Raw genomic sequence first — 72,089 nt, 5'->3', positions numbered from 1 at the left:
TCAGAATAACTGAGAATTAAGCAGAGGACTGTGGATTAATTTTGAACTCTGTCCTCCAGCAAGATGGGTGACCAAGTTTGTGTTCCATGGGATCCCTTCAGCACCACCAGGACAGAAATCTGGAACAGTGTTACCACTCTGAGGAGCTGCTGGGTGCCTCCTCTGCTCTCACAAGTGAGGTTACAGGAGAGCAGTGACAACACAAACAAGCTGTACTACCAGCGAATACAGGCACTGAGGAGAAAACTCCTTTCAGCTCATGTGTAGGAGTAGGGAAGCATGCTGATGTTATTTTAGAAGATTCTTCTATTATCTGCCATATGGCAATTCCAAAATATCCTAATGAAGTAAATAGTGTCTATATGTATTTCTGCACACTTATATATATATATATATATATATATATATATATATATATATATATATATATATATATATATACACACACATGAAATGGATAAGATATATTAACTGAATACATGTGGGAGCCATCTGGACCACCCAATTTCCAATCTTTTTCCTTTCAACACTTGCTGAACCCCAAATTATCACAGCTTTTTAGGCATGCTGGCTTCAATTACTGTGGGGCTGGGACATTGTGCATCCGGTCTTTGTGAGCCCTTTGGCTGCCTCTTCTGAGTACTTTAGTAATGAAGGAACTCAGTAGAGTTTTCTTTTATTGGAATAAAACCTCCCTAATCTACCTTGCTGGATAAATCAGGGGGTTTATCATCACCTAGACAATGTAAATTGACAAGCGCTGGAAAATAACTCAGCCCAGCTGAATGTAGAATCTGTCCCCAGTTTTCCTGAATTATAAGAGGTGACTCAACTGGAGGCAAATTCCACATACTTCTCTGCACAAAGGCAGGGATAGATGTTTGTAAACACAGATGAAGTGTTCTTTGGGTGGTTCGTGGGCTCCTTCTGGAAACGACAGCCTTGATCAGGAATTTTCATTTCTATGTATATTACAACACACACACAACAACAAACCTCTGTAGGGATCCTTCTTGCAGGCCCTGAATGCTGCTGTGCTTGGTGTATCCAGAGGAGAAGCAGCTCACAAGCAGGGGACAACAGCAGCTGGATTTCACCAGCAGGAGCAGCTCCCAGGGCTGTAGATTGCACCGGGGATGTCCAGCCTTCAGAGTAACCAGGAACAGAGTCACTCCAAAGGGCCACCTGGATAAAAGCTTCCCTGCTAATGCACTGAAATCTCCCCTTCTGTATAGCAGGGAACAAAATGTCATCCCCACCTGTTTCTCTCTTTTTATTCCTTCTTAATAAGTTATTTTTAAAATGTCAAACTGTATAGGTTATCTATTGTCATTTACAAGAGTGGAGATTTGTGCTTCATCCTAGTGCATGATTTGTACCAGAGTGTGTCACACAGGCATTTTCTGGTCCTTCTTTCTCCTTAAAATATGTTCTGTCTGTGCTCATTCAAAGCACAGGGTTTTTTTAAATAAAAGAAATAGTTTCTGAGACTTCACAAGTTGCAGAAACAGGTCACTTGGAGGATTTTTGTCAGCATTTGCAGGGCAGGTATTAAAGAAAGTTGCTTTAAAGTATCCCTTTGAACTGAAGATCTGTGGAATGATTCGCTTCCAGCTCACTTCTGCTGGAATTCAGAGAAACAAATTGATTTCCTACCCTCCCCCTCCCCCAATTTTTAATTCTATTTGAGTTTTAAAACATTGGTAATTATTCAGTCTTTATTTCATGTCACGCACTGCTAAGCCTGGGCTTGTCTGGGGGTTTTACTGTTGTTTTTAGCAAACAGAAGGTGTCAAACCCAAACTAGGTTTCATAACAAAGCCATTACATAACTGCCCAATTAGCAGCCCGTTCAGTGCTATTAATAGCAGCTCCACATCCAACCCGCTTTGTGCAGTGCTACAATAACTGGCAAGAGGACGCTTCTCATTAGTTATTCATCCTCAGAGGAAAATAAATGAACTTGCTGGAGATTTATGAGATGCAGAGTAACGTGCTGATTATTAGCTGCCAGGCTGCTGCCTCTTCCACTGCTCTCTGCTTTCCCTGACTCCCAGGAGATGTTCAGCCCCAGGAACTACCCCTTCAAGCCTGTGTAGACATCTTGTGCGCATCCCAGACAGAGACTAAGCTCCCACCAAGCTGGGCTCAAAGCCAGGAACCCCCTGGAGTCTTTTTCTTTGGAACAGTGTGGGTAATTTGGTGCTACCTTTCATCGACTGACATGCTGTAATTAAGACAGAGATGTTTCAACCCACAGCTGCCTGTCCTGGTCCTCCATTTCAGCTGTTTTGGGCTGGGTGTTGGCCACACCGTGACCACTCGAGAACAAATACCCAGAGCAGTCTGAACAGTCTTTTGAAAGAATTTTTGTTTTACTGGAGTTTTGATCATTTCAAGCCACTTGAGCTGCTGACCACATAACCTGATCCAGGACTTCTTGTAACTTTCTGCACAATACTTTTTTTTAACGTTCAAAGAGAGACCATATCTGATTTCTATTTCTAAAATAGGCTACTTGAGGTGTTGAGGCATGTGAGCTGGTTTGATCTCACATTCCTCTGTTCCTGAACTCCAACATGGAAATAAGGAATTTGTGAAGAGATTTTCTGTGTCCTGACAACAACCTCACATTCTCTACCACAGTGACTTCCCTTTATATTGTATCTCTCATCTGATAAAAAACATGGTTCAAATCTCTCTCTATATTTATCTACACATGCTCCTAAAATAATTTCTTCTCCTGAGGTCCATATTCTCTTCTTCTTGGGTACCTCCACTGCTCCTAAATCCCAGCCTGGTTAAGGTTTTACCTCTCTTCACTGTATCATGCCTCCCATCAGCTGCTGCCTATGGGGATACCAGTCTCTTGCACTCCTTTCCCCTAGGCACAAGTTGCTTCAGAATTAAGGATTTACTTATACCAGTACGAAATAAGTTCATAATTAAAGAGTCTGAATGAATATTGATTCAGGTTTCTGTTCCTGTCTTGCTTCCTTGTTGACATAGTTGTGCTTTAGCCCTCTGTACTTGTCCTACAGGTGTATATCCTCCCTGGGGAAAAGAAAAAAGAAAACAAGAGGAGAGAGATTTCCAGAGTTGCCTACATGGGTTAGCTAAAGCAGAAAAAGAACAAGCACATTCTTTCATGGGCTTCTTGAACCACACACTGTAAATACCCAACCATGGTTTTCCTTTGACTTGTCATTTCATTTCTTCCTTCTATCCACGTTCTCACTTTTGTGTTCTACCATAAACTATTCAATCATCCATGTAAAATGTAAAACTGGAGTGCAAAAACATCAAGTGCAAACACTTTTTTTCTGTCCCTACATAATTCCTAGTGTTCTGCATAAGTATAATCATACATATTTTTATTTTCTTTATTAGTATATTGTGACAATATACTAAATTTTTATGTTCACATATTAATAATTCATTTTGGTGAGATTCATTATATATTTTGTCCTTTCTTACACATTTTTATACCTGCAGGATACACAAAGAGCCCCACACTGCTCATGTACAATGATGGTGCTAGTCACAATCCAGGTGCTCTCTCCACCTTTTCCATTTGTGTCTAATTCAGCATGAAGAAAGAAGATTCTTGGGTTGCTGGTGGGAAAGTGGAGAAAAAATGATTGGACTTGACATTTCAGCACTTTTATTCTTTCACACAGAATGGAAGTATGTTCTTTAGTACTGCAGTGTGTGAGAATGGCAAGCTGGAAAACTGGTATTGCCATTAAGGGAATGCTACATTTTGGCTTGTAAAGGAGACCAAGCTTACCTGTGGCACAAAATTACCTCGCTCCTTGCCTCCAGTACAGAACTAAATGCTGCTCCAGGGCCTGAATTCTTGCCTGCCGAATTTCTGTGTGCTTGATTTCAGAACAAGGTAGAAAACAGCAATCAAGTTTTCTTTCTGAAAACACTTTCAAAGATATTGCCTTGGTTTTGACAAAATTTATAGTAAAATGGGAGAAAAAAATAAGTTAAAATCCAAGGACAATTCGAAACTCAGTAAGATATTGAGAAATAGAACAGGCTGAACATCTCTGACTCTTGTCTGAGCTTCCAAAGAGACATTGAAGAGATTGCATTAAGTTAGGCTGCTATTCTCTCACTTTGCTGAAAAAATGAGTGTCCTTTCTGTGCAGAATAACTGGGCAGAGTAAGCTTTAAGAATGGCTGGCAAAGGACTTGGCATAGAAAAGCAGGCTTCCCCTTCAACCCTGCAAACCAGTTCACCTTCGGTGTGGATGTGTCAAGTGAAAACCTTACAGAAAAATGACTGTGACCTATTTTGTTTCATAGCAAACGTGGCTCTGATGCTCAGATAAAGATTCCTGTATTTCCTGAGTGCTCAAAGCTCCTTACATGGGAGAAGATTGCTTGGTAAGTAAGGATTTGTAGGATCCAAAGAGCCTTAGAGCATAAGAAACACGGGGCTGTGTCGAACCACCAGTTTTGACCCCTCCAGTCCCAGTCTCTCCCAGCAGAAGGACGTGCCAAGCACAAAGAAATTGTTCCCTGTGAGGATGGTGGGGCCCTGGCACAGGCTGCCCAGAGAAGCTGTGGCTGCCCCATCCCTGGAAGTGTCCAAGGCCAGGTTGGACAGGGCTTGGGAGCAACCTTATCTCTGAAAGGTGTCCCTGCTCGTGCCAAGGGGTGGGAACAAGCTGAGCTGTCCCTCCAGCCCCAAGCGATCCGTGATTCCACGTGCACAGAAAGGCTTGGCTTACCCTCCCCAGACAAACCCCTCCCTGCACGGTGGGGTGTGCCCAGAGCCCACGGCTGGGCTCATCAGTGAAGCTGCAGCTGCTGTGCTCCTCAGCCAGCAGCAGGGCAGGGCCGTGTCCTGCATGCCCCAGAGGCATCACAGGAGCTTTCTGGACCTCCTGACTCTGCCTTTATGTGATCCGTTCACAGCACCAATACAATTCAGACACTATTAAAAAAATATCAAATTATTCTAGCAGCTTTTCATCTGACAAACCTCTAAGTGAAGGATTAATATGCCCTGAGACATTCAGAGAGATAAAAGCTTTGTGTTTAGTTCAACAGCCCTGCCAAAGGGTTTAGAAAGCTGTTTCCCAAGTGCTAAGATACAGCCCTCATCTGCATTTGTAATTTAGCATCCTTGGAAGTATAAACAACAATAGCTCATGCATAAACTCACCCATCATCGGCAGAAAAATGAGTTTAACCGTGATGCAAGATTTCTTCTTAACTTCAGGTTGTGGAGACAGGATTCTGATTGTATTGTTTTCTTATCACCTTCCCAAATCTCAGCTGAAAAATAAGGAGACATCTACTTGACCTTGAAATCTCTGATCAGAGGAAAAGATATCTGCTAGATGATTAAAGCAAAGTCGTTCTATGCAGGTCTCTGCTCTACCTGCAGTCAATCTTTACTTATTTCTTTTTAAAGAAAAAAAAATAAAATTATCAGTTATCAGTAATGCACCGGGGTTTTACCAATTATGCCCATTTTTGGGAGCCCCCAGAAACATTACAAGTTTCTGGTGTGAAAAAGACACGTGGTTGAGACAATTTCTCATAGTGTGTTTTTCTTAACAAGTAGGGTTGAGTATCAGTCCCAAACATTTTTCCTCAGTGGAGCACATTTGCTCTGCCTTTCAGACTCTTTTTTTTTTTTTCAAAGGTGGATGAATATGTTTAATAACTGAACTACTGGTAATGGAATTATCTCCTGTGTCTCTATAAAAGGAAAGCATATGCTTCCATACAAATTATTTATGAGCAAATGCCACAGTTGAAGTTACGGGCATTATAAAAAATGCCTGTCAGTTGAAATCTTTCTCAAGTTGAAAATTTAGGTGACATTAAGCTAAGTGAATGCAATAACAAGGAACCAGGGAGATTCAAGGTAGAAGCACCTCCCCATTTGCATAATGACTGAACAGGAGGCAAACTGCTCAAGAAATGAATGTTTATCTTTGAGCAGCTGCTCTTCTCAGAGGTATTTTCAGCATGCCCGAGGTGCAGGCCCAGCTCAGAGCCCAGCAATGGGCTGGTGTTTGCAGGGAGACAGGGACAGGCACCTACTGAACCCCTGCCTTTGACACCCTGACAGCATTTAGTGCTGCCAGCAGGTAAGGAGTTCACTCCAAGAAGCTGCTGGTTTGGGGGAGCCTGGGCTCAGTCCTACCTGGCATTAATTGCTGGCTTTTCAGCCCAGGCCTTCTGGACAGGTTACCTGAGAGCTTGGCAACCACCTGGATATCATTAAAACACGATCAGAGAAAACATCTTTGCTCGCTCTCCTACCTTTAATTAATTTACAAATAACATGTGCCTAACTGGGCATTTGCTAGCTCACTGGTTTTTAAACAGATTGATAGGAAGAGAAAGGGCTGAATCTATGAAATTGCAATGAGAATGACAACATTTGAGGCAATAGAAAATCTCAGCAAGGAATTTAAGAGCCGCTTGGTTTTCTTTCCCATATTTTTACTTGATTCCTTTGCAGGTCAGCCTGCCCAGTCAGCAGGCCTAGTCTTTGCTGTAGGCATGCAGGGATTGAACATACAGGACCAGAAGGATGTTCCTGGGCCATATCAGCCATCTGTAGTACGGGCAGCTTCCCCTCTCACCTTCCTCTGCTAATCAGATTAAAATTCTACTCCAAGCCAATACAGTTAGAAAACTTTGCTTCATAGCCAGCCCACACATACCCATTTTCAGCTTGGAGCCATTTGTTCAGCTCCAGTGTTATCCTTTAATTTCCATTAAGCTTGTCCCCAAATGCTGTTAATACCATTTCTGTGTTCAGAGTGCAGCTGCATCCTCTCTCAGTCGTTGGTTTCGGGCTCTGATCAGAAGACAGATTTTTCCTTTCCCTGTCATCCTTGAATGGCTGTTCAGATCAGGCTGTTCCACCCCCTGGCAGCTTTTCAGATTGGATTTTCTTTTCTTGAAATATGGTAGAGCCAAATTCTACGCATTACTTAAAATTACATGTCTAAATCTGATTATAATTATTATTTGGGGGTATCTCATTAGCCCTTCTCAATGCCTGCTTAAAACAGAAAAAAATAATACTATATCTGCTGTGATAAATTCTGGCAACACAAGTCCCATTTAACCATCATCTGAGTAAGACAAAGTCAAGCCCATCTCTAAACAGTTGTTTCCAAGCCATAAGGAAACTAGATGCTCAGCCACCCAAACCAGAGACAGCCAAGATTTAACTGGGACTTTATCCAAAAGAGGAGACTCCCTCCCTCTCCATGACAGATGAGGAAGTTTGGGTTGGAACACCAGTTGAGTAGAGTATACCAGCTTTTTGATTCATCAACATTTTTCCTCTTCCCTGTGTTCATTTGTAAACAGTGATAGAAATAATTTGTTTCTGTGGGGAATGGATGTGTTTCTGTCCCTTTGTGTTTTAAAAAAATGCATTCTACATAGTGTATTTTGCATTAGTGAACTTGCAGACCACTCCACTGTATACATCTTGCACATACATACAGTGATATATATCATACTGCTCTATTTCCTAACTAATCATTTCTTAAATACTGTCTCAAGATTCTCTGTGCAGCTCATAAAAGCCCCAAATCCCATTTTCCCCTGACTTTAGCAGTGCATTACAGTGTTTCCAGGGGAGATATATGTGAGTTACCACATCTGATTGTGCAGTAATAGCTGTCCAGGGATTTACAACCTTTGCTATCTTCTTGTTACAAAGGAACCTGCCAAACATGAGCTTTTCTTACAGGAAAAACAATTAGCCATGCACAATGAAATCATGGATTATTGCTACTTCGGAACTTCTCTGAAATTCTGGCAGGGTTTCTCTGGAGACCCGTAGAACCTCTCCTGACAGCTGGCACCCCATAAATACCAGGGTCAAGAGCAATCCCTGCTTATAATTGTCCAAAGGAATTCATTTCTGGCTCCTTTCATTATGTCATTGGCATTGTGAAAAATAATTGCTGAGGTTAAAATGTCTCTCAGTGACCTGTCTTGCCATAAAATTGCTGTGAAATTGCTTACTCACAGTCACCACAATCCCCTCAGGGCTGCTATATGTGACCTGCCCACTGCCTGATTGAAACTATTAGTCTGGGATGTTGGATGGTTCAGGAAAGATTAAGATAAATTCTCTGCATTGATCTCAGATTGAGAGGAGAAATGCCACTTCTTCACTTGGGAATGGATCAGTGGAAATAATTTTCAAATACTACTGACTATTCATGAGGTGAAAACAATTGTTAGTTCCTTGCAGCAACAGAGCTTTCTTGTTTAAAATGAACATCATCGTTCAGAAATAACTCCCAAATTATCATCTCATTTCCTTTCCCCAAAAAGGTATTAAATGTGATCAGTGTGCTCATAGAGGGAAACAAATAAATGGTGGAAAACTAGGTCTCTGCACATATCAGCTGACTAATGGGAGTTCTGAAGGCAGGGAAGAGATGCACAAGCCCAGTTTGCTCCCTGGCTTGGTTTCAGGATCCTAATAGAAATCCTCCCTGTCCCACAGGAAAAGAGGAAATCTGTAAGTGGCTGTGTAAAAAGTTTTAAGGCATCTTGGATAGTTCTCATGTTGAGGTGAGCCAAGGGTACACTGGTAAGGAGACGCCTGGAACTGACACAGAATGGAAATGTAAAAACAGGAAAGAGAAGACAAAATCACTTAGCAGGAGTCAAGATGGCAAGAGAAATGTCAAGGAGCTGCTTAACAAAAGGAAAGATGCAATTTAAGTCTAGTGCAGCGGATAAATAAAAACATTTGGAATTTTATATTGGCTAGCCTGTATCCATCTGAGCTACCAGCCCCTGGTGGCATTTGGGGTGTTGTTTGGCTGGTTTTGTGCTTTATAAATTAAATGGTAAATCACTGCATGGAGCCAGAAGAAAATGGGCAAAAGAGAAGTAATACCAGTAAATATAAAAAACAGGTAATCATGATGACAACAAACTGGACACTCACAGTCTTGAACAGAGCCCTACAAATGGAAACACAAAGAGGAATTGGCCCTCAGTTTTTTGAACAAGAACATCCTTGAGCACTAAGTGGAGGAAAAGTAACCACCCATAGTTTGACAGCAGCCTCAGGCCTCTATTGCTGAAACGGCCTCAGGATTTCTACAAATTGCAGAAGAATCCCCAAACACAAGAAGTCATTTCCAGCACTAAATAACAGTATGTTTTAGTTAGTGTTTAAGAGACAGTTCCACAATCCAAAACCAATTCTAAGGAACATGAGGTGTAAGAGAAAATAGAATTAAACTGAAGGAAGTGACAATTGAGAACTTAAAAACTCTTTGAGTAGATGCCCCCAAAACCACAAGCTTGGGCTAAAAAAAGAACTGCAGGTTAAAAAGCAGCCTGGCTTTGAAGGAAATGAAAGCCACAGTACAGCAAGATAAATATTGCTGTATTCCTTTCCTTGCTCTGTTTAACAGCATTCCCTTCATTCCCAGGCATGGGCTAAGAGAAGAAGGAAAAGGTGAAAGCAGGGTCTACAAGTGAAAACTTGCACTTAAAAGAAGGGGAAGCAAAAGGCATGAAAAGATTCATTTGGCAAGCAGAGCTGAAACACTGAGACCTTTCCTGATGTACCTTTGGTCCCCATGCTGTCCCTGGCAGCTTTGGAGCAGTATGGGAAGCAGGACCAGATGCATCACTCTCACCACCCCAAAAGCACTTGGTTTCAGGGGTTTTGTGTTTGGCAAGATGAGAAGTTGTAAAATGTCAAGGGCAGGTTGCACTTGAAGAAGCAAGGGACAGCTGCCTTCCTCTACTGAAAAGTAAAAAATGAAAATGACATTTTGAATATAGAAAAGTATAGATAATTTCAGTAAATGCAGCTGTTGGGGGGAAAGGCCCAGGGCCTGTTTTGAGCTTATTGATGCCAATGATAGCTTTGAGAGTCTGACAATTGGGTGAAGATGCTTCTTTTCTGGTTAAAATATTACAGTGATGCTACAGGGCGGCCTTCAAAAATATGTTCTTTCCAGAATGAGTTGTAAAGGGCTTTCTGGTCTGCCAGTCTCAAGGACAAGTTTAGCAAGAGCACACAGCATGCAGGGCTTGGCCCAGGCTCCTTCCTCTTGCCTGAGTCAATTACACATAAATTAAATTGTGCTTCTATGCTCTCCTCACCTCCTCTCACAGCCTCTCACCAAACAGGCATTTAAAACAAGAATTTCCTTCCTCTATCACTTGCTAACATTGTCAGCCCAAGGTGAGAGTGGGTTCAGAGACAGAAAACCATGGAGCAGGATGCCAAGGCTGCCCATTCCTTTGGAACCTGATGCTTTATTTCAGCAGCTCCTCTGGGTTCCCACTCTTTCAAAGCTTTACATTTCTTGTCAGCCCAGAGGCTCCAGTTTCAACGTTTTCTTTACGGTAACTCCTGGCTGCACCAAGCCAAAAGTACATATTTTTCAGCATAGATAAATCCCTTTCACTCACATCTGAGAATAAGACAAATACATGAGCATTCACTGTATCCTACTATGAGCACGGACAGAAAGAAGGCAGCCAAGGCAATAAATTCCATGAGAAAGGCTTCTCCCAGGTGACCAGCAGGAAGTAAATGAATAAAGGTACATATGTTAGGTGAGGCAGAGTCTACAGCAAGACATGTAGAAGGGAGGGAGAGAATAAATCTTTCCCTTATTCTCAGTGGAACTGTATTAATCTTGCTTCAATTAGGCTTTTCATACTTATTCCTTTTCTCCAGTGGGCAAGCAAATAAAATCTATAGGAAGGATGGAAAGAGGAGAGCCACAGCCGAGGTAGAATGTTCCCTTTGGATGTCTGGAGAGGAACCACCTTTCATTTTCCCTTTAACGGGGTACAGAGTGTATCTCATGAACAGTAACAAAAAGACACAGTCACCTCTTATGGCCAGGATGCTTGCTGCACTCCTACACACACAGAAATTCCTGTGCCTTAGGTGTGTGGGAAGTGGGGATTTGGAGGGGACCTTCACAGCATAACCTTCAGATGTGACAGTGTTGAGGCATGTTAATCATCTCCTATGAGCAACTGACACAGCATGCAGAAACAGACACAGAAATTATTCACAGCTTTCTTACCCAAAGGCTGTTCACATTTGTTGAAAGCACAATCTGCTGCAGTCAGTGAGATCTACCTCCTCTATTTCTGCCCCCCAAAAAGGGTACTTATCTCTTTATCTGCCTATCCATCATCTTCTGATGCACCACAGCACCACAAATCCCTACAACAAGCACTGGATTAACACAACATTCCCACCAGGTAGGACCCAGCTAGCACTTTGCTTCCTCATCATCACACATTCCCAGGGGAAGCCTACCAGCAATCTGTCCCCAGCCCTGACTGACCAGCTATTCCCTTCTGCCTCGCTTTGCCATTCCCACAGCCCTTCCTCACCAGAGCTCTGTGGTGGTCCCAGACTTCTCTTCCTTTCTCACTGCCCTCCCACTGCATGGCAAGACTCCTTCCCAGGGACCCTCTTGGACCCAGCACCCGGCACTTCCTCAGCTTTGACTCAGAGCTTGAGCTCTTCTCATGCTCCGTGTTTTCCCAGTGCCCAGCACAACAGGGAGCTCTTGGGTGACCTTCCTGTGGTCCTTTCCCTGTCCTCTGCTTATATAATGTGTATGACTCATTAATATGAAGCCACCCGTGACATGGAACATCTGGGTCTATTTTTGATTTTCTCCTTCCTCTGTGAAGTTGTCAAGTAGCTTTGGGATATTTTGTCTAAACTTGATCCTTATAAAGTTGATGTAATTAGGATGGGAAATCCTTTCCAATTTCATCTTTAGGGGGATAATCCCATGTTGCTGTATGCTATTTCCTCATTGGATGTTTGTGTTAGGAGAACCCTTTTCTTCCTACTTGTGTCTTCCATGTAGTTTTGGAACAGATAATCCCTGGGTCAGTAACACTTTCTGTGGCCCTGCTGAGCTCCTCTCACCTTGTGTTCCTCAGCAATTTCCCCTCTATGTATGTTCCCTTGAAAGGTTCCTCCATCTGTTTGGTATTTGAATGCTTGGATGAGCCTCTGTTTCTTGGCGAATGTGGCCCTTTCCACAGAGGGCATTATCTGTTTTGCCTTTAAAAATGTACCAGATTTGTAAATTTGAGGGTAATGATTTATATCCCAACTGCTCCTAATTCTCTCATTACTAGTCAAACAAGGAGTTCTTCCAAATGTCAGATAACAGATGGTGAAGAGAAATTTTATTTGCAATCCTTCCTAGACTAACATTTGAGGTAGTATGGAAAAAGGGAGGAGAGGGCAGAGCTGGACACAGATTCTAAACATTATTTGGGTTTAATCAGTATTTGAAACCTTCTCCTATTTTGGTCAAAATTTCTTACTTTCAAATCTGACTCAAAATTTATCAACTATTTACTACTTTATAAAGTTAATCTGTTTTTAAGATGTAGTGATGTCACAACACAATCTTTAAGTTTTAATAACAATAAAAAACCCAAACAAGCTACATTTTAAGAAATGTATTTATGCTTTTCTTAGCAAGAAATTACTGGTATTACAATTGTAGCAAAGTGGAGATAAACATCTGAAAAATGCCTATGGGATACTCTTCATAATCCAGGATCTGATGTAAAGTCTAGAAACTTTGATATTAAACATTGAATCGTGTAAAAGGCAACTAGTACTGATACTACAGCTATACTGAAGGACACATACATTTGTCTGTTTTAGATTATTACATGGCTGGTGATTCTTATCCATTGTGAAATCTTTATAACCAACTTCACAATTTTCAGTCATTAACAAAATCTCTTTTGCTCTTCTTAGGAATTTTATTTCAATATATACTGGGTAATTGCTAGTTATTGGCCATTTATTAACTTTCTTGACCTTGAAACTAGCTATATATTTTAAGTGGAATTAAAGTAATTAATAATGATAATATCCAAAACAATCTGATCATATAGTGGAAGGTGTCTTAATGTACATAGTTTTCTATCACAAAAAAAAAATTTGTATGTAGACAAAAAGAAGAAGAAAATTCTAAAGAAAGTCCCATCTAAGAAATGTCCATTACTGCCACGTCAGGAGCCACAAGATTCCAAGAGTACCTGAATTTCCCTGGACAGCTGTGAACCAAGATTGGCTCAATTATTCATCTGCTTTTTCCAATGCATTTGCTGAGTTGCTGTGTTTAGGGAATGAGGAAAATGTTTGGTTTGCTCTTACTTAGTGCTGGAGATGTTAGTGTATGTCATTTTTACAGCAAAACTCTCTTGTGACTTCGAAGCACTCACCTTTTGCCTGTTTCCAATGCATAACCCTCAGGAGAAAAGGAAACATTCTGTCTCATTTTTGGTCAAACCATGGCAGTATCTCCTTCCCATTAGTGTCAATGTCAATCCCTTCTTTGCTACCTGGATGGGAAAGATTTAAAATTTGTTAAAGTAATTGAAACAACAGCAGGGAGTCTTCATCTTTGTCAGCTGCCTCAACCCAAGTATCTCCTGTTCTCCACCAGCCCCTTATGCTCTCCCTGCATCCCTCCCCGAGGCTGGCAGATGCTGAGCCTGCATGTCAGCCCTCTGGGGATGGAGCCATGAATGTCTTCCCCAAAACCTCAGCCAGCACCAGTCCCCCCAGCAAAACCTAATGACTTGGCACAGGAATCCAAACACAAACGAGGCCCCTCAGGAAAAGCAGTTGCAGTTTACTCATCCTTGCTCGACCCCAGCCTCCTGCAGGCATGGCAGAGCTCTTAAAAATCCATGGATTCCACGAGTGGTACTCGTGGCATCTCCCTGACACATGAAAGGCTCTGGAGGAAAAACCAGCCCTGAACAACCATTTTATGTGATCACCTTCTAGAGAGTGGACCTGTGACCAAAAAGGGAATGATTTCCTGTTTGACTGAAGGCAGGCAAAAATACCAGGATTGAATAAAGCAAGAGAAACCGCTGTGAAATCCATGGCCTGAATGGTCTGTGCACTGTTCTTGGTGACAATGGGGAATTCAGTTTCTAACATTTGGCATGTACCTGTGCAAGAGCTGTGGTGTTAGGTGTTTTGTCAGCATTTATGGGCTGGGGCAAAGCTGAAGTTGTGGCAGAAAGCAGTGGGTAAGTAAAGAGATATGAGTTGTTTTTGTTGGTTTGGTTTGTTGGGCCTTTTTTTGCTGAAAACTCAGGTTTTAGAGCTGGTCCAGCTGTGCTGGGTGAGAACCTGACTCATGATTTCTATGTTTGTTACCAACACGATGTTGCTGCAAGTGCTGTTCACAGCACCCTGAGTACTGAAACAACAAAAACAGTGGAATTGTGGAATCACTGGGGCTGGAAAAGACCTTCAAGACCATCGAGTCCAGCTTTGACCAAACACAACCATGGCCAAGAACCCACTGAATCAATGGTATATTCTGAAGGCTGAAAATTTACCATGGAAATTTGACTTGAGGAAAATATATGAACATATTTTCTGTTCATTTTGGTGATACAGATATCTATAAAACTCAGGGGAAAAAGAAGTTTGTTCTTGAAGGCAGCATACACTGCTAATAAATAAAAAATTAAATCAGGTTATAAATACCAGATCCCCACACAATGAAATTCACTTTCCTTCCATTGATTTAAGCAAGTATTAAATTGATTTAAAGGCAGCTGTGTCAACTTCTATTGCCAAGGGGTTTGGTTCTGAATATCTAAGAACTTGATTTCTTCAAGTCTTTTATATTTATCACTCCCATGGTGCACAGAGAGGCTGATCATGTCTCAGCAAAGTGGAGTTTGCCAGACAAGCGAACAAAACCCAGATCCCTCACCACGTGACTCTGCTTTAGATCATTCCATGTAAAATTCCAATATTATATATAATATTAAAATAAACTTGTATTTTATATGTACATGGAAATAAACAAAATTATATTGATTACACAGACAGCTTCTTAACTTATATATATAAAATATTAAAATGAAAATTACCAATTCCTTCCGGCTTGATCCTCTGCCTAGTCTTTACTCCCTCATGTGTATTCATTCATCCCTCATGCTGGCTTGCCCCTGAAGGACCAAGGTCTGTAACCAGAGAGACAGTAACTTCTCTAAATCTCAAATTACAATAATCCAGGATTTAAGAAGCAAAATGGTACCATTACTGCAGATAATTGTAACTCTGGAGAAATAGGTCAGAGCTGCAGTTCATCTCACTACTGCTACCAACAAATGAGGTCACGATTTGCTTTCTTTTACTGTGCTGTTGCTTTAAAAGGAAAGAGCTTATTTTTCTGTGTTGATAAAGGTAATGAATTCCCAGGCAGCAACAAGAGAAAAGATAAGAGCAGGAATTACATCTCTGGTCTATGTGGCCTTGGGTATCCAGTCCCACAGAAGACAGGCACAAAAAGTCACAGCTCTTTTTAATATTTCTTTTGCAATCACAAACACTGCTCCTGTTCAGTTGCATACAAAGTGTATGCAAACATAACAGCAGATTCCAAACACCCCCCGTGGAAAGGATAAACAGGCAGGCTCTTCTCCCTCACACAATGGGCATGCTCTGGGTATTTGTTAGAGAGAAGCTGTCTCTGCAGAACAACTAAAGGCAATGAAAATAAGAATCCCAGCGTTTTCTGTAATTGCTTTTGTGGAATGTAGTCATTCAAGGAAGAATTTGTGCAGCTGGTAAAGGCAGCGTGACTACAAAAAAAAATACAGCCTCCCTATAAATTCTCTGTGATCCCTGAGGAAACCTCAGGAAACAGGCCATTGCAAGGCAGATTTGCATGGTTCCCTGAAGGATACTGCACTTCCACAAATCCTCCCCTGAAGAAATTAAGCTTTGCAACAGTTTGTGCTCAAATACAATTAATTTTGATGGCCCCTACATGATTACAAGTCTAATGTTTAGTTTTGCTATCAATCACCACGTGAGACTCTTCCTGGGTCACTACTCTCTGAGCTACTAGGGCTTTACTTACATTGAGCCATCTCTGTCCTCTATACAAATTGCAAATTTGGAGCACAATAGTCTCTCTGAAACAGCTGAAATGTAAAGGAACAGTAATAATAATAAATAAATAGTAAGTTAATGCTTTTGCTGTCAAGTATTAGAAGCATGGAAGAAATTAATGGGTATCTCTCCTGTTCTACATCCTGACATGGAAGTTCAATTTTAGTTCAAGTAATAGATGTTGACGTGAATAATAAGACTTGTGGGCAGGTGAGTGACTGCTACAATCTTGTGTGCAACCATTTACTAATTAATGCAGTTTGTTAATGGCAAACTGCATTAATTAGTAAACGACTGCACATAAAGTATTTGTATAGGTGTTGGTATTTAGGTAATTACTCACCATTTGTAAAAATCCAATCAACTTGTGCTAGGAGAGAGCTGTTAGTTCTTTTCTGATTAAGAAGGTTACCCTATCAGGAACCCTGAAAGTTTGCAGTCAAGGTTTTCTCAAGTTTTCTGCATTGCTATTCACCTCAATATATACATCATCTATGAAATATTTAGAGAGGAAGCCACTTAAAACAATGAAATATAAATGAGTCCAATGCATTTCCCTGCCAGGTTTCACCCAGAGCGGTATTTGGGGGTTTATGCAGGGATAGGATTGCCTAATGAATCTGGCCAAGCGGAATCAATATGAGAGTAATTAATTTAACTCTGTCCTTTTATTTTTCAAAGTGACAGATTTATGATGGGCCATGAAAAAAACATGAAGCATTACCATTTTCCCTCTACTGGAGGCAGACTGGATAGATGAAGATAACTGGTGTTCCTTATGAGACACAGGGCTCTGCTGGCTGGAGAGGAAAGCTCTGAGCTGAAGAAAAAAGCACAAGGAGTAAGGAGGAGCTGGGAATAGCAGGCCAGCAGCTTGGTTATGTGATCTCCTGCAGCCATTCCTGGGGAAGCACCACCACAGGACAGCTGTCACTTGGAATAACCATGGCATCTGGGGAACTTCCTCAGAACAGGCAGTGAGATCAGACCATACAACTACACAACAAGCACACATTGTATCTGATGGAGTTCTTTACAGTCATCTTTATTTGACCCACTTTTGACCCATTTGAATTGCTGCACTTGAAAAGAATAATTACTGTCCCAAAAGCTACAATTTTGTTTTCTCTTTTATTATTTCCCTCCTCAGATATCCTGCTCTTTCCCCTCTCCTTTCTTTTTAATGTAAAAGGACTCTAACAGCCATACCAGCTGCTGAAATGGAGAAACCAAAGCAATAAAAGCATTTAAGCCACCACTTGTATATTCATTCTCTCTCTTTTCACATTATTCTTGACTATAAATATTTTTGAATGTTGCCTCTGTGGCTACATGCAGAAGTTGTCTTTAGCTTTGGGCTTTAACAACTTAGGCACCAATACAGTGAAAAACAGAAAGCCTTAGAACCCCTGACAGTTCACATCAATGACGTTTGATAAGAGATTGTTGCAGTAGCAGTGTTTGGAATACAACAGGAATTAAACAAGGCCTTGATTCCCTTTCTATGGACAAAATGTACAACCACTTTTGCTAAAAAAAGTGCAAAGATAGCAAAATGAGTGTATATGTGTTATACTTTCCTTTTTTGATATTCATTTCCCCTCTCCTTGATCAAACTAAGTATTAAAGCTCGTGACCAACAACAGTAGTTTCGATTTAGACCACTTTGGTTTGATGAGCACTTTCAATTTTAAGTACACGCTCAAGCAATTCCAGCAATACAAAATACTTTCCTTTACAGCTGCCCAGAATAATACAGGATTTGAGCTCTCTTAACTCTTACTCTCCAAACTCCAAGGGGAAAAATATTACTGCATGCTGAGAGTCCTTACATTGATTTCTGCTAAGCAATGAAAAAACCCTGTAAGTTTTACTGGTCTGTGCTGATTGTTTCTGAGCACTAATGGAGATTTTGGGGGGTTTTGTAGGTGAGTGTGCATCTGTGCAGCCTGTGTGTGAGCGGGTGGGCGCCCGTGTCACCCTGCACCAGGCTGTACCTGCTCCAAGGCCTGCAGAGCTCCTCGGGAGCTCCGTTTATTCCAAAGGCTGCTCGTGTGTGCAGTAGGTAAAATGGCTGTCCAAGCCAGCAGGAAGAGCCTGCTCCTGGGGAGTGCTAAGGTACTGCAGGAGGGAAGAGGAATGGAATCTTTCAAAGATGTACAACTGCATTTTGAACACATGTAGACACTAAACAGAAATCTCATAACGTTTTAGTAAAGCAGAATCACAGTTTACAACCTAGTGAGTGCCTCTACATCTCACCTGCCTGGCAATTCCTCAGGGTTTCTCACTGGGATAGGCCAACTTTTTCCAAGCATTTCTCCTACTAAGATTGAGCAACAGTTGAAAAAGATCACTGCTCCCAACTAACAATTCCCACACACCCCCCAGGAAAAACACACTTGATTATATGCAGTATATGAAAACAATACTAGAATACACTTACCATATGTGGTGGAGGAGAATGGGGGTTACTTTTGCCTGCTCCAACTCATTCCCTTGACTATTGCACTCTACACCACCAAACCCAGAGGAGCTGCTGGGGACTTTTGCTGCATTAAGGTGCTGCTTTCACCTTGTACCTGGATTCTCCTTGCTCCCACACTGCCAAGCCTCTGGTTTAGCCCTGGAGTGAGAAGTCAGAGCCAGCAACCACAGCATCACTAGCAGGAGACACAGAGTGCCCACACCCGGTACCTGTCCCACTCGCACCTTCCCATCAGTTTCCAAGTCACAGCAAAATAAATGGTATAGAACAAACCTTTCCTGGAGTTACAAGGGAACTGTCAGGCAATGTTTCACCTGTGTGTGATTTTGTACAATCACTGTGCACACAAATCAAGCGTGACAGTTACATCAATACAAAGTGACCATAATTGGACTCAAGCAGTCTCTTAAAACAAAAGTAAATTATCTCGATGCAAGTAAATAAGTCCTGAGGGTACCCTTTACCTCCACACAGTTCTGCTTCCGTGGCCCATTGCTTGATTTGGAATTTTCAGTCCTTACATCGTTACTTTCCATTTTCTGCACGGATTATTTATTTTACATCCAAAAAAAAGGCAAAGGAAAAAAGAATAAAAGTAATACCTTGTAAAAGATGAAACCATATGTTCCTTCTTTGTGATGTTAAATCCACTCTGGGAGCAAAAAAGGTTATTCGGTCTCTTTTATCTTGAATATGTTGAGTAAATTATATCTCTGTCTAATCACTTTAGTCATTTTCATACTTCACTGACAGTTGACAAGGAACTTGACTGAAGTCCCTGAAAAATGTGCAGCCATGAAAAAAGCATTAGCAAGAGGGTAGGATGCGTGAGAAATAAGTGAATAAATAAGACCCAAGTTGTGAGTCCTGCATGAGAAGCAAGCACCTAGCCCTCTGCAGCCAGGGTGTGCTGCCAAAGCAGGTGGATGAAGAGACCAAAAGGGATTTAAGTTTTGTACGTTGACCAATATGACATATCTCAGAGATTTCAAATTTACTGAGTAAAAACCTTTGAAGAAAGCTACTATTTACCACAAAAGCTGTCTCTTGGTCATGTGTGTGTGTGTGTGTGTGTGTGTGCGCGAGTTAGGGTACAAGATGTAATTTTCTTGGAATGCTGACATTTTTACAATTTTTTTTTTTACCATGTGCTAACTTTACTTTACGTACAAACTTAGTATGTGTGTGACCTGTTTTTTTGAAATATAATATAATAACAGGAAAAAAATGTATACTCCCTCTTCCCAGTGTTTTCCCCAGAGCTGCCTATAGGTTGCTATGTATTATTTCCTGAACAGTGAATACTACTGCAGAGCTATCTCCTAACTGTCATCTGCTTTTACTTTAGTCATTCTGGAAAACTTGGGAGCTGGGTTTCATTGTTTGTGCACCCAATTCACCTGGTAACTCATAACATGCAGATCAGCTAAGTGACAAAAAGAAAAGGTCAGGATAATCAGGAAAAATTTTTAAGAGGATTATTTAGTGCAATCAAGTATTTGTTAATACTCTGCCCTTCTACATGATTACTATTTTCTGCTTTAAAGTCATTTATTGCAAGAAAATGATATCTCCTATTCCTGAAATATTAAAACATCCTAACTGAAGGTAAAACTGAAACACCTTAAGGTATTAAATACAAAATACCCTAGGGTATTTCCTTAGGTTTAGTATATGGCCAAAATGGGAGGCTGAGGACCTCTTCCATCTCAAGGGCATTTTAGATGAGGTGATACTCAAGAACTTGCACCACTAACAGAAAATGTGTTTCAGGCAGAGATGAGGCCAACACACTGGTGCAGTAATGCTGAGCAGCCCAAGGGGCTGCCTGCAAGTGTTTTCACAGGACCACAAAACAGTTTGGGTTGGAAGGGATCTTACAGACCGTCCAACCCACCCCCTGCCATGGGCAGGGACACTTTCCACTGGACCACCTTGCTCCAATCCCCAGCCAACCTGGCCTTGGACATTTCCAGGGACGTGTCCTGGGTAACTGTGGCTCGGCTGAAGGGAAAGCCAGTGTTCGGATTTGCTCTGAATGTCCCAGCAGCTGTGAAACGTGGATGGCAGTGCTGCTGGAACCAACTCTCTTGTGAGGTTTCCTGTACTCTCTGCTAGCAGTACTGCCAAGAATATTCCTCAGACAGCTTTTTTTGCAGTGACTTGGAATTTAGCACTTTAGATGAAAGCAATTCAAAAGCAAATTGAGAAACAGTTTAAAAGAAATAAGAGTATTTCAGGTTAGTTGTGTTAGACTGAAGAAATGAGCAGGCTTAAAGAGAAAGACTCCTTCTTTTGGAATCCACGATGCATCTTACAGATCTAGAATGTCTCTGGATCTCTGCCTAGAGCTGGAAACAACTGAAGTGGTACAGTAGCATGGCTGAAAAAGCACTGTCCTCTCTTAGCCTGGGGAAATGAAGATGTGTAAAGACATTATCCTCTATAAGAACTCCACATCTGACACTGCATCTTGTTTTCCCCACTAAACTCCAGGCAGGTGAAAGCTCAGCTCCCCACAACCTGTGGGAAAGGTCGTTGGTCTCTGGAGAAACTCCCAAAGCAGCCTCCAGTCCATGTGTGTGTGATGCCTCACATGAGAACTATTTCCATCTCCAGCTTCCCCGAGGACATCTGTTTCACTTCTGACTTTTTTTGTACAAACCACCTCTTTGTCAGCAGCTGAAAAACAAGGAGACATCTTGGAGTCGGCTCTGGAACTGCTCCCGAGCGCTCGCATGTGCCTCATGCCAAAGATTTCCAGCACTTGGGTTTCATGTGGAATATTGTCTGTGGTGTCACCACGGGCACAGCTTCCAAGTCCTGCAGATTTAATGAGCCTGAGCATACTTCTTGTATCCCCAGGCACAGCAGCTGGAACATGAAACAAATATTCCAAGCTTCACTTCCCAAGGCTGGTATGTAGAGAGGGCCTAACACGAGCCATCAACACCCAGAGGTCACTGATTTAGGAGGGTTTATGGATGGAAAAGTAGAGGTGCCCAAAGTCCAGGGTCAGGAGGCTTAACACAACTATTTGTGTTACTATGAGACTAACTTTGCTAACATTTCATCCTAACAGTTACAAGTGTCTCAGATTATCTTTTGACTGAAAATACATTAAAGTCATCTGCTCACATCAAAATCCACACGAATGCTTCTGTTGTTTGGAGTTCTTTATTCAAAACCAGGTGAAGAATCAACATCTTTCCTGCTTTATAAACCAAGTCCATCTGTATTTTTTCCCAGAGGCTGAGTGTGTAAAACCAGAGCCTTCATTTGAGGGGAACTCTGTCACTATCTTCCATTTCCTGCTTCTGTATTATTCTACATTTCACAGCCCAGAAACTTAGAGGTCCAGCTGAACAATTCTTGGAGCATCTTCCCTTATTCCAAGGGCTGATTATTATTCTCCCAGAGGTGCAGAGAGCTGGAGCTGGCACCAGATACAATCCCACCTTTTGTCTCGTGCTTCTCAGATGCCTTTTCTTCACAGGAGCTGCTGCTAAACTTCTCTATGAGGAATGCTGGAGGAAGAAGTCAGCCACGGTATTTGTGGAGAATATGAAAATAAATAGTGTATTTTTCAGGGGAGGACACAACTTGGGCAGGAATGAGAACAAATCAGACTCAATCATTTTCAGTCACTGAACTTAGTTTAGAAATGGGAGGAAAGGGGCAAGTGTGAAGATACTTACCTGTCTCATTCTATGAAGTAATAGCAAAACTTTCTAAGGACTCCTTTAAAAGCTGTACAAAGCACTTAGCGTAGATACATTTTCTGTACAAGCACTCAGCAGACCAAAATCATACAGGAAGAAAACCCATGGGCTGATTTAACAGCGGCAGAAAGGCCACCACGAACTGTGTCCCCTCCTGCCACATCTACACAGCTTTTAAATCCCTCCAGTAATGGTGATTCAAACAAAGCCATGGCTATGAGAATGTCTGAATAAAGTGTGCTTTGATAGAACTTACTCTGGTCATTCTGGAGAGAAAGCACCTTCAAGAAGATCAAAAGGCAACCTGGCACCCTTCTAAACTGGAAATCCTTTGAAGAGAGTGATCCTAACTGATGCCAAGCACCAAGAGCTGAGGAGGAAGGATGGGAACTGAACCTGGCAGGGGTAAAAGGTGGAGCACAAGACCAGCCCATACCCGAGGATTTCAGTGCTGAGTGTTGAATACCCACCCAGCCCCGTGGTTCTGGGGTGAAGGAATAAATGCAGCTGTTTCTGGAGAAGTCAGCTAACAGTGTTTACCCACATCCATCCTGCCCTGACTCATCTCCAGCCGTGCTGCTGCAAGTTGGCCTCTGCTGGGGAGGAAAGCTTGGCAGGAAAAGGTTCCTCTCTTGCTCAAGGTCTTTGTGCTGAGTAGCAAGGGCCAAGTTCCCCAGCAGGGCTGGAAAAGGTGCCAGGATGCGTAACTCAGTGAGCTTCTCTTTTCTTTCTTGGTCACAATAAGGAGTTGCTGCCCGGCACTGCATGAGATGCGAGTATCTTCCCTTTACCTGCCAGGAAAAGCGAAGAGCTCCAGAGGGGATCTTACCAAGGACTCCCCTGACACCCCAATGCAAAGTACTCTGTGTCCCCCTCCCTGCCCCCCATTTAACTTAAAATAAAGAGAATGACTTCACCCTTTCTTTGGAAAAAATAATAAACTATACAGCATTTTAATGACAAATCCTTACTGAGATGAGTAATGTTTTGTTGGAGAGCAGCACCAGGATTAGGAGTTTTTTCTGTTAGGACACAATCTAAGCACACCTTCATGGAGAACATAAAGAATTATAAGATGATCTGAGGGCTAGACCAAGAAATTAGAATTAGAAAAACGATTAGAAAGAGTGTGCACAGTCCTAACAATCTGGGTAATTAAACAGTGAAACAGTTCAGCCAGATTGGGGCGGATTTTCCATATGGTTTAACATGTTTGTACTTAGACTCTTCATAACACATATCTGTAGCAAATTTATGAACACGTTTGGTAACACAGACTTTTGCTTCAACTTGCAGCAAGAGCATAAATAGATTTAAAGTCATTAACAGGAAGACTAATAGAAAAAATGAATCACACCATGAGCCACACTGGTGATCCCACCCACCTTTCAGACGACACAGGGAGAGCTCAACCAATCTCCAAAAGGGCAGATTGGGATAGAAAAGAAAAGGAAAATAATATTTATAAGAGATTTATAATTAAAGCTCAAGATTCATTTCCGTTGGAAACAGATGGCCAGGCAAAGGCATTTGGGATAATTTAGCTAAAGCCTGTGCTTCAACTTGCTAACAAAAGCACGGATTTAATCTTCCATCCAGAGGGTAACCTGTTTATTGCGTATTACGGATCAGGAAACATCCGCATCGCTTCAAAACCGACACACTCCCAGAGCCAGTGCACAGCCAGCGCTGCTGGGAACAGAGCTGCTGCTTCCAAGGCAAATAAATCCAAACTGCAAGGGAACACCACAACCAACAGGACTGGGAAAATCCCAGGGAAGGGTGGGAGACTGAGGGCTGGGTGAATCAGGAGAAACCCACTGTGGTGATAATGGTTGGGAGATGCAAAAGATGGCATGGTGAGTAAATGCAGGGCACTCTATGGATAAGAAGAGGTTTCTTTTCCTTTTTTTTCTTTAAGGTAAACTAAGGTTACAGTATTGCAGGAAAAATCTCAGCACCAGAAACACACCTTCATACCCTGGGAAGTCTTCTGTCTTGGGAGACAATACAGAAGAGAGTCCTCGGCATGGCTTTTCCACTGGGAATACAAGAAAAGCATTGATAACTTTACGCCTGAACTGGCTTTCCTTCCATCTACCCTCCCCACAATGAGCAATGTTGGTTTGCTGCTGTCACACCTACCTCAGCAATTCCCCAAATGCCCCTTCGTGCCAGTTTATCTCTCACCTGGACCTGTGCACAGCAGGAACTATAAACTCTCCGACCCGCTCTCCTGTTATCAAAGCTGTTAATGTTTCCAGCAGTACTGACTCCCTTGCACTGCAACTCTACTTCTGTTTATAGGCTCTGAAAGTGCTTGAAAAAACACGGTATAAAATAAATTTGGGGAAATATTATCACTAGGCAATTACTGACAGAATAATTCTGGAATTAGAAGAGAGACTGAGCGCATTTCCTCATTCAGCAGTGACAAACCAGCACGTTGCACTTGGAGCCAGGAACACCAGAACTAAGGTTTGCCCATAACTGTAAAAATCAAGCAGCTATTTTATGGCACTGATTACTCACCTCTAAGATCTTCAATGCGTTGGAAATGCAACCATTGAAACACTCCTGCTATGCATGTGACACTGAGGGCTATGTCTGAATAAATACAATATCTCTGATTTCAATTAAGTTAAACAGAATTAAACAGAGCCTACCCTCTGGAATCTGGAAATGGGGAAAAGTGACTTTTGAAAATAGAATCCTCAGAGAAGGACAGGTGTATTTTTCCTGATTTAGATATATAGGCATGGCTGCTGTAAGCATATTATGGGATACAAAATATAGTAAGAAAGTTTATTCTGTATCCTTCTTCTTTTTTACATTTTCCCCTCCCGCTTTGCACAGGCACTTTTATAAAATGGCTGCAGGGGTTGAGACAGAGAATGGAAATGCTGTCAGAAAACATTAAATCCTTTTTCTGGGATATTTTCAATTTTGAGTATTTGTTTGGTATTTTTTGGGGTTTTTTTGTTTGTTTTCTTCTTTCTCAGAATAAACAAGGAGTAAAAGATTGCCTCTCATAGAACAAACTCCACAGCCAGTTCCCTGCCTGGGAGTGCCATCCCAAGCCCAGAGCAGCAGGGGATGCTCTAGGCTCAATGCAGCCCACAGGGCTTTCTCCTCAGGAGGTAATATTCCTGTACATCATTTGAAGGACACTAATATTGGAATATTTTATTTACTTTTGATGTCCACATTTTCTACAGTCTACTAAAAATCTGGAGAAGGTGTGCAAAAAAACTTCAGCTCCTACTTGGGAACTGGAGAAAGTGCCATAAAATGATTGGACTTTAAGGAGCCAATCTGTTCAACTTCTAAAAAAAATATTCAAGGTTGGAATACAGATGTACAATCATGAGAGGAAAACACCAGGTGCCAAAGGACTCTTTGTCTTGTGGATAAAAATAACATCAAGCTGGGATCTGTAGCCAGACCAAAAATCAAACTAGAAAGAAGGCTCTTTCTATACCTGTAACTCAGTTATTAACTACTGCAAGGATTTACAATGGGAAGCAAAGGATTTTTCATATTTTTCTGATCTAAGTCAGAATTGGATGCTTTTCTTCACATTAGTTCAAGAAACAGCTACCTTCTAGTTAAACAGAATTCCCTGGGTTTGAGCAATGAAATGGGAATTGAAGACAAGGATAAGAAATGGCAACCTGAAAACTGTGCCTTTGGGAAGACACTGTGCATTTCAGAAGGCTTCTGAGAAAACAGACAGGACAGTGAGAATGGTTATTGTATGCTTATGAATTTAGCTGAATTTGGGACTATGCCATAGGAAATGTTTCCTGTGTGCCTCTGAAGAACAACCACAGCTAACACACGAAAGACATGACTCCACCTGGATTTCAAGGACTGTGTCCTAGTACAGGTCCTCATGCAGGGCTCTGGCATGGACAAAAAACAAACAGGTACCAGTGGGATCATGGCCTGCTGAGAATTTTCCACCGATTTCAACAGAAGCATCCCATAAGTTCAATCAGGCTGTGGGCTAAGAAAGTGATGGGAAGGAAAGACAGGAACCACAAAGGGTACCACTTCCTCTCAACCTGCTCATTACCTGGGATAACTCTGGATCTTGGCACACTTGGTGCGGGCTCTGTGGCTGTGGCAGGGGAAGCAGCACAGTGTGTTCCTCCTCACAAAAAGCAGGCACTTTTGCTTTTCTCTGCTGCCATTCCACGCAGGGGCTTTCTAAGCAAACTTTCACATCCAGTGTTGAAAGCAGAATTAATCATGCAGCCTTTTTCCTTGCAAAGAGAAGAGAAAAAAGATCTTAGCAGCAGTAAAAACCTCAAAGAAATCACACTTAAAGACAAAAGATGCTGAAGTCACCTGGGCTGAAGGCCAGAGCTATGTGCTCCCTCTGTACTTTTTCAAATCCTTCTTTGTGGATTTCTTTCAAATACTCCACAGCCACGCAGTAAAAAGAGATTGATTATTTAGGTGTATTGGAAATGGGTCTGCTAAGAGATTGTTTAGGGGTCACTTGGGAGCCTAAAGAATTTTGTAAAGATAAACAACACTGACCCAATATGCTTTTTATCAACACTAACTATATTCCCTCCATCCAGAGTGACAAAATGTAATGGAATCTGCTGATGAAAACCAAAATAAAACTGGAACAAATTATGGTAAAAAAGTATGCAGTGAGAGAAAGACTTCAGATTGTTGCCCAAAGGTAAGACATTACTAGTTATGCCCTTCAAGTCTTGCAAATATTCAGAGCTTTGAAGGTTATGTTTCTTTAGAGGAAAATTAGATTATGATATATGAAGCATTTCTTTAATGGCATACACTTCACTGTCCCAAAATGCTCCTTTTAAGCAACATGCAATCTCTTCATCCAAAGTCTGACAGCAGTCACAGCTTGAGGCTCTTCATCTTTTCACAGGGCCATGCTTCCCCTCCTTCTCCAGCCATCTTAAAAACCACAAATGCAGCTCAGTTACCTAAAAGGAATTAGACTCTTGCTTTGGATTTTGGGAAATCCATACAGATATTCTGCCACTAGTGATGTCCATTTCCAAACTGACCCCTGCACACTGCTGATGTAGAATCATTCCTACACTCAGATAAGGCTTTGACTTTCCCCTGCACACTGTTCCATGCTGGCTCAGCTAAACTAGCAGAAGCGAGCTGCATTTCATGAGGAATAAATACTCCCTTGCCAAGTAACACTCAAAAGTGATCTTTTGAAGCAGATCTAGGGAACAACAACAAACGTCATGGCCTGCACTGATTTCAGGTGATTAAGTACTTGACTTTTATTCGATGCTGATGTTCACAAGGAATTATAAAAAAAGTATCTTTCAGTCTACATTGGTATGACATTTCAGGGCCCTGTTCTCCCTTCATTATGGAAATTCCCAGTAACAATTATTAACCAGTTCTGTTACTTCAGTCACAAGCTAAACTTCAGTAATCTTGCCCTGATTATGCCCAAAACTAATGGAATTTATGAAAAAACTTTAAACCATATAATGGATTATACTTTTGTTGCACCATTAATTCAAATTCAGGTACTTAATTTTATCTTCTTTCATGTGGTTATCTGTATTTGTATTTGTTGTTATTAGCTTGCTTGGCAGAGACAAAAACAGGAAGCATGACGCAAGAAAAGAGCATTTTTGTATTTTCACATTGGCCTGTCTCTGACACAAATCCTCCACTTCATCAAGACCTTGACTTATGATCCACAGAAAGGAAATCATGTGCATTATTGAGTACTCCTCTGAACAGAATGGAATGCTGAAGTGGAGCTTGTGTTATTTAACTGCTAAATCAAATCTTATGCTCTATTTTTCCCCCATGGGAATACACATTCTCTGCCTGTTCTTGGAAAGGAGAAAATAAAGGATGGAGAATGGCAACACAAATGTTCCTGAATGGCATTCAGAAATGTCCCGAGACTACAGTTCATTCAATCAATAGCAAACAGGCACTCTGTATGTCCCAGGGTCTTTTTCTGAGCTAATGGTATGTTTTGGACAAATAGACCTAACACTGGCTATATAATTAATAGTGCCTCTTGTATGAAGTAAACCAGATTTTACTCACTTTGCCTCAAAGTCACTGATGATTATTCACTGGACTTAAAGGCAGATGAAAAAAGGGAAGCTGCATTAATCTGGGAGTGTTACGTACTGAAAACCGACAGGTACTTCTTCCAGTACTTGGGTATAGTGCACATCTCTAGTCACCAAAGGAACAGCCTTTTGTTCAGAGATCTCCTTAGAGGGAAAAAAAAAAATCCTATAAAACATACCAGAAATAATTTTCTTCCTTTCTTTACTCAGAGATTTCCTGAACTGCATTCGGAGTAGAAACTGGGACATCCAGCAGACCCATTTGCACGAAAGAGTACCTCTGGGAGGAATTTAGTATCTGACACAATATGGTGTAGTGCCCCATGGGCTAACACGGCATGGCGGAGTGCACCCACAGCCCCACACAAAATGGGCGAGTGATCCATCAGCTGACACAACATGGCAGAGTGATCCCATGGGCTGCCACAAAATGGCGGAGTGCACCCACAGCCCCACACAAAACGGTGATTTGACCCCACAGCCCCACACAAAATGGCGGAGTGTACCCACAGCCCCACACAAAACGGTGATTTGACCCCACAGCCCCCACACAAAATGGCGGAGTGCACCTACAGCCCCCACACAAAACGGTGATTTGACCCCACAGCCCCACACAAAATGGCGGAGTGCACCTACAGCCCCCACACAAAACGGTGATTTGACCCCACAGCCCCACACAAAATGGCGGAGTGTACCCACAACCCCACACAAAACGGTGATTTGACCCCACAGCCCCACACAAAATGGCGGAGTGCACCTACAGCCCCCACACAAAACGGTGATTTGACCCCACAGCCCCCACACAAAATGGCGAAGTGACCCCACAGCCCCCCCACAAAATGGCGGAGTGACCCACAACCCCCCACAAAATGGCGGAGTGACCCCACAGCCCCACACAAAATGGCGGAGTGACCCACAACCCCCCACAAAATGGCGGAGTGTACCACGGCCTTCCACAGAGTGAAACCCTGACCTCCCCCAGGGCTCTTACACAAACCGGGGGTGACCCACAGCCTGACACAGCACGGCAGACTGTTTCCCTCTCCCGCCCCTGCCCACGATGGCAGACCGACCCCCCATCTCCCCCACCCTTACCCAACGCGTCCGGCCGTCCCCCTCACCCAAAACGGCGCCGTCCGCCCGTGGGGGCCCCACGGGGACCCTCAAAGCGCAGCCGTGCCCGGGGAGCCCCGGGGAGCCCCAGGGGAGCGGAGCGGAGCAGAGCAAAGCGCACGCCCCGACTCCTGAGGGCTCCCCTGCCAGGCATTTACAGCCTGCTCCGAGCACGCTCCATCCCAGGGTGTTGCCTAAATGCCTTTCTCCTTCTTCTTCCTCTCTTTACTCCTACCTTCTTCTCAAAATAAATTTACACCAAACTAAAAAATCCCAGGCAATGCCTCAGTAAGTGCCTTGCTGTGTCTGGATAAGTTGAAGTTTGGCTAAGTTAAAGATTACCAAGTTCAAGTTTGTGAAGTGCTTTACTTTGGGTGGCGTTTAAAATTTGCCAAGGAGCTCTTTGTGCCTTCGTGCTCTAAAGTTTGCAAGCCTGGCTGAGCTTCACAACTGCATGGCCATCCCCTCCCATCTCCCAGCAGGACCCCCAAGGATCCCCTCCCATCTCCCAGCAGGACCCCCAGGGATCCCCTCCCATCTCCCAGCAGGACCCCCAGGGATCCCCTCCCATCTCCCAGCAGGACCCCCAGGGATCCCCTCCCATCTCCCAGCAGGACCCACAGGGAAAGACTGACAGTTCTGGTTTACTCACCATTCCTACCAATGCCTTCCACTCCTCTTTACCTGTAGCTGTGGAAGAGTGTCTCCATATTTATGTCAAACTAAATAACAACAACACAACAATAATAATAACAATAACGACATTACTGGTAATAAAACTTTAGAAGTCACTAATGATGTTAAAATTATCTTACCATTGGAAATGTATTTGTGGAGAGCTTTAAAATAAAATTGTGAAAACCTGGAAAAGACAGCATTCTTCTGAAGACTGGCTGGCCCCGAGAAGGTGCGGTTTTCACTAAGACCAGATCAGGGTTAGTATCCAACCTGTCTTTTCCTTGTGCCCACACAGAATGTGGAGAAACCTTGAGACAACTTTAACAACCATAAGTAAATGCTCCCCACTGTCTGCCCCGCTAGCCAGCCTTTCTCCAGGTCCCTTTTCCAGTGTCTACCTACCAGACCTTCCCTGAAACTGGGCATGTAACATATCTGCAGATGTAAAGAAGCTGTGAAATCCTGCTGGGACACTGGATGAGCTACTGAGAGCTCAGCAAACAGAGAGTGAGGTTTGAGAGCTGCACAGCATCCCCATGAACCAGAGAGCGCTGCAGTGAGAAAACAAGTGCTGTGCGACAGCAGACACGGTATTTTCACATCAGGAGCATTCCAGCAAAAAATTTAGGAATGCAGCTAAACTGTGGCTATTTTCTGCCCCACTCTAAAGCCAACTTTTGCCCTTTACTAGATCAATTTATCAAATTCATTGGAAATGTACTCCCCCTGTGTACTCTACGAGCACTTACTCTTGTGGCACATTTATTTAACAAACTGAGAACTGATCCACTGTTCTGCCTTGCACCAGTTTCACCTGTTCACCTTGCACTTTCAAGGACTCCCATTTTGCCTGAGAGAGAGCAGATATAAATAATTATAGAATAAAATGTTGTCAGAGAATAATGTTCTCTGGCTGCTTTGGTCCATTGAAAGCCAAAGCCACCATGAAACTTTCAGGGAAAAGAGCAATAATTAATTCCACAAAGATAATACTCTATCACACTGCCTTGCTGCTATTATGAAAAAATAAATCAAAATATCCTAGCCTCTCTGTATATAGGTTAATTTATACACCTAATTTTTGCCTTTTAAAAATTACCTTGGAAAATTAAATGTATCTTCTCACAGATACAAATTCTATAGATCACATTTCGGAGTATAATATCTCAGTATGTTATTCTCATTTCTTTTAAGGACGTCAATGGGACATTTTTTTAAAAAGTGAGAATTAAGAGAACATCCAAGTTCCTGATTACTCACTGGATAGTGTGGATGTGAAAAAAACCTAGACAGATTTCTAAGGAGTTAATAAGTCATCTTAAGGACTCACATGAAAAATGCCAGTGACAATATTAAACACTCATGCAGATACACACCATCCTTTTGTAATTATTATTTATATGCACTTTTCCAAGTCCATTTCTGTGTTCCTCCCAGTACATTCATTACAGAAACTCTAAGAGCTTCTTGACTCGTTTCTGTGTTTCGTTAACGGTAGCTTTATTCTGCTTAACAGCTTTAAGTATGCAATTTGCTGGGGTTTGGCACTAAGTACCTGAAGTTAGTTGCCTTTTGAAAAAGTCAGGGGTTGCTGGAGTGCTGGACAGTTGTATTTCATTAGGATTTCTGTGTGCAATGATTTTAGGAATGCTCAATTTTTTAACCATAATCCATTTATATAAATATAATTTCTGAGTTAAGTGACACACTGCTGAAAAGCAGGCTTATCTGAAATTTTACCAAAATACATTATAGCCATTCAACAAATGAATTTTGCTTAACATAATTCATCTTGAAGCTTGTATGTGTGTGTGCATTTAATCAATTACCACAAATCATCACGGCTGTGCAGCCAGTCCCTGCATCCATCATCCATGCAGGCACCTTGGAAAAGGGCAAACTTTGAAGAATGTCTCAAACGATATACATATTGGGAGAAGAAATTCTGTCTCAGAACCAAAATGTCATAAAACATCCCTGCACCAAAAAAAATAGTAATCAAACAGCTTGCTTGAGTTTGTTTAAAAAAACTAGGCCAGAATTGCTATATTGGATGCAAAAAAGAGGCAGACTGCTTTTATGAATGCCATAAAAATAAACTATTTTAATAAGTACATAAATAAAAGGTTTAAAGTAGAATTTTCCCCCCAAACATCAAGATGGCCTAACTTCTGTAAAGAAACTGAACAATATTCATGGGACTCCTAAATTAAATAAACCCTTTGTTACATTCAAAACCACTGAAGGCAAATTTATAATGCAGTGAGGCACCTGAATTGTTCTCCTTCCTCATCCTAGCAGTATATACAGTATTTCCTTGGTTTACAGTATTCTGAGGATATGAATCTGTTAAATAAACTCTGAATGACAGGGTGGAAATAAATTTTTAAAAGTCACTGTTAAAAGAACCCAAACAACCCTGGCACGCACAGGGGTAACCTTTCAACAGTGAGGAAGTTTAAATGGAAGAGAAATAAGGATTGTGCTGCAAAATAAATTATATCTTTTACATACTGTTGTATCTTAAAGTGTTTAAATACTACATTCACTCTGGCGATTTGGAGTTTTTGTCTATGCCTATAATAAATTACACGTGGTGTGTGCTCATTGGTCATGCGTTTTACTGCAAATGGGGGGAGCTCAGCACATCTAGGAAATGTTAAAAATATTTCAGATTTATTTAAGATGGACAAAATCTAATTTAAAGCAGCTTTCCTCCTATCATGCCCCCCTCCCCGGCACCTCTACAAAGTCACCCTGACAGCTTCAGTTTTTGCAGTGTTGTACCAAAACATGTCATAGGTTGATGACTAACACTTACTGACCCACAGAGGTTCTCGGTTTTTTTCTCCTTCCTCCCTCTGAACCATCTGTCACTTTGAGAAAATCTGCCATTAACATCTCCATGCTCTCTGAAGATTCCAGCTAACTAAGGCAAGGAACCACCATTTGTCCATCAAAGCTAAGTTTCCTGAAACAAGATGCTATCGCTGCTGTTATCTGGAATGTGTCTGGTGATGGGTGAGGACCACTCATCCTGTGGAGGAGAAAGACTGTCACACGGTCACTCGGAGGGCTAAGGTATCTTGTGCTGGTGAAATCAGAGACAAAATTGAAAGATGACAACTTTCATCCATAGTGCAGAACTGGCATTTCTAGTCTATTCCATCAGGAGTTCAAGAAGTGGGGCCAAGGAGCCTGCTTACAGTTTACCCACCAGCAAGACGTGACCGGCAGTGAAACGACCGCCCCTTTTTCCGATTTGCTTTCTTTTTGTTCTTGCTCTTCTTCTGCTTATTCGCACCTTTGCTTTTATCAGATTTCTTTTTCTTTTCGTCCTCTTTAAACCACGGTCCCCAGACTCCTCCGTTGAGCTTGGGGTTACTGCGAGGGTCCTTGGGGGGGTAGCGGACGGGCACCGCGGTCTTGTTGAACTGCGAGAGCCTCCGCAGCAGCTGCTTCACCACCTCTGGGTGCCTGGAGGACAGGTCCACGCGCTCGTAGGGGTCGGCCGTGATGTTGAAGAGCCACACGGTTTTCCCGGCGGACCAGGAAACGCGCTCGTTGTGCCAGCGGTTGGGACCCGCGTTGCTGAAGGCCTGCGGGGGCACCCAGTCGCTGTAGCCCGGGTTTCCCGTCAGCAGCTTCCAGTGATTCACTCTGATGGCAGACTGGATGGCAGTGTTCCAGATCCCATAGCCAGCGGCCCAGGAGCCGTTCTTGGCTTTGGTGTAGATGGGGTCGATGTTGTGCAGGATGTCCACGCGCGGGGAACGCCTGCCCTCGCTGATGGTCTCCCACACGTCGTAGCCGTCCAGCTGGATGTCTTCATCGATCCGCCCCTCCGCCAGCGTGATCAGCGTGGGGAACCAGTCTGTGATGTGCACCAGCTCCTTGCACACAGACCCTTTGTTTTTCAGGAGGGGGCTGTGCACAAACCCGACGGCGCGGATGCCTCCCTCCCAATAGGTGCCTTTGCTTCCTCGGAGAGGCCAGTTACTGCCTCCGGCCATTGGCTGCCCACCGTTATCAGAAGAATAAATGATAATGCTGTTCTCGTAGTAGCCGTACCTCCTTAGAGCGAGAGTCACGTTGTTTATGGCCTCATCCAAGCAGGCCAGCATGGCTGCGTACCGCCGCCTGTTGATGTTGTTTATCGAGCGGTAATGCTCAAAATACCTGCCCGGCGCCTGAAGAGGCGAATGGACAGCTTGGTAGGCAATATACAGGAATATGGGTTTCCTGGGGTTATGAGAAGCCAGGATCTGCTGCACTTTCTGCGTGTACATCTGCGTGGAGTAGATGCCGTTGTCGTGGTCCCAGGCGGCGTTGTCGTTCTCGTACAGGTCGTAGCCGCATATGCCAGGGCTGTCGCACTTGAAGTGGGTGTAGTAGTCGCCGCTTCCCAGGAGCGAGCCGAAGAAGGAGTCGAACCCCCTCTGCGTGGGCATGCACTCCCGGCGGTAGAACCCCAGGTGCCACTTGCCCACCATGTGTGTGGAGTACCCGACCTCCTTCAGCTTCTGAGGTAGCGTGGCGTTATCCAGAGGTAAGCAGTTGGGCTGCGTCGGCCGGATGATGGAATGCTGCAGTCCCGTGTGGATCTGATACCTGGAGGTGGGAGGAGACAGGCATCAGGCTGGTGGAGGAAATGCTCAGGTGTATGGACACCTTAACCCCAACAGAAAATATCCCTATACATGCCACAGGCCTCTCTGGAAATACTTCAGGGTGCCTGTGTGTGCTGCTTTCAAAAACCAGCTCGGTCACGGTATTAAACCTGTCCTTGCCTCACCATGGGATGAAACCTTTCCTTCCATGATTTGAGCTACCCGAAATACCTACATATACGGGAGCACAAGGTGCCCTTCTTTGCTCCACACGTCTCCATTTAACAACGGCTATAGAAAATTATGTGGATAAATACAATTTTTACAGTGCCTCGTAATTCGCTAGCGGTGAACGTATCTACAGCATATAAAAATGCTGGGCTTTGAGCATGTAAGAGCAGTATGTTTAAAGGATGGGATAATAAATTCAGCAGTGCACTACAGGCTATGTGTAAAGAATACATATGGTCTCCACATGATGAGAAAATGAATCCAGCACAGGCAGCAGTAAGTATCAAAAATCAAGGGCAAATATATCAGTTTGACACAAAAAAAGAGAATGTAACAGCAGATTGTAGACCAAAGACAACTTCCAATTTCTCCCTGACTGTGAGAATAGGTTCACTTCTCAGCTATGCAGAGAACAGCCAGGTCCACCAATACTGCTCATCTCCCCCCAGGCCAGTTCTTATGAATTTGTGGTAGCAGGAGTTGGGGCTTCTTGACACATTCTGCTGGTGTTGCCAATCAGATTTGCCTCCAGAGCTATCTAGAAAATTAAAACCATTAGGCACTGCCTGTCCATAAATAACTTAAAGCCTCCTTTCATATGAGGGCTTCCTGGCCAAGATCTTCGAAGGCGCCATAGCTGTCTTTAATGGCTGGCAATGAGTATGGATTGCGTAACTCCCATTTAATTCTGGAGCTAATTTCCACGGAACCAGAAGCTCTGGTCTCACTAACTGCCTGCAGAAGCTCTGGGTGTTGTGCTGCAGCACTGCTGCTGTGCTCTGTTCCCCCCGGCCCCTCTGCACAGCATTGTTTCTGGGACCGGGCTGGGGACCTGGAGCCCTGCCACCCAATTGTCCCCAAACTTACAGGCTGGTGCTGACAATGCAGGAGATGCTGCAGGAGAGAGTTAAAACACATCCTGAAAATTACGGGTTTCTGGGATTCACTCTTCGCTTTTGTAGAAGAAATGTCACGTGCACACAAGTCCCACATCCTTCCCATGGTTCAGCTGCAATAGTCTCCTCTTAAAACAGGTAAACTACAACCAGGAAAGCCATGCAGTGCCCCATACTTAAGCTCATTCCATATTTGGGACTCCTCAGGGAACTATATTCACAAAGCATTTGATTTCCTTCCCCTTCCCTTTCCTCCATCTTGTTAAATCCTTTCAGTAAATTCCCATTCTTTGATCCAAGTGGAAAAGTCCTTGTCCCAACTTGGCTATTTTGGCCAATGGTTTCTGCTTTCTTAACTCTGACAACCTCCTTGATCACAAGGTCAGTCCCCAGTCCCAGCTGGGCAGTTTCTCTGCAATAAGCTAATTTTGCTGGTAGTCAGGATTTTCTCTAAAGGGACCCTGTTGTGACCAGGATCCCTCCACCACCCTTCTCCTCTGAAAACTGAGGAACTGGGACTGTGGGGAACAGGTCACAGGATCTGCAAAACACTGCAAACCAATTTGCCTATTGCAGGCAATGCATACACAGAAAGCATGATAATCACACAACGTTAATTCCCACCATGAATTCCTAAAACACCAGGCAGATTGCCCAGCGAGGGCTTTTCAACTAGAGATCCAAGCATGAAATTCCTACGCTGTTCATCTGACAAATATTGAACCAAAAACCAGTAAGAATTAGCCTCAGTCATAGAGGCATTCAGCACTGCATCTTGTTCCAGCAGTGCCCTCAGCAAGTTATTCAATGTGCTGGTAACAAAGCACACATAACATACATCCATCTCTGTGCACATCTATTCCCTGCTGCTGCCTCTTTGCAGGAGACTTTGGTGTGTTTCCCAGATGTGTGTGTGTGTCTGTGTGCTATTTTTGGCATGTCTGTGCTTCAGAATATACCTACAGGCACACAGACAAAGAGACACATTTTTATACTTATATGTTTAAAAAAGTAATTGCAAAGCAATACATTTTACGTCAAAATATTTCAAGTGTAGAAATGCTTCAAAGAAATATCAGCCTCTGATTATCAGAAGACTGTTCACTATGACAAAAATGGTGAGGATTGGTTCACTTTCCTGCACCACATGCCTTTCTAATTGATCCATTATGTGCCAACATTACTTTTTCAGTGAAAGTATTTCATTTTCAAAGGACTTGCAGGGCACTCATAGAAAAGCAAAGTAATCCAAGCAAAAAAGAGTGATGATATTAAAGCAAGTGGCATTAATAGCAAGAGGAAAAGTGTCTCACAAAAACCGTTTTGAAACCGTTTCTAGACTGTGCAAGAGTTAAAAAAACCTGAATGAGGCAAAACATAAAGGGATTAAGAGGCAGATGCTGATTTTGGGGGTGTTCTGTTGCAAAGTCATGAGCTCACCAACTGCCATAAAGTATCTGGGAGACACATCTTATATATTTCATGGCTTCCATTTTTTTAGAATAAATTATTTGAATTTAATCCCAAATGCAGAAAGCAAGTTAGGACTGTGAATAGTCTGGAATTCATTATTAAAATTTCAGCACTAGTAACCAGTCAAATATAACCAAATGCTGACAGGCCACAGAATCTAATGTCATCGTTTTTTGGACTTTGGCCTCCATGGGAATTATTTACTTGTAGGCCATTAACTGCTAAGAGCCTGTATAAAGAGCAGGGGTTCAAGACTTAGGAATACTTTACGTGCACATGCTATGCTCTCCTCCCTACTCTTCTGAGATTCTGGATCACAGGTGTCTCCTTTAGAATATCTGAAATTTGCAATTTGCAGAACAAGGAACCAAGTAAAATTTGTGTGAAATGTTCAGCGAATAAGATACATATTGAAAATTAATTTCTCCTCACTATACAGGGATGGGTCTTTGTGAATTTTCTACTCTTTTTTTTGTTTCCCTGGTGTGTTGTTCAGATGTTCACAGTAAACCCACTGTGATAAGTGCTGCAGCCAAGGCAGATGCTCGGTGCTGGCTCACTGACACACTGAGCTGTTTTCTTGTTTGCAGGGGAAACTTTAAAGCAATGGCCTCCCTCTGGGAGCATCCCAATGACTTCACAGCCCTTTGCTTCTTGCATGCTCAGAGAACTATTTCAGAGGGTTCTTAAAATAAATAAATAAGCAAATAAACCCTCTCTCCTGAGTGCGAGCTCACGACACCCCGTTCCAACACTAATTCCTTTCCTGTTTTAATTTAGACACAAAGCTCAGGCAGTGGCTTTCACACCACTCCTGCCTCCAGTCTCAAGGTACAGAAACCATTGAGATGCTGAAGGTCAACTGCACATGGAAATGCCCAAGTATTATGGGTGTAAATCACCACAAGCACACTGAAGTCAGTGACACCTGAGCTTGAGGAATTGTTAGCACTGGGAGGCTTCATTTCCCCCTTCTGATGCCCTCAGTAGTGCTGAATTCCAGTTCTCATCTGCAGAGCAGGAGATCAGTGACAGAATCTTTGCACACTTTCACTGCTATTCCCCTGCAGCAGAGAGCAGGACTGAGGGTCTGTGGAGGGGAAGAGATTCTCCTGGCATGCTTCACATCCCCTAGGCAGCCTCACACATATGCAGGCCAAACCAGCTTTCCTGAAAAAAAATCTTTCCCTGAGGAGTTCTCTATTGAGTATTTTCCCCCTCAACCTCAGGGTGGGTTCTGCACTGAGGAAGAGGCTGGGATGTTTCTAATTTTGTAATGTGCAAGTACAACACTATTGATTTCAAGCTTTCACAATTTTCAAATACTGCATTAATTGTCTTCAAACTGAGATTCTTTTAAGGCTCACTGAAGATTAACAAAGAAGCTCAGTTGGAAGTTTCCAATTTCAGGAACTTTTGCTAGCATAGCTCTAGTTAGTACATGTTGAAAATGTATTTTTATTATGCTTGCAGAGCTCAGGATATGTTGAAAAAAATCTATTTTAAAAATAACAAACTCTAGCCTGGTTACTAAAGAACAGTCTTCGACATCTTACCTGAACCTATTTGTAAAACACAACAGTTACAATAGAGGAATTTCAGGTGAGTAAAAAATAGAGAAATATGTGATTTTGGGGGTTCTCAGTCCTCAGAGGTCCATGTTACTGAGGGGAAAAAACCCCAACATTCCACTTGCCACCAAGCAAAGCATCAGAAGCAGGATTATTCATCAGTGAGAGAAACCAGATACAACGAAGGCATTTTTATAGCGGGTCCACAAGCCCTACACGTTTGAAAAAGGTGCTGCTTTGGGCAGGGATGTCCACTCTGAGTCATCTCAAAGTTGTTTTCAGCTCTGTAAGGTGCTTGTCAGGGAAACAGGAGCAGTTCAGGAGCTCTACTGCTATCAGGCTTCCACCCAGGCTGGAGAAGAGCAGGGCAGGGGGATCCTGACCATGGGCATGTTGGATATGGACCAGTGCGAAGGAATCACAAAAAATGACTCTGCAGCAGAAATGTCTGACATAAAAACTAAATGTTTCATGCTGCACACACTGAGGTTTTTAAAACTAAGCTCAGAGTAAAGCTGGAAAAGGGGTGGGTTGAACCAGGAGACACTGGGGCAGAGGGTAGAGCCGAGCTGATTTAAATGGGATGCAAATAAAGCCATCACAGCCTGACATGAATTGCTGCCAAGCCATCAGCAAATCCTGATCCCTTCAGACTGATGACAACAAAGCCAGAGTGCACAGCCACAGTGCTTCTCTCTCACTGCTATTAAGCCAATTTGCAGATAAGCAAAACGTTTTCTAAATGTTCATGTCCTTATTTCCATTCTTTTCCTAACTTAGTGACTGAAGACAAGTCTTGACTTTGCTGACTTCCAGCTGCCAAACTCCCGTGAGAGCCAAAGCAGGTGGGGACACCATGGAACTCCTTAAGGCAGCACCTTTGGTGTCTGCTCTGGACAAGACCAGGTTAAGCTAAGTCCCATCCATCTCATTTCTTCAGTGTTTACAAAACATGGCAAGTGTGTATAATCTCATGGGAAACACTTCTAAATGTCAGCATTAAAGTTTTCGTGCAACATAGTCTGCTCAGAGCCTATCCCAAGGAGCCCTGAGCCTACACTATGTAAGTGCACATTTCAGCTTTCAAAAATGGCAGAAAACCAAAATTTTCTATTTTGAATCTATCATTCACTATCTACCATTTCATTCTTCTGACTTATGACTTTGGGATTTTGGGGGAAGATGGGTTATGAGTGTAAACTGATCAGAGAAGAAAATACAACATTTAAAGACTAAATGCAAACCTTCACATACTTTCACTGTGTCAGCCCACACAAATCAAACCTGAAGTGTTCACTCAGACATACACACACATTAATTTCATCCTCAGCTGTATTCCTTGAATTTTTATGTGCTTATAAATCCGACCAGAAAAAGCATCTACTTCTAAACTAAGTGTTTACATAAAAAGTCTAACTCACATTATTTACTGTTTTATCACTCTGGCAATGCTATTGCATAGATGTCATTTGGAAGATTCTGTATCTTGCCCTACTTTCAAGTTTTTTCATTGCTGTTTTCAAATCAGTTAAGGCTCTTCCATCAAATCCAGGAAAAGAAAAATAAAGTAGCAATTTCCTTGCAGACTAATAATGTTATCAGTCTTGTTCCCATGACCTTTATCCAAGGACTTACAGGATTTGAGGTATCCTTATTTCACCAAATGCCATTTGGATTTTGATGCATGAACTCAACCTCAGAATCATTTTTAAATTCTGATCTCACACCAGCCTTGATATTTGGTCATTTAAATCATGTCCTTACACCTCAATATTGTTTATTCTGTGAAAGGGATTTTTATCACCTGGCACCTGGAAATGCTTGAAGACTGGGTAACCATGCCACAAAAAGCTGTTCTCCACAGCTCTCTATTCCAACAGTTTTACATCTCCAGGACATGCACCAGATCCTCTCTCTTTTATCTTCCCAAGTCCTGCAGATGCAACCGGCACCCCAGGAGTGAGGCAGAGCTCAGTGAACAGCAGGAAAGCAACTGTTGTCTCCAGAGTGGTGAGCTTTAATGGAAAAATATCTGGCTGTGGGACCAAGCTGGGAGGGAAAGGAACAGAAACCTTCATCTGCTTTTCCTCAGGGCTACTCTCCCCAGTTCCAGAAGCTTGAACTTTAAATCACCCTCCAAATTAAGTTGCAATTAGTATTTTCATACACTAGTTCTGAATTTTCTACAGAATATTATTAAACTTTATCAGTTTATCAGCTACCAACCTCTCCTGTCACTGAGGCAATTTATCTGCTCCAATGGGAGGACAGCAAGGATAAGGGAGAATGTGGGAGCTGGCAGCAGCTGAAATGCACATGTGTATGTGCAGCTATTGTTTTCTTTGCTCCCAGTCTGCCGCAGCTGTGGAAACAGAGCACAGTGTTTCCAGCTTTGTCACTGTAACTCATTTAGGAAAAAGGGGGAAAACGTGTGGGTGTGATTGCATAATCGGCGCTCGCGGTTTCATGTCTACACGGGAGTGACATGGAAAGAAAACAATTTGACTAAATGCTTTGCATGCCAACCACAAATCCAGACCTCGCCACCAAATTCTGGGCTCTCGGTAACAACAGAGCCCGGCGGATATGACACCTAATCACCATGTTCCAAGGGAAAGAAACCTAAAATGACTCTGCGAGCAGTTAGAGATGAACTAGTAGTCCTGCTTTGGTCATTTTTGCAGGAGAAAAAACAGAAGAAAAGGAGATAAATGGGAGTCTAAAGATTGTGTGCAGGAGAATCCCCACTTGGGTACTCCCAAAGTGAGTTTGGATCAGGACCAGCATTCCAGCCTCTGTTCTCTGCTCTGCCGGGGAGAACAGCACCCCAGAGTGTCCCAACAGCCCAGAATAGTCACTGATACAGGCAGGGCAAACTTCTAAGTGTCTCATTCTGTCTAAAAGAATACTTTCATTGCTAATAACACAGGAGTTTTTGCATGACCAAAAATAAAAACCTGCCATGAACATGTGTGAAATATCTTCCACCTAATTCCGTCGCTGTTTAGCAAAGTTGGTTCATCTTTATATGGGAATAATTTATTCAATGACTGCACCTAAGGGACATGAAAGATATTCATTATATGGTTGCCTTTCATAAGAAGACATCTCTCCTAAAAATGACATATTTGATGGCAGTCCTTAAAGTAGCAGCCAAACAGTTATTGTCTTATATTACTCTCTAATTAAAGTACTCATTTTGAGCATCTAGTACCATTTCTGAATTAAATCTGTCCTTATCTATTATTCATACATCCAGAACTTAGAGCCTATATCAACCTAAATGCTATAAAATGACCTTGAATTGACAGCAAGGATGACTGAAGGCAAAATGACAAGATGTAAAATACAGGTTAACAACTACCACATCACGGGCTTATATGGTATCATTTGAGAAAGGTAATTGCTTCATAATTAAAGAACGTTATGACATTGAAAAGAAATTAGGACTATGTGGTGCTTCAGAGACATCTCAAGTTTTTTAGATACCTTCACAACATCCAAGCTCTGTGACAGTTGTAATTTTTTATTAACCACTGAACAACTACATAAACACAGCACTTGAGTGTGCACTGGAGAACATCACTGCTTTAGTGAGCATAAATGTATCATAGGCCATTAAGCTTCATTTGAATCCTTGGATAACTCTTACAGACAGTAATTTAAAGTTACAGATAAATGATTATTGCGACTATGGTGATCAAGTGGTAACAGCCACACTTCTCTTTAGTATTTATAATATTGCTATTATCCTGCTCTGTGAGATGGCTCAAGCTCAACGGTCTCAAAGATTCTATTACAGGACAGAGAACAGATTCTTCCCTTAATCAATATGTACTTATATAAATAAAAGTATAATTCCATCAATTTCAATTGAATAGGCTTCTAGGTAAATATTTGCTCAGAGTCATCAAAGTATCAAAATGAGTCTATGAATTAATGCATCAAACTTCTTTTTTTCACGTGGAGGTTATGTTGATTAATTAAGAAATATTCTTGGATGATTATTTCTGTTTCATCTCAACTTCATTATTCTATTTGCTCTACTTAATGCATTCTATCACGTTACATCATTGTAAAACGTGCACATGGGCATCCAAAGGAAATTATTATCTTCTCCTTCATCCCTGGTGTATGGCACAGCAGTCTGACACAGCAGGATACCTGCTCTAGGTCTGTGGAGTTTAATTATGCATTTCAGCCAGTGGCATTTGATGCTGCTGTGTATGAAATGACAAGAACTGAGTGTGTCATTCACTCCAACAGCCTAAGTTCAGGTTTTTCAGGAGGCTGCAGTGCCCACCCAGACCCCTCATTTAAGGTCTCGTTCTTGGCAGTGAGAGAGCAATGCCCTCTGCGGCTGCCCCTACAGGGACACACCACCCACAATTGCTTCATGCCACTCCAGAGCAATTTTCCCAGAAAAGCTCCAGCCCTGATAACGTGAAGAACAGCTTTATCTGGGGGGGAGAGACCAAGAAACATCCTAATTTGACTTTTCAGCAATAATGCTGGTTTTCTGGGCTGACATTCACTGGCAACAGCAGAGGCACTGACTCATTAGTGAGAGGAAGAACCTGGCCGTGCAATGGAGGGAGGGCTGGGAGCCAAGAGATGCTGTCTTCTGGGTTCTGGGTAGTGTTCAGCCCGAGCATCCCCACTGACCTCCAGTTCTAGTGTGCTGCTCATCCCTTTGAGCAGGGATGGAACTATGCCTGTTGCACAACACAGCTAAAGCTCAAAATGGACTTTTTAGTCCTGATAAAAGAGGTAGGGGGATGCAAATGAGCCTCATCCTGATGCTAAACCAGTTTGTAACTGGACTTGTTAAAATACAGGGCTTACAGGCACCTGCTTATTTACAATGATTGCCAGCAGTTATGTATGAGCTCTCTCACATACTGCTGGCTGCTGGATTTTCTTTCTATTTCCTGATTCACCTGAGAAATATTGTATTAAAATCTCTTTTTCAGAACTGACCACAACATCCAAGCTCAGTTTTGATCAAGACAAAGGCACTGTGTGGTTCCTAAACAAACAATGGATTAAGATAATGAGGCATTGCATTAACCTGGGTCCCCCATGACAGGTTCCTGACCGACACCACCGGGAAATGGAACATCTTTGTTTACTCACAGGGGAGATTCCACATGGAAAGGAACTGCTTTCACTGCCAGTGCCTGAGTGGATGTAGGTGTGCTGTTGTAGCACAGGGAGAAGAGTGGGGAGCAGTGCCGCAGGGCTGTCAGTCAGTTCTGTGACAATTTTTAACTACTACATCAGAGACAGCACACACTGTACAGCACAGCATTAGAAAGGGAAGTAAAATGTCTGTATTCAAAGCACCACACGTTGGAACTCAAAAGGAGCAAAGCAACTTGAGCGGCTGTATGAACAGCTCACTGTGGCCCACAGTTAGAAAAGACCTTTAGGATCGAGTCCAACCAGTGACCTGACAATGCCAATTCCACTGCTAAACCATGTCCTTAAGTGCCACACCTATGTGTCTTTTAAATCTCTCAGGGGTGGTGATTGAGCTTCAGGTGGTTCCAGAGCTTGACAGTCCTTAGGGTGAATAATTTTTTCCTACTACCCAACCCAAGCCTTCCCCTGGCACAACTGGAGGTCCCTCCCTCTTGTCCTGTCACTAATGGTCCTTGATGAAGGATGTGGTACTTCACAGGGATTTCTCTGCTCCGCTACCAGTGGATTTGAGCTGCTACCTTTACTCCCTGTCCAAACTGGGCAAGGGCTAGGAGAAATGTAAGGCTGCTCTGTGCAGCAGGAATGTGACAGAATTGGAGAACTCTCTGTGCCACATTTGATGGCTGCAAGATGCCACGGCACGGACACTGCGAAGCCCCCTTGCACCACCCTGCTGCATTTCTCCCTCTCCCTTGGCCCCCACACCAGAGAAGGGAACAAACTGGAGTTAATACGGGACAGAGGTTAACAGCACATCTGTTTCTAGGCCACTGTGCAAGGAATAATGAAGAGATTTGGGAAAATGCTTCTTTATTCCCCTCCTAAATCCAGCTTAGCAAAACAAGTAGTGCTCTCTTGGATGTCACTGCCACACTCCCTAATCCCCCCTAACTCTCATTCACACTGCTCCTCACTCACATCTTGCTTTGCTGCTTGCATTGAGGCAGTGTCCAAAAGCATAACAGGAACTGGGACTGGGGTGTAACATCCCTGGAAAGAAAATGGAGCATAAAATAGGAGGGCAGAATGGAAACAGGTGCCCTATTGCTGCTGGTCCAAAAAAAATCTAGAAACAGATTCTCTTACGTGTCTAGTAATTATGCATAAAAGCACACAAAGCATACATAAAATATTTGCTATAAATTGTTAATGTATGAATGAAGCTGTGCCTTATTTAAGATGCTAGTAGGTGATTTTGACCCCAGATAAAATACCACAAAAATGACTCATGTAATAGAGTGAGCTGGATAAGAGTAAGTGAGGTATAAATGGGACACACACAAAGTTTTGGCAGTGTGCATTCAACATATCCAGCAACTCCTAATACACTAATGGAACCTATGCAGAGATACCATCAGTTGCCTTCTGTGGGGCTCTCTCCCCCTGTCTGAAAATACTTATTTAAGTAGAGTGATATTGCCATCACACACCCTCGGATTAGGGGTTTAAGGGCAAACACCCCCCAAAAAATGAAGATCTCTCATTAAAAATTAAAAATAAAAGCTGTAAGTAGTGATTCTTTGAGAAACACTGGTTGTTCAGGAGAAAGGGAATCACATTTAGCATTCGTCAGTGTGTGATTGACAAAATAGCTCTGGAGCTCTGACTTGAGTAGATACCTTAGTATGGATAGAGATACTACACCTGCTTAAATTCTTTGGTGACAGAAGAGCTTTGTTGAATGGGATGGATGTCAACAACTGGCTGCTCTCGAATTGATGTTTAAGTGCACTTCCAAAGGAATTTTACAATGTTTTACAACTAAAGACACAACCAGGGATTCTCAAAAAGGTCCCTAAATCTCCATGAAATCAATAGAAGTTACAGGAACTAGCAAAAGACCACTGACTGCCAATCTGCATTAAGATTCCTTTAAAAAAAACCTGGTTCTTCAAGATGAAAAGGACATGCTCTGTTTTCTCAGAGGTGCCAAACTGAAATTATCGCCATTACAGAAATGTAGCTTCTACACATTTGGTCTCCAGCCCCGAGGCTTCCAGTGGGAGCCAAGTATTAGCTGGAAAAATATGGCAGAAAGATCATAACCCATCCATTCTTCTGAAGCACAATTAACTCTGTCAAAGTTACTCAATCAGTGGTAAATATTTGGCAGCTTCCAAATGACTAATGTCCTGTCCAGGTTGTGAAATTATGTATTTCAGTGGTTAAGAATCCCAGCAATAACATCAAAATGAGCAAAATGGTGTAATGCTGAGCATCATCATTTAGAATACGTTCTTGTTATTTTCAACATTCTTCTCTGGGTGGGAATAGAAATTTGGAAATTGTGAGGATTGTAAAGGGGAAAGAGGGGAAGAGAAGAAATAAGAATTGGGCATGCTTTGCATCTGCCTTGAGTGAAAAACAGAAATATTTCTTGCCTCCTCAGGAGCCAGGAAGGTTAAAGGAGGAGCGAATCAGCCCCACAGCAATTTGCTGACACTGCGTAGCAGGGTCTGGGCTAAGGCTGTCCCACAGCACAGAGAGGTGAAGAGTGGTGACACCACCACAGAGCAGTGTCTGTGCTCAGGGGATGGGAACACATCAGGAACACTGCTGGAACCACAGCGTGGCATCTGCTCAGCTTTGCCTGCAGGACACCTTGCCATTCCCTAACCAAATCCCTGTGGTGAAGCACCGATGGGTCACTCAGGAGACAAGGAGCCAGAGGAAGCTGTGAACCCTGCAGGGAGCCTGTCAGCTCGCCGGGTGACAACGTTCTTATCTCTATTGTCCCATTAGTGACAGCAGTGTGTAACCTGTCCCCCCAGACAGATGAATCAACACCCCTGTGCACAGCTGTACAAAGTCAGTGCACTAAGTCATTGCCAACTTCGTATATATTATATATATATATATATATTATATATATATATATGATATATGTATATATTGTTGGAGCACTGGGCTTGTCCAGGATCATCACGTTTCTCACAGGAATGGGTGCACACTATAAAACACATTTTCAACTTGTCCCACTAATGTACCCCTGCAACTTAACCACACTGCCTTGGTTCTTCACGAACTCTCCCAGCTGACTTATTCCATATCCAGCACTTAATGTATTTTGAATTCTGGTAATCTGGCTGCATGACTGTAAAATTCCTCAGCAGTCCATTTCATGCCCAGCTTTTCACGAGCAGTGCTTGACAAACTGCAGGACTGACTACTTTACTATTATTTGTGTTAAAGTCAAGCATCTGCTTCTCAAACCCAGGCTTAAGTCTGTGTGTTCAAAATCAAAATGCAGGGGAGGTGATTTAAGAGTCAGCAGCAGCAGAATGGGAGAGCAGCAAAAGGTCTGTAAAGCCTCTGCCTGCATTCCTGGGGAGCCTAGAGTCTGGGCTAAACCTGCATTCTGGCTCTGACTGAGAAGTTTCTCCCATGTTTCTCATACAATCCACTCCTCCTCAAGAAGGAAGCAGGGCTGATGGTCACCTGGGGAAACTGCAGTCACGTCTCCTGGCGAGGATGGTGACTGCTACACCACACTATGGAGAAATGAGCTAAAAGAAAGAAGGGAGGGATGAAAAAAACCATAAAAACCACATCAGAATCAGAGAGCAATCAGTGATTCCAACAGGGCTTCCTCCAGTTAGTAACATTACCAAAAGTTGAAATTTAGCCTTTCAATTTTTTTTATATTTTCCTTTAGAACTTTTAGTGCATAATATTTTAGACATACAGCCAATATAAGATCAGTATTTTAAAACCAAACAGATACTTATCTAAAATTCTACATAAATTCAAAAATCTGAATGACAATAGGCAACAACAGTGTAAAGGACACCATGAACCAACTAACAGGCAACAAAATTTCCTCTCAGGCTTTTATTGCCTGGACTTTCCGATTATTTTTTTTTTCTGCTTAAGGGGGTTGTGGTGATTTGGGGGGATTTTCTTTGAAATGTCATTTGAATTAAACCATCCAGTACATTTTCTGATATCACTCTCCTCCTCCTCCTCCCCTTTTCCCTTGCAATTACATTATTATACCAAGTAAAACCAACCAAAAAATCTTGTGGCAAACTAGTTTTCTGCAGCTGGTCACAGTGAGCATAGCTTGGACATGATGCATCCTTCTAGGAACAAGAGAATAGCAAAAAACTGAATTATTGGATTTGAAATGGCAGACATCCTGGGATAGCTGTGGAAAAGCCCTGGCTGGACACACTTTCTCTGGAAATATGTAAGTTCAGTTCAGTGGGATGGGAGAGGAAGTTTTCTGCTGGCTCTTCATTTTTTGGTATGTTACATAAGCTCCCTTTCCTCTTTACTTTTATAACAGCACATAAATATTTTATGAACTATGGGCCTTTGAACTGTGATGCTCTGACCCATTGACTGATTCTCATTTGCCTCTCTGAAACTGCAACTCAAGTGCTTTGAGAAATGCATCATCCTAGGCTGTCATATAAAACCCAACATAAACCCCACAACAGTAATTCTGTTTGTTGCCAATGCTACATGTCAACTCCAAGGACAATAAATTTCCACTTAATAGTGAAGTTGCTGGAGACATTGGCATTCTGATATATTAAAGGCATAAAGTGCAAGCAGCTTTTAATTCATTCTTTATATGCTTTTAGTTAGCCACCCCCCCCAAAATAAAACCACAAGAAAAGAAAAAAGGGACTAACAGTTCCTCTTTCAGTGTGGAGTAATGTAAATCCTGATTTTCACCAGTAAAATAATGGCTAGGTATGTGTGTGGATCTTACTGCATGTCTGGAATTACCTGGAGGTGCCTGTGATAACCAGGTTCTTCCAGGGCAATCCCAGGCTAACATCTGGTGCTTCACCAAGTGCACAAGACTTCCTGGCATTGTGGAGAAATAAATATCTAATGTAAGGCATTTAGCACAGCACATGGAACTATCCCAGTCCAACACTGTAAATAGCTCTGCATTGACTACATTTTCTAGAATCCCTCAAGCTGTTCCAGTTCGGGAAAAGTGCCTTTGTTTGTTTTTTTTTCTTTACTTCCCACTCCCTTCTTTCCATCTGCCTTCATTCTCATTCCTATGGGATGAAGGATGAAAACCCCAGCTTGAAAATAGAGCCAACTGCAGTTTGCAGACCCAGGTTGTAAGCTGGAAGGCTTGGTTTGACAAGGAAATACCTCCATTTCTTCTGAGATTACCTGTATTCCCTGTGCAGGGTCTGAAATTGCTGTTCCAACTCTTTCTCAGTTGGACTCAAAATTCAGATGCTAGCTTCACCATGATTTAGAGCACTTGCTTGTGAACAAACCTCGTTTTTATTTCATTTGCTCCAGAAAAATTTCTCATCAGTACTCCTTCTGAGTAAATACCCTTTGCATCAGCCTTATTTAAGGATTTTATGTGCTGAATAAAAGCATCTCCAGCTCACTGGGGTTCCTTACTGGGCCCATGGAATCACAGAATGATTTGGCCTGGAGGGGGCTTAAAGTTTATCCAGTTCCAAGCCCTCTGCCATGGGCAGGGCACCTTCCACTGGAGCAGGCTGCTCCAAGACCATCCAAGCCCTATTATCACCTATATTACAGGTAATGATATAGCTACTATAGCTGCAGATATTCTGCTGCTAAGGAAACACAATACTGGGGCCAACAAAATACAAAGATTTGTATGTTGTCCCTGCATTTGTTTTTCTTTTCTAGCTGAAAAGAACAACTTTTCTTTATTCCTGCCTTCCCCAGGGATGAAAAAAAAAAAAAAAGAGAAGAAAATTCTCATTCTCTCCTTGAATCTGCAATTTCCAAGGTGTGTTACTGAGACAAGAAAATGCAACAAAACAACAATTTGACAAAGGTTAAAATTTTCAAGTGTCTGACTACTATGGAGCTCTTGATTAGCCTATAGATGGAAGAGATAGATTTGAATTAAGTAGCTAAACAAATGGAATCACACGAAGCCCGCTTTGCCTCCTAATAAACCCCCAAAATGCACAAACATTATTTCATGCTCTCAGCAGACAGAATGATTTCTCCCACTCCCTCCCTCCCTCATGAATGTGCTTAAAAAAAATTCCACTTCTCCTGCCTTAACTCCTACTTCCAAATTCTTCCCGATTATGACCATGGCTTCAGCTGCTTTTTAAAAAGCCTTTCTCTACCTGCAGGTAGTTTATTTTCTCGCAGAGAAGTGACAAAAATTGAACACCATGCCTCCACATTGTAGTTTTCCACCCCGAAGCATGTTAGCAGCTGAAGTAGCAAAAAATGCCCAAGAAGTCGCAGTGTCCATGACTCAGGGACTTTTGCCACGTTCGTGGTGACAATCACAGGTTATAGAACCACATTTCCCTTCCCAGAAAATGTTCTGCTGTTGGCTCGGGCGCAGGCTGGCCTCCTGCTTGCTGGCATTATCATCCACCTACCCCAGTTAAGACATGGCTCCTTTCTTCCCTCATTTCCTTAAATAATGGATTGATGAGGTGTGAATTCAGAACAAGTGGCATCAGCAAAGCACACAGCCTGGGCAGGCGTGGCTTCTTCTGTACTAACACCCGAGTGCCATAAATAGGTTAAATCCTCTGTGTCAGTGAAGGGAAACAATCTGTTCTCTCCCTGTCATCTTCTGGCATGCCCATCTCCAGTTGTACCACACAGATACAATCCCAACAGGGGACAGAAAACGGGAAGGAACACCCAGTTCAGCTGCATTTAGAAATATGTGTATTGCTGTGGGTACATTTCTCTGTTTTGCATGTTCTTCCTGTCTTCACTCCTTGCCTAAGTGGACTGTCTGGGTTTATTTAGATTTATTTAACTAAGCAAGCTATTTAAGAAAATCCACAATTCTATTTCCAAGAGGTATATCAAATTATAGCTTCAAGGGAATGACATTTTGTGCTTAATGAATTATTTCTGGTTTAACCATGGCAAAACGGTGAGCATTAAATAAAATCTTGTGAATACAGGCTTCACTGGCTGCTAAATGTAGGTGTGTCTAGATACCAAACTGTAGAAGTATCAGTGTAAAAATACACTCATGGAAAACCATGGAATTAGAATAATGGAATCACAGAATGGTTTGTGTTGGAAGGAACCTTAAAGATCAGCTTTTTCATACCAGTGCCCCTGGTATGGCAGGGCCACCACGGTCAGGGACACTGAGCTTGTTACATTCCTAGTCCCTGATGCTAATGGAATATCACTGGCTTGGCAGGATAGAAAGGCAGAGGAAAAACATGGAGCACACCTTCCCACACATGTTACACACATTCACCCAGCACAGGGTGGGACATGAAGTACACTCACTGGCTGTCTTTGGCAAAAAGAATAAAACAAAATAAAATAAAATTAAAATTATATTTTCTGAATGCAGGAACACTGAAATATTTATGCTGATTTTTATGCTGAGTTTTGTGAGGAGGCAAACTGACTGCAATTAAAGCACCGCTGTGAAAGCCCATGTTGCTGAAACATTTCTTTAAAAATGTTTACGCAGGAAAATATTTTCAGTTTGGATCAGGGTGCTATAGACAGACCAGGTTTCTCTGTGGCATCAGCAGCTGATAAGCCTCGAGCAGAAGGCAGAGAGGAAATATTTTAATTCCATTCCTGCCTGGCCAGTGTTGCACCAGCACCAACTGTTTCAGACACTTCTGCAGAGTGGTAATATTTGCAAGTGTTTCTTCAGAAATGTGCAGGATTTAATTCCAAGTACGCAGGATTGTTTTGACACAATTTATCAACTGCTCCCAAACAGACCAGGCTTGGAGCACACTTGTTCCATTTGCTAAATTCAAAATTTCCCTTGTGCAAGCCAAGGGAATTAGGATCGACAAGGGTGGGGGTTTTCTTTGTACAGTTTTGCTTTGTTTTTTTAAAGCCAGCTACTCTGACCATGCACAGTGGTTGCCAGAAGACTGAGTTCAAGTGAGACAGCACATTTACCTTCCACAGAAGAATGGCTGAGCAACAGACCTTGTGCCCTGCAATAATGCCAGTTTATAAAAAGAAATGGGCAATTTATATATATCTGTATCTATTTATCTATCTATATCTATCTACAGATAGATATAGATATATCTTTCATGTTTTACTCTGGCAAGGAATTATTTTTCCTCCCTTCTTCATCATAATCCATGTTTTTTGGCAAGGAAGAAACTCTTATGCACAAATAAGAGCACGCATGGTTTATTCCCAAAACCAAAATCCAATTCACTGATAATGAGTGACAATTCCATTTTGCTGGACATGATTCAAAAGCAAATAAAGGTCATAATTCTAATAAAAACCAGTATTACCTATAGCAGAGGAAACACCTGGAGCGTGGCTAATTGGCCATCTCTAATATTTAAAACCTAATGAAGGCCCAACAGTAATTTTGTAGGAAATGTCCTTGCTGTTAAACACCATATATGTACCCCCAAAGACCTGAAAGCTTCAAATGGTCTTTTAAGAAAATTTCTTTATATGCCAATGTTCATTAAATCATGAAATAGGTCTTTGATCAGCAGAGAAGTAAGAATTTTAAAGAGCATAAATGTACTTGTATTTCTGAATACCAGAGCTGTGGCTGCCTATTAGTTTTCTGGCCCTGCATGTGACTTACCAGCACCTTGAGGTGTAATACAGACCATTTTATTGGGATGAAATATAATCCAGCAACTCCATCTTCTACAGCTTGTGAAAGACAAATCCTTCCTTGCTCACTGTCACAGGTCCACAATCGGGATCCAGATCGGGACAGCCTGGATTCCCAGCTTGTTCCAGCCTTGTCCTGCCAGCCTCAGCACAACACCACAGCTACAGAGAAGGCTCTGACTGCTCGGTTGGGAAACTGCCTGCCTCATTTCTTCAGAGAAATACTGAAGCAAATGAAGATGGAACAATCAGCCTATTCTCATCTTTATTTAATACCTGCAGGTGACATCCAGTGACACTCCAGCAGAGCGGGATGCATGGACAGGGGTATGGGTCATTTGGCATTGGAATGCTGAAACTTGAGATCATTATTTTGTTTGATGAACCAGAAACACACAGAAAGGAGAGCGGAAACACCTCAAAACAAAACAAACTCCAAACATATAAACACCCAAGACTCCCAAAATTCCAAGGCTGAAAAAGACACCGTGAAAAAGACATTTTCCTGTGAAAGGGCGAGGGGATGAACCTGGCACAGGTGGCCCAAATAAACTGTGGCTGCCCCATCCCTGGAAGTGTCTGTGGCCATGTTGGACTGGGCTTGGAGCAACCTGGGATAGTGGAAGGTGTCCCTGCCCATGGCAGGAGGTGGACCAAGATGAGCTTTAATATCCCTTTTAACCCAAATCATTTTATGATATGCCCATATAATTTCTTTAACTAACCTTCAAAACTGATTTGGCAAATTCAAGTTGTAAAATGAAAAATATATTGGCATAAATATATTTAAACTGCAGGCTTTTTCACAGTACATCTCTGAGGAATTAGAAAAAGCAATTGGGTTAATTGCATTTTGAGTGATTATTTTCATAGGGCTTATGAATATATGTTTAAGGTGAAATTTATACAGATTAAATTCCACAACCTGTTCAGACTGTAAATTTGCACTCATCAAACTGCTTCACTGCCTGCTGGAGAGTTGAAATTCAAAAGGAAATTGAATTAGAGGAATAACCTGAACCGAACAGGAGGCAATTCACTTACAATAAATAACCACAAAGCAGTGCTTTTGGGGTGCAGTAATCAATGGCACTAACTGAACTTCCCTGCAGAAAGGAGATCTGGGGCTTGCTGATAGCCCAGCCTGAGGGTGAGCCAGCAATGACTTGGTGCTGGGGAAAAAACCTTTGTCTTATTGGGACCTACACGAGGGGTTAGGGAAAACATGACATCTTGCTAAGCAAGGCAGTAAAACACAGGATTCCCGGGCATGTTAGAGGAAAGAAAATGCATTTGCTTCGTATCCAAACATTGAGAAAGGGGACAGAGCTCTAACCTGGCCATTATCCTATCATGGGATGGTGTGGCTTGAGCACACCCTCGCTGCACCGAACGTGGGAGCTCTCACAGGAACGAGCCCATAAGGATGATCAGCTTGGTTTAATTGGCAGATAACAGCTGAACTGGTAAAAATAGTACAAGATCTGTTGTTCTTGTGACATTTCCTACCCATCAGCAGCGGAAAAGCCTCAAACGTTCTCTGATAAACAGACGCTTTGCCCAGATTTTCTGCTGAGGTACATTCATGCCAGTAAAGGAGTTGATGTGCTGCCTTCCAATTACTCAACTGTGAAAATATTTTAGTAACTTTGGGATTGAGAACAAGACATCAAGGCAGGACTGGTCAAACTTTGACTGGAACATTGTGTCCTGTTCCAGATGACACTTTTCAATGAAAAATAGGCCCGGATATAAAAAGTCCGGAGGAGTACATTAAGAGCCATCAAAGGTATATAAACCAAGGTATATAAACCCTTTTAAACATTAAGAGCCATCAAAGGTATATAAAACCTTTTCTGTGTGGAAAATGGAAAGAACTGAATTTACTCAGGCTGGAGAAGGGAAGAGCAGAGATGTGATAATAGACTCAGATGTACAGGAGATTTATCACCCTTTGTAGCAAAGCAAGTTCTTCGCCTGAAAATTGCCAAGAGACCAGAGGCTCAAACTGCAGGAGGAAAGATGGAAGTTAAGACATTTTAAAAGTTATATAATCTGAATTATAGCTGAGACTGCCTGGGGAAAGTGTGGAAATCGCTGTTGATAGTTTTTAGGAACAAGTTATTCCCATATATTGAAATAGTCATTTTTAATGATTTCAAGAAGGACAGACACGGTAATTTACTATGATTTCTTAAAACTTTGTTTTCTTGGATTTTCTGTGGATGCAAAGCAATGAACGCCAGTTTGCTCCCTCCCTTCTGAACTGTCCAGCAGCAGGGCAGTCAGCTCAGGAGCCATGAAGGGACCCATCCAGAGAGCACCATGAAGTGAGTCCACCTGCGATTCTCTCCGGCACAGCACATAGGGCTGTGCAGGAAAAGAAAAGGATGCACAGAGCTCCGCTGAGGAACACCAGTTCTCCAGCAGCACACGGTGACTTTGTGCCCAAAGCACGCGGTTCCTCCCGCAGGAGCCGGAGCAGCCGGGCCACCGTGGAGCCAAGGAGGCTGTGGGAGGACAGGGAACGTGTGCTCTCCTGGAAACACCTCGTTCTCAGAGCAGCCTGCGAACCCCAGCGCAACACACTTCACTGCGCTGCTGGGGCAGGCTGGCAGTAGCACAGAACTAAATTCCAGGGCTTGGAGTAAATCAGGGAAGCGTGGTTTGGTTTGAATACAGAAGGGTGAACTTAAAAGGTGAATAATCTTGCCCGTATATCATATCACATCATGTCCTATCTAATTAGAAATCCCTGAACTCCTTCCAAGTGCCCTAGGTTTGTTTTCTTTTCCAAACACTCCCGGGAGTAGCGCAACCTTTGGAAAGTTCCTTCTCCACCCTGATAGTATCACCTTTTCTCTTCCAGTTTTAAAATACAATGCTGATGGAAAGCTACATGGTAGAAAATCAAACATTTATTACAAAATCTCCTTTGACAACAGGCTTTTTATAATTTTAACTGTTTCAAAATAATTTCAGAACTGTGTAAGGAGTATTATCTTTTATACCCCTTGAAGTGTATTTACAGCTGTGATCAGCTATAATGAATCCAGCTTTAAAACACTGATAAGAAAAGTATAAATATTATTTCTTTATGCATGCCAGTAACTGATTAACTGTAACAAAAATTCTGATTGTACGTTAAAGACACATCAATCTGCTCTTCAGCCAAAAAATACCTGAAGAATTAGAGAACTAAAGGACAGGGTGAGACAATTCATTCTTGTGGAGAAGACTTGGCTTGGCTGCTCCTGTGCTTGGTGCCGGAGATGGGATAATGGGGAAAATTAAGAGAATGGATTTGAGTCTGGCAGCCAAATTGATTGGCCATGGAAGCAGAGAGAAGACTCCACAAGGACATCCTGGTGGGCTGGTATCCAGGAAAGCCTGGAAGTGGTGTGGGAGACTGCAAATGTTTAAAACTAATTCTAGAATGACCTGAAAGGCTTGAGTGTTTTCTGGGGATAGTGTGAAAAAGGTCAGGAAGGCATCCTGAAGGACAGGAGGGGAGGGTCACACAGAGCACCAGTATTACTATGGATGGAATCACTGCCTGTGGTTTTCCCCTAGAAGATGGGAGGTTGCACAAGGAGCTGCCAACCAGGCCGAGTTAATAAATAGTCTCATTTTCTAAAACACACACCTACATTACCAGAGAAACACACACCAGGCAACAACTTTCTCCAGGTTAACTGGGGAGGAAAGGGATTGCTCACCACTTTTCCCCTGGGTGATGGGCACCCTCACCCCACAGGAAGGGTTTCCAAACACACGAACCCAGCTGAACGACCACGAGGGCAGGAAGCAAAATCCTGGTTATCTGACTCACTGCCTCAGCTGTTCCTCCTGCTTCGGACCCCAAGTATGTTCATTATGAACATCAATAATTTATGGAGGAGCAGACATGTCCCCCAAGCACTCCCACAACCCAACTGCGATATGAAATCATTTAATACAGAAATGCTCTCCTCTGTTTCCTCTTCTTTTAAGGTATCTCAGGCCACATCTTGTTTATAAAGAAAAGCAGAGCAGAGTAGCCCACAAATCTCCTATTGCATTACCATGACTCACCATGGTTAATGGTAACAAAATAAATGGTTTGTTACCAAAGTCAGCAGGTATGACTCAGATACATGGAGGCTGCACCTTGAACAGTTAAGAATCATCTTCACGTCACGGTTTTTCAGATTCAAAAGCACTTGAAGGATTTGCCAGGAAAAGCTACATATATATACACATATAAATCCCTTTAAATCAGTTTACTGCTAAAGACAAGGCATTGCAGGAGGTAACAGCTGAAATTCACGCTATTAAACCCCAGTGCACTTCCAGGTCACATTTAGTAGGAAACATGAAGACAGAAGCTCCTAAGAATGTAGAGGGCCATAAACCAAGCACCAAACATTTCATTGTTTGCCTAGAGTACTTCTACAGGGGGAGAAACAGCACAGAAGTAAGTTGTTCCTTCTTCCCCTCCACCAAGAATTTTATTTTGATAAGTCAGAACCGTAACATAATTTAAAAATTAACAATTAAACAGACTGCAAATCAGAATTAATGTGGAATGATGGTAGTCAAGTATGTACAATGGTAAAAAAATATCAGCTCTTAAAAAAATCAGCAAAGAGACTGAAACAGCTTCCTCTGAAAGCTCTTGAAAATGGGACCATGGAACAATTAAGGAAGGAGCTGCCATTATGCTGTGGTCATTAACAAAGTCCCTAATTACACTGGTTGGCCCTTTAAAAGAAAAAAAAAATATATAAAAAAGTTCACAGAACGGTTTTCTTTGCTAAAATTGACAACATGGTAAAGTTAGGGAACTCCCTAACAATCAAAGTTCCAATTTCTTGAATGTTTGGCAATATATTTTTTATTTCCAGGAGGAAACAAACAATAAAGAAGAGTTTATAAAGTCAGCGTGTCCCTGCTGTGTGATATAAATTGGCAGGAGACCTAATTCAGCAACCTCCAGAGGTCCCTTCAAAACCAGTTTTCCATGACTTTATCAACTCTCATCCATGACAACTAAAACTGAGTATATAAAATGTGAGGGTAAATATTGTTTTGACAAAGTTTATTACATTCAGAGAGGTACAATTTGAGAGGCAACAGTGGATCTATTAGAGTATATTTAGTCTAAAGATACCACACTGCTTCCCCCTATCCTGAGAATGATTTTCTCCTCTCCCTTCAGCTTCCCATTTTCCTCAAATTATAGTGTTTCTTCAAATTTATAATTTTCTGCCTCTTCAAAACAGAAGGGAACCATTTCTCATGAGAGCTTATTATCACAGAGATCGCCTCTAAAGCAGTACCTTGGTACCCACTTGTGCTCTAGAAATGCTAAGAAAAATTACATAATGTTATCTCATAATGGGAGCAAATTCTCTTTCAGGGAAGAATGCTTAAAATGCATAAATGGAGATAAAAGTAGACTGAATCAGAAAATGGACACATGAGATTTGGCAAGAAAACAGCTAATATTCTGATAAGAGGATGTACTGGAATTAAAATTTACTGCAAAAAGCTGAATTAATATTTCAATTTAAAAAGTAATAAATAAATAAAGTTAAATTAAGAGCCAAAGTAACTTAGTTTGAATCCTGCATTTACAATCAGAGTGCTGTGACAGTGAGAAAGCTGCCACGGCACAAATATATCCTCATTAACCACGTGTTAAAGTGTAAGAAAAATAAGGAATAGGTTTGGTTTCTGTATGTGAATTTTCTGCCCCAAGGTTGAAAATAAAGGCTCTGGGGCCACAACATACTTATGGTATTAACAATGTCTACTTCAATGCTTATTATCTAATATCTGCAGAGATGCATTAGAGAAGATAATTCTGTGTTTGAAGCAGACTAAAATGTACTTAATTATCCCAGATTTGTTTTCCAACTCCAGCAACATCCTGTCCCTCCAACCTCGAGCTTGACAATATGTTGATAACAGCCTGAATTAATATGTAGGTGATAGCTGACATCACTAATTAACGTATTACAACTGCAGTTGAACTAAAATGATGAAACATATTTAACTGCTCTCTCATTATAAGCCAGCACGTACAGTAAAGTTCCCCATTTAAAATTCTCTAATTTCATCACAGACCACAGAGCTATTTTAGTCAAACCTCGATGGTTAAAACACCCTTTGTCTTAATCCTTTACATTTGTTATCCATTAGGGCAGTCTTGGGTGCTTTGGGAACTCTTCCTATTGCATTCCAGCCTCCCAGGTTACACGTACAGAGAGAAGCTGAGGTCAGCAGCCAGGTCTGCTGGCTTTTAAGTGAGAAAATGAATAAATTGGGCAGCTTTGATAAAAAGCTTACTGATGCAGAGAAAGCTAACACATCCTACACGAGATCACTCACACAGGCACAATCTTCTGTGCCTTGTGCTATTTATATTAATTGAAAAATGGCTGGTGAAATGACCTCCTTCATTCTGGAGCAGACATTCTAGAATGGAGCAAACTCAACTCAGCACAGCAAATCTGACTACGCATCAATACAAAGCCAAGCAAAAAAATATGGGGGGAATAGGAAATCTCAAAGATTGACTCAAAACCCAAAGTGCAATAAAAATCCAAGCCCTGCACTAAGATACACACAGTTATGAAGACAAAGCCCTGGGTGTGTGGCATTATCACCCACGCAAGTGTCACAGAGACAGAAAGAATGTGCACAGATTTGTCTCCCCTTCTGACCTGCAGCTCACTAATCTGGAAAATCTTTCTATGAAATGTAAAGTGTTTTAATGAAAACATTAATTTAATTTGTCCCATTTAATTTGGTCTAAATCATCTGACAGGAAAGCACACCCCATGTTTTCACTTCCTGTTTTATTTTCAGACACCCATCTCAGGTTCCCATCCTGATTCACTTAAAGGGCCCCATGAAAAAGAGTAACAGTGAAAAGGGAGAACTGAACAGGAGTCCACTGCCACCACTGATTCAACATCTTGTCATAGGCAGCACTATGTGTCATCAATTACACAACATGTATCAGGAACAATGCTAAAAGAGCTAAATTCCTTAATTCTTTTAAGGTTAACTTTTCCATGGACTATAATTCCTCTTTTACAGCTGAAACACACAACAAAACCAAACGGGGGGATAAAAGCCTATAACAAACTCTATGGAACAGTGATCATTTACAATTGCAGATTTTCTAAATTTATCTCCAACTAGATTTCTTTCGCTTACTGTACTTCGTATAAACTGGAAAATGAAAAACAAAAGCCAATTTCCACTACAGAGTTATAGATGTCAGGCAATGCTGTTTGTTCCACGCAACAGACTTTAACCATCAAGCATCATTCTTAGAGACTGCCAGAAAGTGATGCAAGAAAAAGTTACCACAACCTGTCCTACACGTTGCTACTTCCTGCATGTGCTACTTTTTTTTTTTGATTGTTTGCATGCTGTTTCCTTTCCAGCCCTGTTCTGCACATGCTCCTTTGTGCAGTCAATTAATAATTACTGTGATATGGACAGACCTCTTGTAGCTTAATACCCCAGGGCAGCTCAGTACCTGGATCTAATTTTCCATAGAGCAGAGGAGAGCAAACAGAGGCAGAAGAAAATAAAGAAAAGTAAGTCCTTGCATTTAATTATTTACTTGTTCTCTGTGTATATGTATATACAGCTATATACAGCTTCCTATATATGTATGTATGGACAATGTCATCCTAAATGAAAGACATAAGAACATGGAAAAAGATACCTCAACATCTTTGGCAGCCATCCCACAAGTGGTCCTGAAAGAAGTCAGCAAAAATAAACAATGACATACTCCAAGAGTTATGAGGCCTAGGGGGGAAAATCTTGAAAATTTCCAGAGAAAACGAGGTTGCAGAAAACAGGAATTTCTAGGAGAAAACTGAAACTAAACTTTCACACAATATTTTCTGTCAGAGTGAATGCTGAAATAGTTTCTGGCTTTCAGTAGTGTTTGATCCACAGTGTCCCTCAGAAGGCCTTCTGTATTAATCTGTATTTCAAAGGAGGCACAGATGAACCCGAGCTGGAAGAGACACCATCCAGTTCAAGCCTTTTCCCCAGGACAGACCCAACTACATTAAGTCATTCCCAACATATCGTACTTAATGACTGCCAGTGGAGAAACGCAGCAATTCCTCAAAGCCAGCTATTCCAGTGCTTCACCACCTCTGTGCCTGCAGGTTCTCCCTCTGATCTGACCTGAAGTTCTCCCTACTCCAGAAAGCCCCTCATTTCTTTTACCACTCATCATGACACTGAACACACACAATGCCCTTTCTCTGCACAGCTCCTGAAATACCAGAGACCAACCACGTCCTTTCCCATTTTTCTCTTCTTTAGACTAAACAACTGCGTTTCTTGTGATCCTCCCCCCGAGTTATCACTCGGAGATATCTGATCACCCTTCTCTGGACACTTTCCAATGATACACATGTTGCTCTTGGAGAATGATGCCCAAGTTTGGGCAAAAGTGAAGGGCTCCCCACAGACCTACCAGGCCCAACATTCTCACAAACTCATGTAATGTTCGCTTTTTTGGTAACAGCATGACATTGCTGACCTCACACCCAGTGCATGATGCACGGTAATTCCAGCTACTTTTCTAAAGGAATACTGTCTAAGGAGTTCATTGCCATCCTCAGCCCATTAAATTTCTTCCTGCTTCATGAATTCAGCAGAGTATCTTCCGTTTATCACTGCTGGCTTTAATTCTGCTTTTTTTCCAGATTATGTCTCTAATTTGTCAAGATGATTTTCAGTATCACTAGAGTCCCTTAATGCTGGCAGGCCCTCCTATCTCACCAGCACATTTCATGAGAACATTTTATTTCACCATCTCAGTTCTTAATGGAAACACTGATCAGAATTAAACTCGGGACTGCTGACTGCCAAGTCCCTTTCCTCCACAGCAGATAAAGTATCAGGTCACCTCTTGGTACTTACGGCTGATATTCTGCAGCCCTCATATTTTGTTAACTACAGGGCAGGGAATATATCTAATGGAGTGTGATATATGCTTCCCAGTATCCCGTCAAGGCTCCAAGACCCTTTGCTGCAGCTCAGAGCACAGCAGGTAACTTCCCAGTCACGCACCACTGTGCTGGCTCCTTCCCAGAGCAGCACTGCTGGAATTGCAGGCTGGGCCAGGATGAACCCAGGAGGCAGGGAAAGAGGAGCCTTACCAAGACTTCACACCCTCAAAGTATTCCTGTTTGCTTGAAGTCAGCTACAGTGCCTTCAACTCAAAGTACTTAGCCCACTCCTGTGTGCCAAAATAAGTCTTAGCTTGCTCAAACATTGTCATTTTTAATGCTGAACTAGGTATCACTACACAGGGATGCCTAGAGCCATATGCCTAACACATATAGCTATATATAAGTTTATAAATGGGTGGCATTTCTGAATTAGAAAAGAGTTATCATTACTTATATTACAATAACACTCAGATGATGCTTACTGATTATACAATCTATTTCTGTCTGCTTTGGATGAGCAAATTCCCAATATTCCATTTTATCCCAGGGGAAAAAAAAGATTTATTTCCCCAGACTTGCAGCATTTCCCAACATCTTCCATCTCTGCATTCCATCCACAATGCAAAGCTCATTCCTGAGATTGGTTCAGGACTTCCATGACTCAGAAAAGGAGTCTGGATTCTCACTGAACTGTAACCCCAGCTGTGCATGAGATTCTACAAAGAGAGATGCCTACTCCTGAACAGATGAGGAACCTTCTTGTGGCACAGATGGATTCCAGCGCACGTCATGCTCCCCAGGTTACAAGTCTGATGGTCAGCAGAAAAACAGGAGCCTAGAGGAGGAAGCAGGTATCTAAATAATGCCAAAAGCATTTACAGCATATTATGGCTAGATTCCTTCTTATCAGTCAGTTTGCTAAATTAAGCATTGCTCCAGCAAATACCACTACATCGCATAATGGCAGCTACCCCAACACATGTTCATCTAAGCTTATAGGCCTTCGGCCAGGTATCCCATTCTGCTCAAATTCTTTAGTTTTTGAGGCACGCCTGCTACTTTCAAGAAGAAAACAACCATAAAAAATTGCACAAAACAATTCACCTGGAGACAATTTCTGTCACTCACACCCAAGCCCGTCAATGGCCACGTCCAGCTGCAGGACGTGGGAGAGGCCGGGCAGCGTCCCAGAGCTGCCCAAGGCAGAGCACACCCTGTGTCACCCAGGTTCCTGCTGCCACCCCAGCTGTGCAGCTGCTTTGCAGAGCTGCTCCCTCACCTCCCTGCACGGCCCCAGCACATCACACTGGCCCTCAGCCCACTGGCTCACGCCTTTCTTCTCCATTCCTGAGGCTCAGCTCAGCTGCAACCCCCCCCCCCCCCAATCCAGAAATAAAGCCCAAAATAAAAAGGTGTGGAAGCCAGCCCTACTAGTGGCATAAAAGCAATAGTTTTGGATGGAGTGAGTGGGGAAAGTGACAGTACTGTGGGAAAGCAAGGAATCAAAGTAGCCAAGGGCTCACACGCAGGGTGTGAGAAAGCAGACAGGGACTCAGAAGTGGTCAGGATGACAAGCTCACCAGCTGCCACACTGTGGTACAGCACAGGGCAAAAACACCAATTCTCCCTTCTAAAATCTCACCTCCAGCCTCCTTCCCTGGGCTAGTTTAGACACAGGACAGCCACCAAAAGAAAGGTCTCTTTACTAACAGCCCATGGAGGGACTGCCTGGAGACCTGTGAAGAACTTGGGCTGTTCAAAGTCTTCTCTGAAATTTAACTTCCACTTGGCAATCTGAGTCAGGGCTCCCTCATGACTCTGATTGACACAAATCCCTCTGGATCTGACTGATCCAACAGGTAATGTTTGGAACAATATTCTAGTTCAAGGTGTCCATGCCCATGGCAGGGGGCTGGACTGGGTGACCCTTTAAAAGTCCCCTCCAAGCTAAACTATTTGGAACTATGTTAAGCATTCATGTGTATTGGGAGGCATGGAGCATCCAGATGATCCTTCAGAAGATGAACAGGTCTTTACCTGGTACTAACATGTTTAAGAACTCAAGAAATAAGAGCACTTGTCCTGGATTAGAAGTGTCCAAATCCTGGCATTTTAATTAAGACACCTCTTCTAAAGAAGACATTAAAAGCAGTCATCAAAGCACTTATCTGAAGCAAGAATGGAAAGAGTATTCTCTGAACCAGCCTTCAGTAGTGAGTACTACCCAGCTTACTGACCCCTCACCAATCCCTCCCTGATTTCTCACTCATGAGAAATAGTTCTCGCTCTACAGCTCCTTTTTCCCTAAAGTAGAACAACATGAAAAAAAATGCTCTAAGGGCTTTAGACCAGCAGACTAAGAATAAAGACAAAGTATAAGGAAATTTCTTTTTCCCATAAAAGTTTCCAAAACCAAAGCAGGCAGATTTGCAGAATCATTTCCGCCTAGCAAGCCAATGAAAAGAGCAGGGTTCCTCAGAACATGCCTACCTTTTACTGAATTTAAATAGTTAAAGTGAGTTACAGTTCTTAACTTGTATTTTTTTCATGTTTAGACAATCTCTGCAGCCTCCCAGAGCCAGAGCAGCACCCTGGTTCCACTGGAGCCCGGTCATCCCATTCCTGCAGCTGCTGCATGAGTCATTCCCGTGCAGCATGACATTCCCTTTGTAAAGCACTGCTTCCCAAACCATCGTCCTCAGAAAGCTGCCTGGCTACGTGCTGCTGGCTGAGCTCCTGGCCTCCAACTGCTGCGTGCCTTTAAAGACAATCAAGATGCACTCAACACTATCCTGGCACATGAAATGGCACCTGTCCCTTGAAAGCTGCTGCTTTAGTTGCCACAGGGCAACTCTGTTCTTGTGAATGAGTGAGGAGGTATCTCGAAATAACTTCTGAGACACAGACTGCACCAAGAAGTAAAAATAAAACCAAAACAAACACCTGTGTGGAATTCTCGCTCTAGATCATGTGTCAGTTCTCCACGCAAATCTCTCTGGTCTAGCAAGTCTGGGAAATAAACCGAGACTGGGAATTATCTCCAGCTCAGCCATATGCAGATGCAAGACACCAGGCCAGTTGCTTGCTTTACTTAACATGTGTTTCTTTTACCAGCAGTATTAACATGGCCTTGTTCCTGTTTATACTTTGGAAAAGGAGAAAATAAACTTTTTTCCTCTCATTTTGTTTTGCTCTTTTAAGAGTTCCCTGTTCCTGTCAAAGGGAGTTAGGCTAAACAGAAACAAGGCAGCTCTGTTCCAGAGTAAATGTGTCCACACTTGGAGCTCTTTGGAAATTGTTCCAACAGTTCAAATGCATAAACTCCCCCCCTTAATCCTCATTAACCTTCTGATGTAAGAAGGCCCTGAGGTTGGGTAATTATTTTGTTAGCAGTCCACAGTGCAACACAACTTTAAGGCAAAGCACATGACACCCACCCAGTGCTTTCACCAGTGAGGCGAGGTACCTATTTTAGTGGCTTAGGAGTAAAGCTTGTAATTGTCTGCAAAGTGACAAGAGCAGCTATGAGGGTGTGGAAAGCGCCTGAATTCCCTGTGCCCATCCACAGGTCACACACCGAGAAACCACCTCACAAATTCAGGATAACCCTTGGAGAGAACTCACATCAAGACAATGTCACTAAGACCCGTGACCCAGCTGTAAGGAACACAGAGGAGAAAACGTAAGGCTGACATTTCCCTGAGATGACTCCTCCTCTGAGTCCCTTGGAAATCACAGAGCAAGCGGAGCTACTCGCTCCCCAGCAATAGCAATGGTACTTGACAACCAGCACGTCTGCTAGTGATGCTGTAAGCACCAATGTGCTCCAGCCCTCCGTGGGGCAGCTCGCAGTGCTGAACCCTCCTGCCTCGCTGGGGGACAGCTTTGTATTTCGCTCTTTCAAACCTATCACAAGTCGTTCCATTCAAGGGTTTTAAGGGAACCAGAGAGGCACCTTCTGCCCGTAAAATACCCAAACGTGAGCCTGCCAGGTTCACCCGTGCTCTCTCCAACAGGGACAGCGTTTCGGCTGGAGAGCTGAATGATGAAGTAGTAGCAAACTTACTTTCCAGTGATCAATTGGCTTCTGGATGGTGTACACATGGGCTGCACATAGTAGTTCTCCAGCTTGACCCCTTCGGCAGCCAGCTTGTCCAGCGTGGGCGTCCGGATCTCAGACCCGTGGTACCCCACGTCCCTGAACCCCTGATCGTCGGCCAGGATGAAGATGATGTGCGGCTGCGAGCGGGGGGCGCCGGCCGCGGGCTCCTCTCCCAGCAGGTTCCCCGGCGTTTCCCCGGCACCTCCCCGGCGGCTGCCCCAAGCCAGGTAGCCGCAGGTGAGGAGGCTGAGCAGGGACAGCCCGGCCAGCACCGCCGCCACCATCCTCCCCGGGCTGGGGCGGCGCGGCCAGCGGCGCCCACCGCGGGCCATCCACCGCGGCGGGAGGGCAGAAAAACAGTAACGGAAAGGAAATAAACCAACAAAAAACCCGACAAAGCCAGGCGGCCTCGCGACGGGCAGCGCCCGTCAAGGCTCCCTCCGAAAGAGAGACATCGCAGCCACTCCAACTTCGGCAACTTCAGCAGCTGGAGCCGGTGCCGGAGCCGGTGCCGGAGCCGGAGCCGGAGCCGGAGCCGGAGCCGGAGCCGGAGCCGGGCGGGTGGGCAGGGCCCCGCCGGGGGTCACGGCACCCTCGGCCCGCCCCCGGCCCAGCGCCGGGGCGCCGCTGCCAGCCCGTCCCGGGGCCGCTGCCCATGGCGGGGCGAGCCGGGGCGCCCCGGGACGGGACGGGGCCGGGACGTGCCGCCCCCCTCCCGCCCCTGCCGGCGCTGCCGGGCCGCGCCGCTCCCGCCCCGCTCCCTCCGCCCACCCTCGCCACCGCCCCCGGTGGCTCCCGGTGCTCGGACCCGCCGGAGGACAGGGGCACCCCGGCCAGGCAGCGTCCGCGGCCCCGCTCCGCCCTGCTCGGCCACTCCGCGACCCCGGCTCCTGCCCCCGCCCGTCCCGTCCGCAACTCTTTTCTTCCTTTCCCTCTCCTCCCCTCTGCCCGCACCTCCTCCCCACCCTCGCCCGACCCCCGCATCCCAGAGGAGAATCCCCCACCCCGTTCGGCCGCCGGCCCCAGCCTCTCCCCGACATGGTCTTACACGTCCGTCCCCCCCCGCCCCTTTCCGCCCCCTCCAAATATTGATTGTTTTAAGTGTTTCTGACCTGGCCGCAAACATCTGGAAGGTATGAACGTACCGGATTTGTTTCCAGCCACAAAACAGCCCCACATCCCAGACCCTCCAATTCTGGCGAGGCTGTGGCAAACGCCAGGAATGCGCCTTTGCAGAACAGAAACGTTTTTAAGAATTTGGGTTAAAGTACGAACGTGCTGCAGTTGCAAAATGCAACTTCATCCTGTCCTGGAAGACACCGAGTCAAGCAGAAACTGATACTGACACACGATTAGGCCGAAGTAAATCTGCAGGTCTGACCTGTCTAACGTGAGTCAGCATGAACAACTTTTAGTCAAAACTAGGTTTTTATAAAGCATTAACTCTTAAACAGGCGCCTGGACCAGGCCCTCTAGTTCCTGCACCTCTGTGCTAAGCTCCAGCTGGTCCCTGCCAAGGGACTTCCTACATCCCTCTGGGATCCCTCTCAGATTAAAAATAAAGTAGAGCTGTCTTGAGAGAACTTTAATTTGGGTCTAATCTGACTGATTCGGTTCACATCAGGTTGTACAAAAAAGTCCCCACTCTTAAAATGTCCATTGAAAAAGACCTATTCAGAAAGAAAGAAATAACTAAGTGTTGTGCTGAAGTTTTTAATGCTACAGCAGGAAAGCATTGAAGTAAAAGTGGATTTAGGGATTTCGGCATGCTATGTGAGGGCTTGTCCACACTGAAAAGTGATACAATAAAATTATGACTGCACTGTAAAACCTGTGGAGTTTAACTTCTGAGGTAGAATATCTTCTGAAATCACAGCACGTTAACACAAGCTCTTAAAAAAAAAAATCCAAAATCATAAAATTAAGAAACCATGAGATTTTCATGTACTATCCCTGCCCATGGCAGGCAGGTTGAAATTAGAGGTTCCTTCCAACCTAAACCATTCTACGATTCTGAGAAATTACATTCCCTTTAAAAGAACTTTCTATTCCAGTTGTTTCTCCTGCCTTTCCCCCATGTTTGCAAGACCAAAAGAATGTATATAGACACCTAAATCCATAAATGGCCAAGAACAAGCTGGGTTAGTGACGCCATTTTGCCTTCAACACAAACAAAATATGATCTCCTTTTATTACAGGCTGTAGTAGCACCATGGACCCAGGCAAGCATCAGAGTATCGTAAGTATCTGATCAAATGTATATATACAGATTTTCTAGCAGTGAGATGCCATAGAGCACAGCTCTTAGAGGACAGAGCCCGTGACTTTCCAGTACCCCGTTAACCATACCAAACCCTGTGTGTCCCCACCCAGCTGCAAATGAAAATATCCGAGGGCAATCTCTGCCAGACATCTATAAACTTGACCTTCTCTCTTTGTGGGCCTGACAAAGCTTTCCTTTTTTTCTTCCATTTTTGCAAAAACAAAAGTAGGCTTATGTCAGCAAAATACTCAGCTGACCTTCAAGCAGAGAAGCCTTAGAAGATAATGTGCTATTAATATTCTACTTAAGAAAATATTTGTAGATGCTCAGGAACTGCAGCCAAGGTTTATACAGCCCGTTCTGGGTGCTCAGTAAAAAGAACACAAGAGTTGTGAAAGCTGGAGGAAGTATATTCTCCCTGAGGGAAAAAAAATCCTGAACATCCATAGGTATTGAAACTTGAGTGCAGTGGATACGTTAATTCAAACACACACTAGTTAAAACTGAATTTAGCACACCATTAGGAAGGGATATATTTTTAGTCCTTGCTATGCAGCCTCTGTGTGCACTGAGCCCATAAAATTAAATGTGTACAGAGAGGATGGCTGCAGTTGGAAGCTCATCTGCAGCGACCTGCAGCCCGGGTGGGGGCTCTTCCAAGTGCCCTTTTCTGGTTATTTCAGGTCAGGCTGCCACTAACCTTGCTCCTCCCGAGCCAGCCATGTTTGACACACAAAGGTATCTATCCCAAAAAGAATACACGTTCCATTTCCCTTCTCTGCCCTGACTGGCCCTTTGTGCCAGCTGCCTGGGAAAGCTGACAGTCCTGTGGTGCAGGAGTCTGGACAGAGCTCCAGCATGAAGGCTGAACATGCAATCTCTCATTCCTTGGGCCAGCACTCTTCCTGAGAGAGAGTTTCACTCCAAGTTACAGAGAAACAGGAATAGTAATGGTAAGTGAGGTCTTGGGAAGATAGTTCAGAGAAAGAAATAGATTCAAGTGCTAACACTCCTATGCTAAGAGAAGAACTGTTTTTCTAACCCTTAGGTCAGTCCTGAAAAGGTAATAGCCTCTCTCTTCCTAGCTAGAGAAAGGTAATTCTTCCTAGCTCCATGTTTCCCTTACCTGTGACTCACAGCTGTCAGTAAAGAGGAAGGACACAATTTGGGATGTGCAATTCAGTGCTCTTCCTAATCACGCCTGAGGCCAGGAAACTTTGTCTGCCTGAAGAACAGCTTTGTGAACTGCTATTTTTAGCTGAACTGCTGCAACTAGAGGAAGAACGAAGCAGGCTTTGGACTACACACAGAGTCACTATTCTACATATTTCCAAGAACAGTAACTGTGCATTTCCTTTCACCTCGGTTGATTTCTGCACCCCCCTGTCCTCAGCATACCTTCCTCACAGGGGAAGGAAAAGGCAGGACATCCCCACATTCTGCTTTCCAGGTGGATGATGCACTTCTGCCAGGCACTCATCACTGAAAAGAGCAAACTACAACATGAATAGAAGTCTGGTGAGTCACAAGCTTTACATCATTCCCTTCGCCTCCTTTGGTGGACCCTGGTAATTAATTTACAGATGTGCTGCTTGGGAATGCTCAGATTCCACCCGTGGCTTATTCCCTGCTTTATGATGACATAAACAGAGCTTTGCTCTTAGTGTATTCTATATTTAACACAGACTTTCCCCAACTCCCTGCTATATTTCGTAGGCAAAGGTCCAGATTCTGATCTCAGCTGCCTGCACTGATGTAAATGTGCAGTCACTCAACTGATGCCAGTAAAGTCACTCTGAAAATTTGGGATGTGACCTTAGATATCCCCCTCATGTCAGCCCCTGTAATCACTAAAACAATACAACTTTGGAGCTGCTGGCGGCCTTCCTGGAGTCGTCTCCCATTTCCCAGTCACATAAGGTTCATGGTCCCAAGTGAAACAGAACCAAGTCTTTAAATTCCTATAGTCCTACTGAAATGGCAGCTTCTGTTAAGAGCAACTGGTGTGCTTCTGTAGGGAAAGGGAACATTTCAGTAGCAGATGCCAGGAGAAGTCACAGAATCACAGAACGGCTTGGTTTGAAAGGGACCTTAGAGACTATCTAGTTCCAGCCCTGTACCATGGGCAGGGACAGCTTCCACTAGACCAGGTCACTAAGCACAGGTCACAGTTCTCTGGTTGTCAGAGCAAGGGGTGTGGACACTTTTCTGGCTTTACTGAGTCTCTGAAGAGCCAAATAATCTGAAGAGGTTACAGCACACATTTAGAGGCTGTGACAGCCATGTTAGTGCTTTGAAGCTTTGGCATGCTGGCTAAACCTCTTTCTCAGCTACAGCCTCCAGCACGGTTTCCCTGCCACCAGCAGTACACAGGGAACAGTCTCATCCGTTCCTAACGCGTGGGGTTTTGCACAAAGGTCGCCTGTCCTGTTTGAAACCTGCACCCTTGTTTAAAACTGCACTCTAGTGCACTTAAAAAGGCCAGAGCAAGAGAAGTGGGGCAAGGCATGAGCTTATAATGCAACTGCAACATGAATCTAGGGAGTTTAAACAGGATGGAAGATTTATTATCTTTTCAAAATTACTTAATTTTTACAATGGAAGGAAAACCTTTTTCTCTGTCCAGAACAAAACTTCCCTAGTTTAGGAGGGATATGCCACAGACTGCTGCAATCGTTCTACCAATTGCCTGGCATTCACACAACAGGACATTTTTATCCCATGCAACAATAAAGCTGAAAATACAGACTGACCAAAAGGGTACAACTAGAGCAAAATAAAATTCTAAGTATTCCTTTTAGTCTTGTTAAAGATTTGGTTTCAAGGTTATGGTTTCAAGGTTACGCTGTGCCTTTCCAATGCAAGCTTTAAGGGAGAGGGATGATTTAAACCAGGAAGTGTGCTTGTCCTTAGAAGGAAGAATGCTAATGAAGTGCTTGTAAGGCTCAGGATGTTTTAAATAATTGTTAAATACTAGAAATGGCATTTAGATGATTCACTGTTACACACTAAATAAAAGCTTCATGCATACAGAACTTTACAGACTGCAGTATCAGAGGTTACTCCAGTAATAGATTCTAAAAAACTCCAAAATACAAAACACAAAGAACTCCCCAGAACACCCAATAATCACAACCCCCAAACACTCAGTCTTTACCTCTACAAAAAAAAAAAAAAAAAAAAAAACAAGCCCACCCTGACACCTCACTCCTTCACCTTTGCCTGGGCCATTTCGTTCAGCTCCTTTCCAGCTCAGAATTATTAACTGCTAGAATGTCATTGCTGCAGAGAAGTGTAACATAATGGATCATAAATGTCATCTGTGGGGCTCAGTGATCCGAGCTACTCACAAACCAAACACGAGGACTAAACTCAAAAGCAGAAGTAACCAGTCAGATCAGAGAAGCACCAACTTGCATTCCTCCTGCACACACTGGAAAAAGCAATAAAGCTTGATCCATACTCCTTATCTGCCTGCAGCCGTAACAAATGCCCCTTGTCTGAGAAACGGGTCCCTTCCAGCACCCAGCAGGTTGGGGATTTCCTGAGTTTATTGGGTCCCAATCAATAACTGGGAGGAAAATGATAGGGTTTTCTATTCAACCTGTTCCTAGTTTTGATCTCGTAGCCAGTTTGGCTCATGCACTGTGAGAAATACTGCCTTTGGTTTGCTTCAAACCCACTAGTACACTGGATTTTTGCAACTGCATACTGCAAGAACTTTCATTTGCTTTTATTGTGAGTTTAACAGTAAGATTTTCAAAGCAGTCATGGCAGCTCCTAGTGAAGACAGTAAGAATTAGATTTAGTTACAGATTTTAAAGCTGGAAGAGCCCACCATTACCATCTGGGTAGCAGCTCATGTCACAGAGACTCCTGAACTTCCCTGAAATAATGTTCTTATAAACATGTGGGCAAATGTTTTAGGAAACAACTGAGACTTCATAAAAAAGTTTTGATTATAGACCCTGATTCACTATTCCTACTGTTAACAACAACCACTGAAACTTCTGTATTTTATTTCTAGTCTGAATTTGATACTGTCCAGTCCATGAGGCATTCCTCACCCAATCCTAAACTCTCTGCTTACACACAT

At 43.0% G+C, this 72,089-nt stretch overlaps 1 protein-coding gene across 1 annotated transcript; it reads right to left on the bottom strand.

Moving 5' to 3' along the window:
* Positions 1–33,293: 33,293 nt before the first annotated feature.
* Positions 33,294–66,062, bottom strand: ARSJ (arylsulfatase family member J). The gene is made up of 2 exons (XM_062494024.1): positions 65,695–66,062; positions 33,294–34,695 (listed from the first exon to the last, which is right to left on the bottom strand). Exons 1-2 carry the CDS (start codon positions 66,060–66,062, stop codon positions 33,294–33,296), a joined length of 1,770 nt encoding a protein of 589 aa, XP_062350008.1.
* Positions 66,063–72,089: the final 6,027 nt, after the last annotated feature.

The sequence above is a fragment of the Cinclus cinclus genome, chromosome 5, assembly GCF_963662255.1.
Source record: "Cinclus cinclus chromosome 5, bCinCin1.1, whole genome shotgun sequence".
In the NCBI taxonomy this organism is placed as follows: Eukaryota; Metazoa; Chordata; class Aves; order Passeriformes; family Cinclidae; genus Cinclus; species Cinclus cinclus.
This window is presented reverse-complemented; position numbering and strand designations above follow the sequence as displayed.

Bases quoted from the DNA above. Each gene is read 5' to 3' on its own strand.
- ARSJ (XM_062494024.1), bottom strand. From the start codon at position 66,062: ATGGCCCGCGGTGGGCGCCGCTGGCCGCGCCGCCCCAGCCCGGGGAGG. The intron at 34,696-65,694 runs GTAAGTTTGCTA...TCCCACCTCCAG, and splicing joins AGCCAATTGATCACTGGAAA to GTATCAGATCCACACGGGAC.